Genomic DNA, 72089 nt, shown 5'->3' with positions numbered 1-72089 from the left:
GCACACAGCACTTGGTGCCCCCTCAGCTCCCCATTTTCTCCTTCCCAATAGAGTATCCAGATCGATATTGATATATTCACATGTATACACATAGATTCCATTAATGAACTTCAGTCTTCTTCCTCTTCTACCCTTAGATCTCCTTAGCTCCATTATCTGGAGTCTCTTATCCCAGTTACTCCCTATCCTGCACTAATGAGAAAACATATAACCCTTCACTTTCTGTGATTGGCTAATCCCACTTAACATAAGTCTTCTTGCAAATGATGCAGTTTTGCTCTTTATTGCTGAGTAGAATTCCATTGTGTGTATTTCCCATAATTTTGTAATGCATTCATCCATTAATGGACACTTGGGTTGGTTCCATTGTTTGGTTGTGAATTGTGCTGCTATGAACATGGGTATGCATATATTACTGTGGTTCTCAGGTTACAACCCCTTTGTAAAGATAACTAGAAGTGGTATAGCTGGATCATATGGTGGATCCAGGTTTCTAAGTAAACTGCACACATTCCCATAGTGGCTGAACTAGTTTGCAATCCCACTGACAGTGTAGAGCTCTTATTTTCTCATAGCCTTGTCAATATTTTTATTTGACTTATGATTGCCATTCTGTTTGGGGTTAGATTTCAAGATATACTACTAAAGATAAATAGTAGAATCTGGGCAAGTGGGACACACTTATAATACCATTATTTTGGAAGCTGAGACAGGAGGAGGATCCGGGTTTGCAGACACCCTCAACTACTTAATTAGGCCCTTTGCAACTTAGACCCTGTTTCAAAATAATAAAAAATTGGGCTAGGGGTGTAGTTTGGAGGTAGAATGCCCCTGGTTTGAATCCCCAGTACCTTAAAAAAAAAAAGTGTTGGAACAATATCTGGCCTCTGCACATTCTATTTAACCTGGAAACATAAGAAAATGATGGTATAATTATACTAACATTTGCTAATTCTTTGATGTTTATCTATTTTAGCATTTTGAAAAATAGTACATCTTTAAAATGTAATTCAAATAAATCAGTGATTGGAGAGCTTCCAAACCATTGCAAAGCTCATTTGTTTTAAGAATGTATATTGTTTTTTTCTTTTTTTTTTTTTAGGATTTGGGCTTCTATATCAAAAAGATAACCTAGCAATTTAAGCAAAAAGTCTAAAAATAATAAGATTATACACCTACAGTAGGAATCTTGTTATAAGCATGAACTCAAGTAAGTTGATTCACAGGTAAAGGTTATTACTTGTTAAGCTACAGAGTGGAAGATGCTTTTTACTTAGAATGTCTACTTTTCCTACTTCCAAATAAGGATTTAAGATGTTAAATCTGCCCTGATTATAGTATTAAGCCCAAGATCCTATGAACAGTAAAATTATAAACTTTCTAGAGAAAATGTTCTTGTGATCAAAGATATAAAAGGACTTCTTAAATACAAGCATCCCTACTATCTCAAAAGCATGGATCATAATGCAGAAAAAAGATATGATTATTACCAAATTAAAGATTTTTTTTTAAAAAGACACTATGGACAAGCTAAATAAACAACTAATAGTTTCAGAGGTGGTATTTATGAAATTAAAACTGACGGCTTTTTTGTTGAGATTATACAAGAAATTCCTGCAAATAACAAAAAAAGGGTATTGTTACTATTTAACATTACCCCCAAAGTGCAATGGCCTAAAACAATAATGATCACTTTCTATCTCTTACAATTTCAGTGAGTCAGGAATTTAGGAGTTTGTTAGCATGTGTTCTGGGTTTGCAGTCGACATGTTAACCAGGATTACATACACCAGAATGCTTGACTGAAACTGGATTTCACTAGCAGAATCACACATACATGTAACTGCAAATTGATGCTGGCTAGTGGCTGTTTCTCACCTTGTGAACCTTTCCTAAAGGTAGCTTGGTGTTAATGGACATGATAGCTTCTCCCAGAGCAAGATGTGTAAGAGTAGGGCAGAAGCCATCATATCTCTTATGACCCAGTGTTCAAATTTGTATGCTATTCTTTCCTCAGTATTCTATTGGTTGCACAGGTCAGCCTGTTCTGTGTGAGGGAATTGGACAAGCGTATGCATGCCATGCTGCAGGGATCATTGTGGTACATTTTGGAGGCCTGCTACAATCGCTAAGAATTCCAACTTTAAAACATGAAGCAAGTGGGCATGGTAGCGAATGCATATAATCCCAATACTTGGAAGGCTGAGGCAGAAAGATCATAAGTTTGAGGCCAGCTTGAGCAACTTATACCCTATTTCAAGTTAAAAAGTAAATATGGACTTGGTGGTATAGCTTGGAGGTAGAATGCCCCTGGGTTCAATTTTCAGTAACACACACACACACACACACACACACACACACACACGACCATTTGCAAAAGAAAAAATGCCAACAAGTGAGTAAAGATAAACTGATTAGAAATGCATTAATTAAAATAATACTTCTCTGTACTGATTCAGCTGGCACAATTTAGGTTGTTTAATGGCAAGCATTCAAAGAGATATGAAGATGGAGGAACTACTGATAAGGCATAAACTGGCACAGCCATTCTGGAGGGGAATCTCATAGTAGTCTAAGTATATCACATTCCAGAGTATATCCTGCAAAGGAGTGGATGTGGAGGAAATAGGAAAGGATGCTCTCCTTGCTATGTTTTTTGTAGTGGCAAGGGTAGGAGGAGATCTGGTCATTTACTATTGGTAGAACTACATGGTTCTCTAATTAGAAGTCAACATACATGAAACATGAATAGATCTTAAACATAGGTTTGAATAAAAAATTAAGTCAGTTATTTTCATTGTACTTTCTCCTGGATTCCACCTTTAATTGGTTTTCTATTTGGCATGGCAAGCATTACCATACCTAGCCCAAAATTTAATGATTTTTGTATCCACTGCCCTAGCTACAACTGAACTAGCAATAAAAACCTATGCTTCTCTACCAATCCCAGTTGCTGTCACTATAGTCTACCCAGTTATTGAGCCAAAAATTCTAAGTCATCTTTAATTCCTTGTCTTTTGTGTTTTACCCACTAATCTCATTTCTTGGCAATAAGTCCTATCTCTAAAGTACACCTTGCTGCCCAGGTTTCCAGTATTATTTATAGTATTAAACCAGCATTTGACATTATTTCAATGTGGGAGACTCCTGGATCACACTTTGAGAAACCCAGATAGCCATTCTTTACTCCTTTCAGTTGAGAAATAGACTTTTCTGATAAATTTTGGACCTTCTCCAGAGGGAAAAATTAAAGGTGTTGGTTCAGGCTTTTTAGAATAAAGGTCATTTTCATAATTCTATTGTTACTAACCAGGGACTCCACAAGTCTCAAGTGCTGATATCATTACAGATTTATCACCAATGCTGTGGACAGATTGAAAATTTGTATTTAATAAGGCAATGAAAAGCTGGGCTTTAGAACTGGTATTTAATTCTCTTTAGTTGTATGATTTTTAGCTCCAAGCCTCCTCATTCTTCACCTACAGAGTGAAGATAACATATTCTGGCTATATGATTGTCAGGATTAAATGAACCAAGGGTCCAAAGCATGTGGCTCAGTGCTTGATCTTGATCTTAGAGCTGCTATTGGTGTGATGGTCAGTGACTATAATACTGTTGCCACGTATACTACATCTAGAACTAGTTTTGACTTCACAAATACTACAGATGTCCGGCAGAGGGCAGTGTAACAGCATAAAATTTAAGCATGTAGGTATCAGGTTTACCAAGAGTTTTCATTTTATTGCAGAGGGAGGTGGAGGATATAGGTGAACCTCCGTTATGTTTGGGAGTCACCTCCATTTATTAATGGATGGTAGTACAGCCATATATTGCCTTATAACTTTTGGCAGTCTCAATCCTGTAACATCTTTCTGTCCTTCAAGTCTAGCGCACATCACCTGGCGTCCTCATTCTAAAGCCAAGGAGTGGATTAAGCGCAGTACTGGGTTTTAAGTTCTGCCCTCAGGACTGCTGAACTGTAACAGGACTGTCGGGGTTGGAGCAGGAGAGCTCCAGGTTCTTCCTATTGTCCCCCAAACCAAGCATGTTTGTTTGTTATATTGAAATTTCTCATAAGATTTTATTTTGGGGGTAAAAGTTGTACTTTAAAAAATGGAGCTGGGAATTTTGACACACACTTGTAATCCCAGTACTTAGGAGGCTGAGACAGGAGAATCTAGGTTTGCGGGGTTTGTGGCTAGCCTCAGCTACTTAGTTAGACCTTGTTTCAGAATAAAGAATAAAAAATAGGGTTAGGAGTGTAGCTCAGAGATAAGAGTGCCCCTGGGTTTCATCCCCAGTATTGTAAATAAATAAATTAGTAAGTAAATAAATAATGGATGCCTACTACAGCCCCTTACAGTGCTATCCTTCCATGTTTCTAGTTTGCTAGAAACTTTGTTTTTTATTTAAGAATTTCATGTGAATGGAAGTAGTATATTTACTCATTAAAGGGGGAAAATTCAGAAAAAGTAATTTTTGTTTGATCCTAGTCTGACTTATAAGAATCTCATCCTTTTTTTTTTTAAATTCAAAGTACTTAAAATTCACATTTATTTGAAAATGTGGTTCAAGTTTCAACATCAGTTTTATCTTTATTTTATTTTTTATTTATTTAATTTTTTTGGTGGTACTGGGGTTCCTGGAAGCCCTTCTACCTCCAGGCTACACTCCCAGACCTATTTTTATATTTTTGAAACAGGGTCTCCTAAGCCAGCACGGCTGGCTTCGAACCTGCGCCATCTTCCTGTCTCCACCTCCCAAGCACAGGGATTACAAGCGTGCGCCACCACACCCGGCAAGAATCTCATTCTTGTTTCTGAAAACTAGGTGCCAAATGATGAACACCTTCTGAAGTCTTTCCCTTATTCTTTATCTAACAGTAGACCCTTTCGTTGTTTTCCTTAGGTTGTTTCTTGTCTATTATGAGTAATGCCGTAGTGAATAGGAGAATGCAGATAGCTATTCAAGACCCTGATTTCAGTGCTTTGAAGAAGTAGGGTTGCTGGATCATATGGTAGTTTTTTTTTTTAATATTTTGAAGAATCTACATGTTGTTTCCTATAGTGGCTACACAATTTTACATCTCCACTAACAAAGCACAAGGGCTCCAATTTCTCCACATAACAATATTTGTTTTTACCACTTTATTTTCATTTTTAAAACATTTTTAATTTTTATTTATTATGTTTGTTTGATTGTTTGTTTGTTTGTTTGTTTGTTTGTTTTGGTGGTACTGGGGTTCCTGGAAGCCCTTTTGCCTCCAGGCTACACTCCCAGACCTATTTTATACTTTTTAAATTTGGAAACAGGGTCTCTTAAGCCAGTGTGGCTGGCTTTGAACCTGTGTTATCCTCCTGTCTCTGCCTCCCAAGCACGGGGATTACAAGTGTGTGCCACCACGCCCGGCTTATTTTCATTTTTAATCTTAGTAAACATACCATTGGTACTCAGGAAGAGTACATATTTTGCAGTTGTAAGTCATATAGTTCCATAGAAATTGAGTAGCCAGGCATGGTGGCGCACGCTTGTAATCCCAGCATTTGGGAGGCTGAGACCAGAGAATCGCAGTTCACAGACAGCCTCAGCTACTTAGTGAGGCCCTCTGCAACTTAGTGAGACCCTGTTTCAAAAATAAAGAATAAAAAATAGGGCAGAGGTTGTAGCTCAGAGGTCGAATGTCTCTGGGTTCCAGACCCACACACACAAAAATAATAAATAAAAGAAAGAAATTAATTATTAATTTGAGTAAAATAGTTGAAAGATTTAGATCTGTCTGTATTAACAAGTGTAATACTTAGCATCTCATTCACTCCAGACCATAGAGTACTATGAAAAGGGAGGAAGAGAGGAGTAAAAGAAGAAAGAAAATATTTGTTGACCTAATGTTTAAAACTCTTTACTTAATTATAATTTACATAAAAATGTATATATAAGTGTGTGTGCTAATTATAGCTAATGGTTGGGATTGTTATGGCAAAATGTGTATGTCCACTAGTAAAAGCATCAAAAATGTTATCTTAAAAACTACATTTTAAAGGGGCTGGGTGTGGTGGCGCACACTTGTAATTCCTGAGCTTGGAAGGCGGAGACAGGAAGATCGTGCAGATTTGAAGCCAGCCTTGCTGGCTTGAGAACTTGTTTCCAAATAAAATATAAAATAGGTCTGGGAGTGTAGCCCAGAGGTAGAAGGGTTCCATCCCCAGTACTACCAAAAAAAAAAAAAAAACCCTGCATAAAGGAAGCCAGGCGTGGTGGTGCATGTTTGTAATCCCAGTAGCTGACACAGGATCTCAGGTTTGAGGCCAACTTCAGCTACTTAGTGAGACCTCTGCAACTTAGTGAGACCCTGTTTCAAAATAAAGAACAAAAAATAGGGCTGGAAGTGTAGCTTAAAGGTAGAATGCCCCTGGATTTCATCCCCAGTACTGGGAAAAAAAAAAAAACTACATAAAGAAAATGGATTTAGTGGTGCACACTTGTTATTCCAATACTTAGGAAGACTGAGACAGGAGGATTGAAGTTGCAGAGGCCAGCAAAAACCTGTCTCAAAATGTGAAACTCAAAAGAGCTGAAGGAGTGACTCTGGGATAGATAGAATACCACTGGGTTCAATTCCCAGTACTGGGAAAAGAAATACATAAAGGCATGGGTTTGTTGGCTACCAGTAGGAAGAAATAATAGTTAAAAGCAGGAGAAATAAGGTCAAATGTATGTAATTTGGGACATGGTTATACCTGTTGCTCAGTGATTCTGTTGTATTACAGCAAGTTTATTGGACAGTATTACCTAAGGAAAAGAATTTTTCTGTCACTGAGTCTCAACCATGTGAAAGCATCATACAGTGAACTTCATGCTTGGAAGTTCATTGTCATTCCCTAAGAAACCTTATTATGTGGATTTCCTTATCATCATTTCCCCAGTGAGAAAACAGAAACAGGCTAATTAAGTCATCAGACTCATGAGTTTAGAGACAATGGCCAGGAGAGTGCTCGTGTTCAGCTTTCCATTTGGTATTAATTATCCTTCTTGGACATGAAAAGTTTATACCCATCTCCTTTGCAGTTGAGTAGGCCCATGTGATAGTTCAAGGAGATACAAGATGAAGCAGTGAGAAGGCCCTGGGTAAGTCTTTGATGTCTCTGTTCCCCTTTTGTGGAGATAACACAACTACAAATAGGAAAAACCCTGAATTGCTTGAGTTACTGCTGAAGGAGTCTTGTTGTCCAGTCACTAGACTTTTAGCAGACATTTGAAAAGTGAGGAATAAACACTGTGTTAAGCAACTTACATTTAAGGGCTATTTGCAATTTGTATCAAAACATGATACAATTAATATTCTGATTAAAATGAAGGGGGAGCTGAAATATTAACCCAGATCTGTTAAATTATAAAGCCCATTGTTTTTGTACTCTCTCTACTCTTTCCCCAAAGGAATTAGAATTAGGAAAGATCAAGTAAGAAGTCAGACAGAAAAAGGATAAAGAAAAACTTTGTAAGGTCAGGCTAAGATATGGGAGATTTTTCAAAGAAATGAAAGATGGCGCCGGCTTCCTGCCTCTGAGCTTGATTAGGCACATGGCTGTGCAGGAAGCAACTCCATATTTGGAGGCTAGGGTTGCGTAACACATGACGTGGTGGTGACCTGACGAGCGTGAGCCAGTGAGTGAGTGAGATGTGGCAAGAAGTGATTGGGGGAGTTAATGTTTATAATGCCCTGCGCGAGGCAGATCTTCGTCATTCCGTTATTACGAGTATCCTGAATAAACGGCTTGCAAGAAGAGCTTCGTGTCGTGTCTTAATCGCTGGTCGAGGGACGCATCATTCTACTCTATTTACTTGTTTGAGAAACAGTCCTTGGTCAACTATGGTGTGCCTAGTTTTGTGCTTGACATTAGGAGCATAGTAGTGTTATAAGTGCACTGATCTTTTAAGGTGGTTGGGCAAGGAAGAAAACCTAGCATACTAGTTCAGTTTTGCAAGATGCTGATACCTAAGAATATTGAGTGAATGAGTCACGGATCTTCTTATGTAAGCTTGGTTGGTGGTTCAGGTTAATGTTTTTGTTTTTTATTTCCTGTGGTTTTTATGCCACTGTGATTAGAAGTGATTAAAGAGTAGCTTAGACTACTGTTGCAGAAAATGTGACACCGGAGTCCTGTGTATCCCTGTGTATCTTCCAGCCTCAAACCAAAATAATATTCCTCAAAATATTCAAGAGGACTGGGGAAAAAGAAAAACACTTATGGTTTATATCTGGAATGTCCCCCAAGTCTCATTTGTTGAAGGCTTGGTTCCCAACATAGCAATGTTCAGAGGTGGAGCTTGAGAAAAATGACCTCATCAGTGGATTACTCTACACCAGTGGAATGGACCACCAGGAGGTGGTGGAGATGGTAGGCAGCAGGGCATGGTTGAAGGACCTGGGTCACTGGGGGGGGGGGGGCGTGTCCTTGAGGACTTATCTTACCAGAGACCCTTTTATCCCTCATCCCTCCTGGCTATTGTGAGCTGAGCAGCTTCCTCTGCTATACTCTGCTACGGTGATTTTTTGCCTTGGAGTCAGCTGACCGTGGACTGAATCCTCTGACACAGGGAGCTCAAATAAACCCTTTCTCCTTCTCAGAGTTGTTTGTCTCAGGTCTTTGTCACAGCACGAGAAGCTGGTGAACACAGGCTCCCAGAAGAAAACAGTTCTCACACAAGGACAAGAGCGAGCGTGGGCAGAACAATAGTGGATCCAGGCTTTCATGGCAACTGACAGTTAAGCACCCCACAACCTAGAGTTTTAGAGCAAATTTAACTCCCTTATTTTACAAAAAAAGGAAACAAGTCCATACAAGTTCAAGGGGTTGATATAGTCACAAAGACAGTTAATGATAAAGCCAGGAGCAGAGTCCTGCTGTTTTGTCCGTTCCTCTTAGTGCTGCTCAGAGTGCACTGGTGTTTATTTTTATACCGACAATAGTGAAAGTATAGAAACTGAAAGTTAAGCTTGTGGAAAATTTTGCAGTAATATGACATTACCACAACATCCAAATGCTAGATCTAGTTTTTTCTAGTGATCATCATTGATTTTTGCAAACATGGATCATAGCAAGTTGGAAGAAAAAATAATTCATTTAGCAGCCATAGTTTGTATTACACACTGCTCTATATTTTCCCATAACACCTGGCTGGATTGTGATGCTGGTTTAATTTATACTTTGGGGGCAGCCAAAGCTCTGACAGGATCTAGTAAGGGGAGAACAGCATGAGTTCTCTCTCCTCCATCCATCCCTCCTGCTCCCAGGGAGGTCATATTTCTGCCTACAAAACTGAAGACTTTTTTTATCATGCCTCCATAATGACAGTTATTTAATACTATTTTTATTATATTGTGAATATTTAAATATATATAAAATCTTTCTGGGTTATAAGCTCCATGGAAACAGAATCCATTTTATCTTATGGAAATAGTATATGGGGAAGCTGGGCATGGTAGTGCATGCTTGTAATCCCAGTACTTGGGAAGCTGAGACAGGAGGATCCAGGTTCACAGCCAGCCTCAGCTACTTAGTGAGGCCCTTTGTAACTTAGTGAAACCCGGTTTTTAAATAAAGAATAAAAAAAGAATGGGGTTAGGGGTGTGGCTCAGAGGCAGAATGCCCCTGGGTTCCATCCCTAGTACTACTAAAACTCTAACACACACACTCTCTCTCCCTCTCTCTCTCTCACTCTCTCTCTCTCTCTCTTAAAAATATGACATATTATTTATAATCAAAACATTTTTTCCTCCATCATTTATTCGAACTTTATTCAGTAGAAATAATCTACTGCCCTGCCTCTAGGTAAGCAGTCTATAGGCCATGGCTATTCTGCTCTCTTGAGTAACAGATCATCCTAAAATAATTATGTAAGCAAAATCCTAATTCAGTAACCATTATGACCAATCTAACATAGATGACAAACTCTCAAACTAGAACTGATATTAGTTCTTGTCTTTTGGCATGGTCAGGTTGGACACCCTGTCTTCTCTCTGCCCTGCTCCCTTCTTCCCCCATATTTAATGGGTCTTAATAAATTGTCATTACCCATTGAGGAGCTCGACTGAACCCTTTGGCCCATGAGAGTCTCTTCAATTTGGCTCCATATCCTTTTGGCATAATCCTGGCAACTTTTCAACTTTTTATAGCTTCCTTGCTTTATATATGTGTGTTGAGCAGGAAAAAAAAAAAAGTATCTGTCCCTCCTCTGTCTACATACCACAATCTACACAGAAGATCCTGTGATCTCAAAGGTGCTGGGATTTCTCCCCACCAGCAAGCAAGCAATTCTGCAGTGGACACTGGCTGAGTTCCCTCTAATTTAATTCAGTTCTGACACTGTCAACCTGGAAAGAGCATCAGATCCCATGGGTTGAGGGCTCAGTCCCCAAGATTTTCTCCTCCAATCCCCAGTTTCTGACCCATTCTTCTGACCTACTGGCTACAATTTTAGGTTCCCGTATTCCATCCTCAGGCTCAATTAATTTGCTTGAGTGACTCACAGAATTTATATTTTCTAGTTTATTATAAGGGATAAGACAGAGATACCCAGTGTGAGGTATGGGGGAGGAGATGCAGAGCTTCCCTGCTGTCCCTGGACACACCACCCTCCAGGAATCTCAGATATCCAGCAGCTCTCCCAATTCTGTTCTTTTGAGGGTTTATGGGGTTTTATTATATAAGCATGATTGCTAGCGGACCGGGTGGAAGAACCCAGCAAGGCCTGTCTATTCAGATTCTTTTGGCCTCTGGTGTAGCATTCCTTCCTCCAAGGAAAAGGGCAGGACCTCTCAGGAATGAGGAGGGTCTATGACTACTAACAGACCAGGGTAGGTCAACTACCCAGGGTATGACAACTACAAAACAGAATGATAGGGGAAGATTAGAACTGCTATGACCTGCCTTGGGGAACAAAAATTCTAGTTTCTATGGCCTATCTTAGAGAGGGAGTTATACATCAGGATCAAGTAGATGTATCAAAATATCACAACAAGACTATATGTTTTCATTTACTTTGTACGTTTTCTACTTCAGGCCCCATGTCAGCTATTTCTATAAGAAGCCAATTTTTGTTTTTGTCCTTGTTGTTATTGTTTCAAAGTGGGAAATTGCATGGAGACCACAGTCTAAGTAGTGGAGATGCTGATTGGTACTGGGTTGATCATTGTTTCTATACCTTCTCTGGGGCTAAAACTAACAAAAGTTTTCCCTTTCTCTCCTTTCTTTTCTATTTTTCCTTCCTTCTCTTTTTTCTTCCTTTTTTTCCCTATCCCTTTGTTTAATAGTTCTGTTTATGTGTACATATAAATTTCAGGATAAAATATTAATACCTTTATTGCAAATTTAGGAACTCTAGAGTCTGGCTCAATTTGCTCCTCATTATATCTACTGTTTTTCACATGGAGAATCAAGGTTTTCAGAGGCATAAGGATTGGGAGAATTAGATTATTCCACAATTAGTTCCTTATACTATACATGTAATAGAAGAATTTTTTCAAATCCTTTTTATCTATTTATTTCTTTTGAATCTAAATACTTGTCTTACTTTTATTTTCTGTTTTTATTAAAGAATTACTTATTGTGTGAATTCACTCTTCTTTTTTTCTAATTCTTTTCTGAATTGCTGCCTAATTTTTAGTTTTTCTGAATCTAAATTTTGTCAAGCTTTCATGTCTTATGTTATTTAATCTCTTTTAGCTCTTTAAAAATCTGTTCTGTAGACGTATGTCTCTGGCATGCTTTCATTGTTTGCAGGGAAATCATTTTATTCTGTAGTCTCTTTTCTTATAATAACTTTGTGTGGGACTTGACCGCAATACTGTCCTGCTTCCTAATTAGTTTTTCAATTTTTTAGGAGGAATGACAAAAGGAAGCTTTTCTAACTTCAGAGAGCTCTATATTCTGTTTTTTTTTTTTCTTTCCTTATAGAGCTAAATATTATGGCTTGCTTTTTGTACTCTGTTTCCTCCATCTTCTGATATTTTCTGCATCTTTATTATCCATGTTCTATTCTGCTTTGATGTCACTGCTAACAGTTTCTACTCAGCTTAGGGTCGTGCCCTAAAAGGAGCCCTGGTGGCTCAGTTTTGAAAGTTCATACAGACTGGACTTCTCTGGCCCCTTTAGTTCTTACATTAGCCTCCTGTGAATACACGTGAATGGAGTGGGCAGGGCCACCCAGAGAAGCTGCTGTTTCATTTGGTCTATTGTGTTTTCCAGTGAGCTCCCCTTGGCTTTTTGGGGCTCTCCCAGGCCTGATCTGTCAGATGCCCCATTGCACCCTTCTTTGATTTCCTCTTGCACAGAGGCTGATACATGCACATTCATGCTATTGGTAAGTTTGTCCTCATCTGCTGGTAAGAATATTTTATGGACAATTTTACCTGTTTACTTGTTTGTTTTTGTAGATATTATTTGTGAATCTTCATTTTATCTATATAGTTGCCCTATTTTATTAAGTACTGGGGATTAAACCCAAGACCTTGCACATATTATGCAAGCACTCTACCATTGAGCGTCATCCCCAGTCCTACCCTATTTTTTGTTTTTGTTTTGTTTTCTGGTACAAGGGAGTGAACCCAGGGGCATTCTATCTCTGAGCTACACCTTAATGGGTTGAGAACTTTTACATTTTTATGTAAAGGAAGCACTTTCTGGCTTCTCTTTGTGTCATATCTGAATTGCTAGCATCTTAAGGGACGTTATTAAGTCAAGTAAGGGTTACTTGAACACAACATTTTGGTTTTGAAATAAATCCTTTTCTGAGTAACCTAGCTATAGATGATTCTGTTACCTGAGAAACAGTCATTTTTACCAGGATTGTATACAGATAACATCAAAACCTAAATTTGTGGCTTTGGTTCCATGATGAAAATAGAGGGAGAAATACTAAGAATTTAAAATTTGAAGACTGGGCGGGGGTCATGCGGGGCACACCAGACCCCCTGAAGAACCAGAGCCCAGGCCGGAGGACCCTGGGCCCCTGGCGGGGGTCATGCAGGACACGCCAGACCCCCTGAAGAACCAGGGCCCGGGTCTCAAGGCCCTGGGCCCCAGGCGGGGGTCTCGCGGGGCACACTGGACCCCCAGAAGAACCGGGGCCCGGGCCACAGGACCCTGGGTCCCAGGCGGGGGTTGCGCAGGGCACGCCGGACCCCTGGAAAAACCGGGGCCCCGGGCCACAGTGCTACCGAGTGCCTGATCCCACAACCTCCTCAAACCACACATACTGTCTTCTCTTATTTAAAAAAAAAGGAAAAGAAAATGAAAAAAGAAAAGAAAATATCAGAGAGGTGTCAAGATGGCCACAGCCTCTGCCAGGATACTGGAAATGCATACAAAACTTATCCAACTGAACTGGAACTTTTAGAAAAATTCCCTGCAAAGGAGGACTGCTTCTTATCTATATCCTTAAGAATCCTGGACATCACCTGTAAGGAGAGAGTTTAGCAGAGACCTAGGAGGAAGGCGGTGTTGGAAGTGGTTGCCGCAATGGCAGTAGACGCTTGTATTTGGGAGAGGCAGAAATTTGATCCTACCAACCTTATCTTCTGGAGAAATTACCCAAAATGTCAAATGCTACCATTGCTCATGCTTAGAAACACTAGACAACATGCAGAGTGGAAAAAGAGCTTGGGAAAGATTTGAAGTGGTGGAGGCAGTGGCAGTGGCAGCGACCAGTACTCAGGGGAGGCAGAGATCTGATGCATTACACCTGGAACTTTTGAAGAAAAAACCCCAGAGGCAGAATGCTACCACCACGCATCCTTGGGTATGTGGGACAACCTGCTGGGTGAAGAGGGTGTTCGGATCAGAGCCTGCTGAGGGGTGAGGCCAGTGATGGGGACAGCAAAGCCGGGATTGGAGCCTGCCATGAGGCAGGGCCGGTGCTGGGGCCTCTGAGGCCAGGATAGGAGCCTACTGAGGGGTTAGGCCAGTGCCAGGGTCAGCGAGGCTGGGATCGGAGCCTGCCGTGAGGCAAAGCCACTACTGAGGCCTCCAAGGCTGGGATTGGAGCCTGCTGAGGGGTTAGGCCGGTGTCAGGGCCAGAAAGGCTGGGTTTGGAGCCTGCCGTGAGGCAAGGCCAGTGCTGGGGCCTCCGAGGCCTGGATCAGAGCCTGCCGAGGGTTTAGGCCAGTGCTGGGGCCTCAAGGGCCAGGATCGGAGCCTGCCCAGGGGTTAGGCCAGTGCTGGGTCCACCGAGGCCAGGATTGGAGCCTGCCATGAGGCAAGGCTGGTGCTGGGGCCTCCGAGGCCGGGATCGGAGCCTGCCGAGGGGTTAGGCCAGTGCCGGGGCCAGCGAGGCTGGGATCGGAGCCTTTTGTGAGGCAAGGCCACTACTGAGGCCTCTGAGGCTGGGATCGGAGCCTGCTGAGTGGTTAGGCCGGTGCTGGGGCCAGCGAGGCTGGGATTGGAGCCTGCCATGAGGCAAGACTGGTGCTGGGCCTCTGAGGCCGGGATCAGAGCCTGCCGAGGGGTTAGGCTGGTGCCGGGGTCAGTGGCCGGCATCAGAGCCTGCCGTGAGGCAAGGCCGCTACTGAGGCCTCCAAGGCCAGGATCAGAGCCTGCTGAGGGGTTAGGCTGGTGCCGTGGCCAGCGAGGCCAGCATTGGAGCCTGCCATGAGGCAAGGCCAGTGCTGGGGCCTCAGAGGCTGTGATTGGAGCCTGCTGAGGGGTTATGCCGGTGCTGGGGCCAGTGAGGCCGGGATCGGAGCCTGCCATGAGACAAGGCCGGTGCTGGGGCCTCGGAGGCTAGGATAGGAACCCGCGGAGGGGTTAGGCCGGTACCAGGGTCAGCGAGGCTGGGATCGGAGCCTGTCTTGAGGGAAGGCCAGTGCTGGGGCCTCCGAGGCCGGGATTGGAGCCAGCTTTGGGGTTAGGCTGGTATGGGGGCCAGCAAGGCCAGAATCGGGGCCGCCCATGAGGCAAGGCCAGTGCTGGAGCCAGTGAGGTCGGGATCAGAGTCCTCTGGGTGGCCAGGCCACTACTGGGGCCGTCAAGAGTGGGATCGGAACTTGCAATGCAGCATGCACAGAGAAATATCACAGAAAATAAAAACCAGATGCTTCCCCTAATTAGCAAAAACTAGGAGGAAAGGGGTAACAAGAGGAGGTCGAGTTATAGAAAGGGACCTATAGCGCAACAATTAAAGTAACCAATCAGAGGGGATGGGATGGGATGGGGGAGAATGGAACCTCTTAAAACTCAGGAGGTATGTAAACAAATGTATCAAAGATAATCACCAATCAAGCATGGGATCGAGGGAGGGGGAGGGAATGGGATGGGGATTGGATTAGGGCTAATTGGATATGAGTACTTGTATATCCTTTCAAGTCTTGTATTCTAATGTGATGTATGATTACAATGCACCAATATATATATATATATATATATATATATATATATATATATATATTCTCAACAAAGTGGAAGCTGGGTAGTACCATAATCACCCCCTTTAGAGTCCCTCTGTTATTGCTAGCGGAAGCTATATTGGCTTTAAGAAGTTTATATCTTTTCTGAATAAATAAATATGTCAAACTGAAAAAAGATTTTGCAGACTGGAAAGTCGATAAATGTAATTATTTGATTTTTATTATATGACATATGATTCTAACTATATGATATCCTGGGAAAAGCAAAATTGTGGAGATAGGTTGTCAGGAGTCAAGGGAGAGGGAGGGATGAATAGACAGAGGATAAGGGATTTTTAGGGCAGTAAAATTATACTTTATGATACTGTAAAGGTGGATAATGTCTTTATGCATTTGTCAAACCCCCCTGACTGTACAATACCTAAGGCAAACTATGGAGTTTTGATAATGATGATGCTGTATCAATGTATGCTCATCACTTCTAACAAATTAACCACACTGGTGCTATTTCATGGTGGAGGAGGATGTACATATGTGGGGGTGAGGACTAGATGGGAACTCTGTACTTTCCCCTGAATTTTGCCTTGAACCCTAAGACTGCTCTAAAAAATAAAATCATTTTTTAAAAAATCAATCACCTTCTTACTCAGACTGTACAAGTATAGCTTTAAGATTATGGGAAATACACAAAATGGGATTCTACTCAGCTATAAAGAAGAACAAAATCATGTCATTCACAAGAAGATGTTAAGACCTGGAGAACATTATGTTAAGTGAGATCAACCAAGCACAGAAAGAGAAGGGACATATATTTTCTCTAATATGCTCAAACTAGGGAGTATTAGGGATACCAGAGGGACTCCAGATAATGGAGGGGAAGCGTCAGCAAAGCTAGAAAAAAGGGTTAGGGGAAAAAGAAGGCTGAGGTTAACTAATGAAAAATCTATATTCAAGTATGTGTATACATGTAAGTATAACATAGTTAACCTGGACACTCAGTATTGGGAGGGAAGGGAAAGGGGAAGCAGGGGTGAGGGGAGGGCACCGAGTACTGTGTGAATATATGCCATTGTCAACATGATCCACATTATGATGTGAGACTATAATGCACCAATAAAATTTAAAAAATAAATAAATATTCTCATAAATGCATAGAATGTAAGAGAAACTAACTCTTCTATGTCTATGCCTTAAAGATAAAAATAACCTAGATATAGGAACTCTGAACTTTTCTGCCTCAATGTGAGAGAAGGAATTGCATTCATTAGGATGCTGGTTTTATGCCAGGCGCTGTCGTCGTAGGTGGTTTCATGTATTTTAACTCGAAACACATAGTACTACTTATCTCTCTTATTTAGTACTCATATCAATCTTCCAGGTAGGTGTTATTATTCCTGTTTTTTTTAAGATGAAGTAATGGAACTTAAATAGATTAAGTTACTTGCTTGAGGTCTCAGGGCAAGCAAATTATAGAAACAGTATGTTGAAAGCCTGCCAACAGGGAAGTATGGGGAAAAGGACATCTTCAGGTGTTCTGAGAGAGAGAGAGAGAGAGAGAGAGAGAGAGAGAGAGAGAGAGAGAGAGAGAGAGAGAGAGAGAGAGAGAGAGAGAGAGAGAGAGAGAGAGAGAGAGAGGCTGTATTTTAATTTTTATTCTTTTATTTTTTTGGTGTTGAAGGTCAAACAACTGACAGCCTTACATATACTAAGCATACACTACAACTGAGCCACACCCCAACCATCCCCATTTGATGCAGCTGAGGCTATTTTACACCATTTTGGGGGGGGGTCAGTCCTATGTACCTCACAGCATGGAACCAAACATCTCACAAGGGTTATTTTAAAGAGCCAAGAGAAGGAGCTTAGAATTATGTTAGTACAACAGTGAGTTCCACCATCATTACATTTTAGCTTATTAACATAGGACTTGGTAGCTAGCTTCTCCAACATAAAACCTAATCTTCGGTTTGTGAATAGTCATAGATGCAATTTACTGATCAATTGACATGTATCACCTCAGATAAACAACAGGATAGGCATTATTCCCCAGAACAGGAAATATAGATATGGAGCAGGTTTGGTTCTCTGGAGCAAAAGCTGAGATAGATTAGTGATCAACACCTGTGAAAAGAGAAGGAGAAGCAGGATTAGGCAGAGGAAGAAATTAAACAGTGATGACATTGGCCAACTCAGTTAAGAGTTCCAGATTATAATAGCCAAAATGTGGAACCAGCCTAGGTCTCCATCAACAGATGAATGGATTACAAAATTATGGGAAATACACACAATGGAATTCTACTCAGCTATAATAAAGAACAAAAATCATGTTATTTGCAAGAAGATGGAAAGACCTGGAGGACATTATGTTAAGTGAGATCAGCCAAGCACAGAAAGAGAAGGGACATATGTTTTCTCTAATATGCCCAAACTAGGGAGTATTAGGAATATCAGAAGGTCTCCAGATAATGGAGGGGAAACCTCAGCAAAGCTAGAATGGAAGGATAGAAGAGGAAGAAGGCTGAGGTTTATTAATGAAGGAGCTACATTCGAATATGTGTAAAAGTAACAATGTAGCATGATTAACCTGGACACTCATTGTTGGGGGGGAGGGAAGAGAAGCAGGGGGTGGAGAGGGCACCAAGCACTGTCTGATTATATGCCATTTTCAATATGATCCACATAAAAATAAAATAAAAAATATAGAGTTCCAGATAAAGTATTGCCCATCAGTATTTTATGTCAAGTAAAAATGGCCAGTTCTTTTATACTTTCATTATGTAGGATACAGGCTAGATTCTTCATCAATGAATGTGTGCAGTCACAGGAAAGCATGTCCTTGAACAAGGTGAGTCTCAACTGAGCAGACCCTGAGGCAGTTAATCCTTCAAAGTTGTACACTGACTGTTTTCCCCATAGCAAAAAAAAGAGGGGGTAGGAATATGTGTGGTGCATCTTTGTGTTACCATGGATGTTAAAAATTTTTAAAAATCTGGGCTACTCTTTGAGATTCTCTCCCCTGTGTGGGAGCTATTCTTTCTATTTTCTATCTTTCCTTGGATTACAAAAAGCTTTCATATTTCTATACCCTTCATTAGTCCTTGAAATTCATTTGTCAAAATCCACTGGATAAAAGCCCAGTAAAAGGAGGCTGGCACCTCAGATGGGATACACACTGAAGGAAGTACAACACTCAGTGTTTTGTGATGGTATATGTCACCTGCAAAACAATGTAAAAAGGATTGGTGAAACTGACTTTCTATATGTCCAACAACTGTGACTTTAGAGAACAATCAGAAAATAAAAGATCTAAGAAAAAACAGCTACTATTTTGGTCCTTATCTTCCAACATCAAATAGAACCCAGGGAATTTTCAGACTCTTCTAAGGACCCTGAAACTAATAAGTCATATGACCTCCCAATCAAAAGGATCATGAAGTCCCAGAGACTGGGAGCCACCAGCACATATTCCAAACAAACAAAAAACAAGGTCATTGGAAGAGAAATATCTCCTTTGCTTCAAGGGAAGCAATATGTTAGCAAGACATGACCCATCCTGGCAGATGGCACAATTGGTAGAGGAAAAGCCTTACAAAGTCCCTAAAAGTAACCCTAAGGAATCTTGACTGAACTTGACAGCAAAATAATGGTATAAAAATTTATGTTTGCCCAACATTGGCTTATCTACTTGATCCTGAATATCCAGCAGCAAAGTATAGCTAGAGACAAGTGTACTATTTTAAGGATAACAAAAAAGAAGCTGTACTAAAGTAATTTATAATGGAACTTCTATTTTTAGACTTACAAAAGAAAGTAAATATGACACTGATGACCCAAACTTCCTTTAAATTAAGTCTTTATAAGATACTGTAAAGTAAAAACTGTCCCTCTTGACACCAGGCGCTACAAAAGAGGTAGATTCCTATTCCCGTAAACTACTGGAGAAACTGAGTCCTGTTTAAAATCTGAAAGACAAGAAAACCAGTTTAAGCTAAGTTAAAGACAATATGTTTGATCTACAGATGACTACCAAATATGTAAAAACAGAAGATGAACATCCTTCTAATAAAGTGTGTGCTGTGCTTCAAACTTTGTGCCACAAGGACTTTTCATAGTATGATATATAATGACTCATCTTCTATTGCAAATAGGTTAAGTACTGGCATCCAGCTTAAAATGTTAATAGATGGATGATCCAGGGTAGAGTTATGGGGAAAAAGCATTAAGTCAATATATGTGAGTTTTTGTACAATGTACCATGACAGTTTTTCATATAGATGTCCCTATAACCACAATACTGTAGAGAAATAGATGAATGATTTTCTTAACCAGTAAACTAAGATACCCAGGATTGTAAACATCAAGTCAACAACTTTGACCACAGGTTTAGCCAGATGAGAACATAAAAGTATGGACAATTGGACAAAAGCTACCCACAGATCATGTTTTTAAGGCCTTGTCTTTCAGCCTTCCAGCTACAGATGGTTAGAAAAATGAAATTGCACATAAACAATTTCTTCTTCTGTGGTTTTCTAGATCAATCACCCCTGATGAGACCCTAGCAGCAATACTCCAAAAGCACCCCCTACCAGCTTGAAGCAACCAGAAAGATCTATGTCCCATTTCCCTAACAGTAGTTAGGGTCATTTTATTAGCAGGGAAAATGAAGCAGGGCAGCGTACCTAGGAATGGAAAGGGTAAAAGAAACCATCTATATAAGGAACAAAAATAAGGAAGGTTGATATAAGGATAACAATGATCAGTCAAGAACTATGGAAATCAAAATAAAAGTTCAGCCCTTTCTGTAGACCACATTATGAGGACAACTTGTATAAACAGGAATAGAGGGGTAGGAGGGGGAGACAAGTGGCACCAGGACACCAGAGCCCATCGACCCTAGGAAGTTTAAAAACTCATCGCCAAGAACTTCAGCATGAACTCCTTTTGAGAGCCCCTCCACTGGGTGGGAGCTATTTTTTCTATTTTCTATCTCTCGTTGGCTTACGAATAAACTTTCATATTTCTAAAAAAAAAAAAAATCTGTGATAAGGTTCTACAACTAGTTTGTACCAAATACTTGATACTACATATTTTGTGACTCAAAAGCATAAGCCCAGCCAGGAATGGTGGCACACACCTGTAATCTCAGTACTTGGAAAGCTGAAACAAGAGGACTTACAGGTTCAAGGGCAGAGCCAGCAACTTAGTGAAGTTCTCAGCAACTTAGTGAGATCTTGTTACAAATTTTAAAAAATAAAAAAAAAAGGACGGGGAAGTATCTCACTCAAAGGTAGAATGTCTCTGGGTTCAATTTTCAGTAACACACACACACACACACACACACACACACACACACACACACACACTTTTCACCCACACCAAATAATAATTGGTTTCCAAATCTCCATTCAAGATTCAAGTTACTGCATCAGAATCACCTTTGGAGCCTTTTTTTTTTTTTTTTTTTTTCGGTACTGGGGTGGAACCCAGGGCATTCTACCTCTGAGCTACACCCCCAGCCCTATATTTTATTCTTTACTTTGAAACAGCATCTCACTGAGTTGCAAAGGGCCTCCCTAAGTAGCTGAGGCTGTCCTTGAACTGTGATCCTCCAGTCTCAGCCTCCCAGATGCTGGGAGTACAAGCATGTGTCACCACCCACATGGCTCTGGAGCTTTTTTAAAAAGTAGGAATCTCTGGCCTCCACTATGAGATTCTGACTCAGTGGTTATGAAAAGAATCTAGGCTTCATACTCATTTTATAAAGTGTCCAGGCTGATTTTTATAGTGCAGCCATGTATATAAGCTATTGCTACAATAACATCAGTAGGGAGAGGACACCAAGTAGACTGGCAAAGGTTTTAGATGCTGGACTACATTTCTGAAAGAAGCTATGGAATATTTTAGGGGAGATTAAAACAACCAAAACTACAGTTCATTTCTCTGGGTTGATGTCGTCGAACATCAGTAGCAAGACCTCTCCAGGCCCTTGCGCCTGGGTTTGTGATTACTGGTTCTCTGGTTACCTGATTGGGAAGGAGGGATGTTTTAGAAAGTGCAGCTGCTTCATGATTCAGAGAAGTACATTTGTAAGTGAACGGAAATATTTTCCAAGTACCTCCTGAGATAATTGTAAAAAGAATTTTATTTTGCAGTCCTGTGTAAAGAGAATTTGAAGATACCAAATTCCATTTTTTCCTTTTAGTCTTTCAACATAAAACTGGCAGTAGGTTTGTGTTTTAAAAATTATTTCTAATGCACAATGCAATCATTTATATATTTTTATTGTCATAATTATACATCATAGTGAGATTCAAAGTGATACATTAATACATGCAACAGGAGTCAGGTGTGGTGGTGCATGCAATCCCAGTACTTGGGAGGCTAAGACAGGAGGATCACAGGTTTGATGTTAGCCTCAGCAACCTAGCTAGACCCTGTTTGCAAACACAAAATAAAAAGGTGCTAGGGAGTATAGCTCAGAGGTAGAATGCCCCTGGCTTGGCTCAGTCCCAGTACACACACACACACACACACACACACACACACACACACACACACATTATTTGATGTATTCCCTTTTTTATCCCACACTGTTTCCACTTCTTTCCTCCTCGTACATGCTAGTTATGCTAGGTTAGTTAGTTACTTACTTAGTTGAACTGTTCCCTTCCTCAAGCCTGGTTTTTACCTTCCCTACTTCCCTCCCCAATCCTCTTCTACTTCTTCCACTATTCTACTGTTTTTTCCCCTCATTTGATTGAAGTCCCTTTTGTTGCCTTATTTCATTCTAGCTTCCACATGAGAGAAACATATGACCCTTGATTTTGTGTTGATCTCACTTCTCGTCACATCCTCCAGTTCCATCTATTTCTCTGCAAGTGACATACAGCTAAGTAAAATCTTATTGTGTGTATGTACACGATAGTTTTTTAATCCATTCGCTATTCATGGATACCTAGGTTGGTTCCACAATTTGGCTCTTGTAAATTGTTCTGCTACAAACATAGGTGTGCATGTGTCACTATAATGCTCTTTCAAGAGTGGTATAGCTGGATCATGTGGTGGTTCCATTCACAGTGCAGTCACGTTTAAGAATGCACTACACACTTTACACTTGCATGTTTATATGAAAACTATGATTTCTTGATCAAACAGTATATAATTCTAATGAGACAGGGGCTGAGATAAAAGCTTACTTACTAGACAAAGTATAAACTTAAAACAAGATTCATTTGTTACTGAGCTAACACACTTCTGAGTCTAGCTTTTTAATTTTTTTTTCAGTAGAATAAAGACAAGAGCCAAATTCTGGGGCATAGTTTTTCCTAGTGGGGCTCTCAGAACTCCAACTGTGAAGAAATAAAGAGCCAAGAATACAGATAAAAGTACCCAAATATATATCTTTTAAAACATACATTAGATGACACATACGGTTGCTCAACATTTTATCTAATTATTATGGGATCTTATATGAAAAAGATGTTGAAAATAGTGAATCATAAAGGTTTTAAGTTGAGATAAACAGAGTGAATGTGACTTCTTTCTGGTTTTGGGTGATATTCTGAGCTCCTTGGCTTATGATTTATGGCTTTTCCCTGTAAGCCCATTTAAAAGGGAAAATGAATCTTGCTTCAGCTGCTACAGGAATTTTGCATCCTGAATCCTAAGTACAGAGAAAGGAAGGAGCTGTGTAAAGCTGCAAAAATAGTTCCCAGGATGTGTACTTGATGTATGAGTCAAAATTTTGTTGCTGTAAAAATACCTGAAAATAACAGCATACCAAAAAAATTTATTGTTTTGGCTCAGTTTCATAGGTTTAAGTCTATGGTCAACCAGATCCATTGCCTTGAATAACCTTCTGGGGCATGCCTCCAGTGACCTACTTCCCCCACTAGGTTTGCCTATCATGGTGGCCTCCACCACCTCCCAGTTGTCCATTCAGCTATCCATGAATCAATACATTGATAAGTCAGGGCCTCATGATCCAACTACTCCTCTGAACATAGAGACCACAGATTCAGCACCATTAACCTTTGGGGGACATTCCAGATCCAAACCTGATCTGTAATGAAAGTTACAGAGTAGATCTGTAACGTATTGTTACTTTATGTTATTTACTACATGTGGTGGAAATGCTTGGATATTTAAGTGCTAACAATAAAGGTTAGTGTGAAGAAGTTAAAATTAGGAACACTGGCCAGGCATGGTGCTGCACGCTTCTAATCCCCACGCTTGGGAGGTGGAGACAAGAGGATTGTACAGGTTCAAAGTCAGCCATGCTGGCTTAAAAGACCCTGTTTCCAAATAAAAATATAAAATAGGTCTGGGAGTGTAGTCTGGAGGTAGAAGGGCTTCCAGGAACACCAGTACCCCCCCCCACACACACACACGGAACAGTGGCTCATTCATCTTTGTACCTCCAAGCATAGCACATTGCCTATTTAAGTAAATGAATATATGATGACTACTTTTAAATTACGAACTGAAACCAATGACATGTAGCCTTGGAAGAACATCACTAACCTCCAAGGAAAAGACTTGCAGACAAATTTTTGCAAATTTTTGCAGACTACAAATGCACAATTGCCACAAATCAAAAACTTAATGCTAAAAACAAAACAAGAAAAATAACCCAATCAAGAACTGGGCAATTGAACTGAATAGACACTTCTCAAAAAAAAAAAAAAAAAAAAGAAATAGTACCGGCCTTGGTGGCGCACGCTTGTAATCCCCATGCTTGGGAGGCGGAGACAGGAGGATCGCGCAGGTTCGAAGCCAACCGCGCTGGCATAAGAGACCCTGTTTCAAAAATATAAAATAGGTCTGGGAGTGTAGCCCAGAGGTAGAAGGGCTTCCAGAAACCCCAGTACCACCAAAAAAAAAAAAGGAAAAAGAAATACAAATAACCTATATATAACATATATATATCATATATATAACATATATATAATAACTAATGATGTTGAACATATATATATATGTTCATCATATGAACATATATATATATATGTTCTACATCATTAGTGGTCAGGGAAATGTAAATTAAAACTACACTGAGATTACATCTAATCTCAAATTAGAATGGCAATAATCAACAATACAAACAAATATAAATGCTTGAGGATGTGAAGAAATAAGAACTTTTATGCACCATTGGTGGGATTATAAATTAGTGCAACTACTATGGGGATCAGGACCAAAAATAGGAATGTAACCACCATTATCATACAGCTAAACTAGTCCTCAGTTTCCTTCTAAAAGAATTATAGTTAGAACACTATAGTGATACATGCAGATAGCAGCACACTTCACTATGGCCAAATTATGGAAGCAACCTAGGTGTCCATCAACAGAAGAATGGATAAATAAAATGTGGTATATATACACAATGAGGTTTTACTCAGCCATAAAGAACAAAATCGTGTCATTTTCAGGAAAATGGATGTAACCAGAGAATATTATGCTAAGTGAGATCAGCCAGCCTTGGAAAGTCAAGGGCTCACGTGTTTTCTCTCATAAATGGAAGCTAGAGAGAAAATGGGAAACAAAAAGTACTTGAGACAAATGAGGAAAAGGACCAGTGGGATAGTGCAAGGGAACTGGGAAAGGGAGGTGGGGAGGGGAAAAGAAGGCTTGATGAAAGAAATAATTCAAATAATGCTATGTCCACATATAAAGGTATCACTACCGATCTCAGTAACATGTACAGGTGGGGATGCTGCCTGGGATCAGAAAATACATCAAATTCTGTGTACATGTATATTTGCATCACTTTGAACCTCACTATGTTGTATAATTACAATGCACAGTAAAAGTATATTTTAAAAAGATCTCTCATTTGGAGTTTCAAATAGTGATATTTTTTTAATAATTTATTTTTTATGTGGAACATATTGAAAATGGCATACATTCAGACTGTGAATGCCCTCTCCCCTCCTGCTTCTCCTTCCTTCTCCCAAAAATGAGTGTTTAGTTTACCATGTTATATTCATACTTTACATATATTCAAATGTAGCCCCTCCATTAATCAACCTTAGCTTTCTTCCTTTCCTACCCTTCCATTCTAGCTTTGCTGAGGTTTTCCCTCCATTATCTGGAGTCCCTCTGGTATGCCCATTACTCCCTAGTTTGGGCATATTAGAGAAAACATATGTCCCTTCTCTTTCTGGGCTTGGCTGATCTCACTTAATATAATGTTCTCCAGGTCTTTCCATCTTCTAGTGAATGGCATGATTTTGTTCTTCTTTATTGATGAGTAGAATTCCATTGTGTGTATTTCCCATAATTTTGTAATCCTTTCATCTGTTCATTGACACCTAGCACAGGAAATTAAAGCAAGAATTAAAAAGTGGGATGGCATCAAACTAAAAAGTTTCTTCTTATCAAAGGAAACCATCAAGAACCTAAGGAGGAAGCCTACAGAATGGGAGAAGACCTTTACCAGGCATCACTCAGATAGAGGGCAAATATCCAGATATACAAAGAGCTCAAAAGACTCTACACTAGCAAAACAAATAACCCAATCAAGAAATGGGCAACTGAACTGAATAGACACTTCACAAAAGAAGAGACACAAATGGCCAATAGATACATGAAAAGATGTTCTACATCATTAGCCATCAGGGAGATGCAAATCAAAACTACGCTGAGATTCCATCTAACCCCAATCAGAGTGGCAAACATAAAGAAATCAAATAACAACAAATGCTGGTGAGAATGTGGGAAAAGAGGAAGTCTTTTACACTGTTGGTGGGAGAGAAAACTAGTTCAGCTGTTATGGAGATCAGTGTGGAGATTGCTTAGAAAACTGAGAATAGATCCACCATATGATCCAGCTTTACCACTACTGGGTATTTGTCCTAGGGGGTTGAAATCAGAGAACTACAGCAACATATGCATACCTGTGTTCATAGCAGCACAATTCATAATAGCCCCAATAGTGGCAAATTTGACAAGCTCTGGTGATTATAAACTAAGCCATCAAACAGTCCCACGGTAATGCCAAGCTATCTCATTTTGAACTTTTCCGTTTCTTCCTTTACTGTTTCTATTCCAATTCATTCAGACAGCAACCACATAAAGGACACTGAGAATGAAAGTTTCCTTTAATTTATTTTCAAGATCTCATTTTGTTCGGAACGTTAGTATTTAGAAGAGCGTGCAGCTAATACTAAGGCTGATCTTGTTCCATTGATAGGTATCTACATTTTAAAGATGGGCGTTTCGTCCCTTTTCTTCTGTTGAGGAAATGCATCCTGTCACTCATTTTCTCCATAACCTCAGATCAGCATTTATTGTTTTCATGATCATAAGCATTCTCATATCACCATGACATGATGTTTAGGAGGAAAAAGAACCTAAAATTTCTTACATAAAATAAGTTTCACAATCACAAGCTATGAAAAGGGGGAAAAGTCGACTAATCGTAGGTACTTTTACCATGAATTTTCTGACTTTGATTTGATTAAAATCTAAACCAAAGACGACAACAATTTAGATTTCTTTAATGTGTAGTTGTTGGTTTAAGCTTGAGGAAAACCTCAAGGTGGAGCAAGAAGAGTAGCAGAGCGGAAGGAGGAGTCAAGGACCGAGCTGCTCTGCACATCAGAGTATTTGAAAGTGAACAGCCCATTTAACAAGAAGCAAAACCACAGAAGAGAAGTGTGTTCACTTGCTTTCACAAGGTTATTCAGGCTCTTCCTACTCTTCTCCTAACAGTGCTCCTCTCCTTATTTATTTCTTAGACGCCACTGGGGTAGAAAACCTGATCCAACTCTGAGTAACTCAGGGGAGGAAAAGAAGCTTTCTGCTGGAGCAGTTTTCTATTCCCAACATGTGCAGGGAATGAAGCTATCACCTGCCATGCCCGGAACTGGGAAATTGTTTGGCGTACTTTTCCTAATCTCACATCTGGGCCTCTGGAGCATCCACGGTAAGGCACATTCTGATTTTATTTCTCGGGGGTTTGTGGCTGCAATGTTTACTCTTGCTGAACTCAGTAGGGTGTGAATTCTGGTAGATGAAACAAGCAAATTCAATTTGCTTCCCAATGACATTATAGCATATAAACAAAATTAGAAAATGATATGTACCTGCCTCAACCATAGACAATGAATGCATAGCTTGGCCAATCTTCCTAAAATCATGTGCTGATGGTCAGAAAAGGGAATAGAACAGATTTTATCAATAGTTGAGTACAAATTTATTACTACTACTACCCAAAACTCTCTGGCTGCCATATGGGTGGCAAATAAATAGTATGTCCATTCCAAACAGATCCCAGGAGAATGTTGTAGTGTTCCTTTGGGTAGAGCAGGTGTTGAGATTATACCTGTCTCCTTGGTTACTCTCAAATAATGTTTTCTCTAAAGAAAAACTCAATACTTGCTTCAGCGGGATGTGTACTTTGAGAATACTAAATAAGTAAATGCTGAGCAATGTAGGATCATATCGAGAAATACAGGAGCACATTCCATATTGCTTCTTTATGGAAAGCAAAGGATTCCTACTTGGTTGCCAACGGGATGGGAAAAAGAGTTTGGGTTCTACACAGATGACATTTGGCCATGCTATAAAGACTTTGCATAGGAAAAAGTTAAAAAAAAAAGAAAACATGATTCATTCTTTATTTTGAGGTATCTGCTCTTTTACATTGAAAGAGGAACAATAAACTGTAAAAGGGAAGGCCTGTGAATGGTTAGCTGAGGTTTCTGATTTCTTGGTTCTGCTCTCTGCACAAGCACTCATTTATCAGTTGATGCACTTACTTCTATTTTAAACTAAAAATATGATCATGAGGCTCTAAATGCCATATTTAAGTTTAAAAATGTGTCATTTGGAATATGACTGCGAGGCCGGGATGCCTTACACCCAGGTGTGAAGTAGAGCTCTCCTCAGTCATTTGAGCACTCTTATGTTTGTATTCAGTGTTAAGTCGATCAGACACTTAGATGGTAGAATTTGTCACCTTCTGTCAGATGCCTCCAGCCACATAGCTACAACTAGAGTCAATATTAAACAGAGTTCTTCTCAATATAAAGGATGTATTAAATGTTATTCTGTGGCATGAAAGAACATATGTTTAGTGCCAACTACAATTGGGGTGCAGCATGACAAAATAGGTGTAGGTGTTAGAATTAGGTTCACTTAATAGCTCTGCTTCTTACTGTGTGATTTTGTTAAGCTTCTTATCCTCCCTTATTAGTACTTTTCCTCATTTAAAAAATAAAAGTAATAGTTTTCTCAAAATTATGGACCGATTGCAGTGATTATAAGTGCAAATGATAAGGGTAAAGTGCCTAGCAGTAAGTAGATATAATCAAAGCTCAATAGATGTTGATATTTTGCTAATGTTGTTTTCACCCAGAAACTCCTACAAAATTTAATAAAATGAGAAGTAGAGTTTAACACTACCATTTTTTGTGGTATTAGAAATTGAAGCCTGGGACATTCTACCTCTGAACTATACCCCTAGCACTATTTATTTTAATTTTTTAAATTTTGAAACAGGGTCTCACTAGGTTGATGAAAATTTCACTACTTACTGAGTCTTTTCTTGAACCTGTAATTCTCCTGTCTCAGTCTCCCAATACTGGGATTACAGGAATGTGCCATCATGCCAGGCTAACACAATCATTTTAAATAGTTCAATTTTGAACTTTTTAATTTATATATAAATTACTGTGGTGGTATTGAACCTACAGTGTTCCTGTCTCAGTTTGCCTAGTACTGGGATTATAGGTGTACACTACCATGCTCAGCTCACCTTATTTTTAATTAGTCATTTTTTTATATTTATGGGGTACAATGTGATGTTATATTACACATATTGGAGAGGATCAAATCAAACAAATTACCATAGCTATTGCCTCACATACTTATCATTTTTTTATATTTTATACTTTTATTATCATTTCTTTATGGTGGCAATATTTAAAATCTACTCATAGCAATTTTGAAACACTACTTTATTTCTTTATATTTATTTTTGGTGGCACTGGGGGTGGAACCCAGGGGCTTTCTACCTCCAGGCTACACTCCAAGACCTATTTTATATTTTTATTTGGAAACAAAGTCCCACCAAGTAGCTGAAGCTGCCTTCCAACCTGTGTGATCCTCCTGTCCCATCCTCTCAAGCGCGGGGATTACAAGCATGTGCCACCACGCCGGGCTTGAAATATTACTTTAACTATAGTCACTATGCTGTGTCATAGATCTCTAAAATTTATTCCTATTGTCTAACTCAAACTTTGTACTTTGTAACCAAAGTCTCTGTAATAATCAAGTTTTTTGTTGTTGTTTTTGTTTTTGTTTTTGTTTTTTTGGTGGTACTGGGGTTCCTGGAAGCCCATCCACCTCCGGGCTACACTCCCAGACCTATTTTATTTTTGGAAACAGGGTCTCAAGCAAGCGCGGCTGGCTTCGAACCAGCGCGATCCTCCTGTATCCCCCTCCCAAGCGCAGGGATTACAAATGTGCACCACCACGCTTGGCAATAATCAAGTTTTTAAAGTTAAAATGAAGCCGGGCATGGTGGCACACACTTGTAATCCCAGCATTCGAGAGGCTGAGACAGGAAGATCGCAGTTCACGAACAGCCTCGGCTACTTAGTGAGGCCCTCTACAATTTAGTGAGGCCCTGTTTCAAAATAAAGAATACAAGGCCGGGCTTCGTGGTGGACACTTGTAATCCACGCGCTTGGGAGACTGAGACAGGAGAATAGCGTAGGTTTGAAGCCAGCCTCAGCTGGCTTAAAAGACCCTGTTTCCAAATAAAATATAAAATAGGTCTGGGAGTATAGCCCGGAGGTAGAAGGCCCCTGGGTTCCATCCCCAGTACCACCAATAAATAAATAAATAAATAAATAAATAAATAAATAAATAAAAATAAAATATATTGTACAATATTTTTAGCTCCAAATATAAAGACTCAAAGCATTTAGAAAATAAAAGAGAGATACTTAGACCAAGTACTGGCCAGGTATTTTCATAGCAGTTGATGTAACGAACTACATAATTTATCATATTAAATTTAAAACATAGGTTGAGATAAGAACATTAGGTGTGGGTATTGCTCAGAGATAGAGCACTTGCCTTGCATACATAAAGACTCGGGCTCTATCACCAGCAATACACACACACACACACACACACACACACACACACACAGCATTTGGTAAAATTTGTTCTCCCAGACAAAGCTAATAGCTCTTTTCCTTAGAACCACATTAATTATAACTTTTATATCTTGAGGATTTTCCTATGATTCATAGTAATAACTGAATTATTTACAGGAGAATATTTGCAAAATATTTAAAGATAACTGAAAAATATTTTCTCCCTCTTCAAAGCAATGTGAGACCTGTGTTTCTTCCTAGAATGAGTCTCCCTCTATAATAAGATTGGCAAAAAATATAATGTTCTCTACAAGCTTCCTGTTTAAAGTATTTTGTTATAACAAAAGTATTCTTGCTTACATTTTCATGTTTCTCAAAAAATATCAAGGGAAACCTGTCCCTCAGTACATAACATATCATCTCTGTCCTGATAAAAGTAACACAAGTACCAACCTCTTCTCATGGGCGAATGGTCTTGGCGTGGCCTCGGCTGCAGGTGAAGTCTAACCCATCTCTGAGCCCCTGGACTACGTGTTAAGCTGAGGACTTCGCCTTCAGGCAGGCAGTAGCACCATAGGCTAATGTTTGGATACTGCTCTGCAGTATAAATGATCTGGAATAACAGCAGCAGGGAGTCTTTGATTGATCTTCATTATTGTGATACAAAATAACCCTAATATGGCCCAGTAAGGTAGGAAATCTGTGGTTTGGCTCCACTGAACACAGTGGCTAGGGCCATGTGTCCATTTGGCTCTTGCCTGTATCCACTTCTTTACTGTGATGATTTAGTATGGTCAATGATCCACTTTCAAGTGTCCCCTGCTACTACTCTACTAGCATATGAAGCTCCACCACAAGTTGGCTGTATCCTTGAGTCAGAGCAGGCGCGACAGGGGAGGTGATGTTTTGCATCTGTTATTCTTTCAAGTTCAAGTTTTATAGCACAGCGTCTTCATCAGGCTTATTTGTATGGCTCTAGTTATTTGTTCCTGTTGAAATGTGCACCTGGGATGCTAGAGACAGCGCCGTGTTTTCTACCAAGTGCCAAATACTTGTGTACTGTTATCACAAAAATGCCTGCCATTTATACAAATGTCTAGGAATACATTCTGCAATGACACATACACATGAACACCTTGAACAGTGGCTGGTACATTGGAAGTACTGGGTAAGTTTTCAGGGTTTCCTGAATTAAGGCATGAGCACATTAAATCATGTGCTGTTTACAGCCTTAACTTGATTCTCTAACAGTAGGAGTTCTTTAGTTTATGATTGTTTCCTTTTTCCCTCTGTAAACATTCCCTCTGCTATAAAGTTGAAGTCTAAAGCTATTATCTTGCCTTCTTGAGACTTTTCCTACTTGATTTTCCATTAGCTGTGCATTTTGCCTTTACTTGGAATTCAGAATTGTTGAAAGAAAAATATGCAGAGGCATTTGTAATCCAGTCCAAAAATAAAAACAATCTTTTGCTTGATTTCTTGGGTATGCAGTGCAGTATAGTGGTTGAGGTCAGGTGTCTAGAGACTCAGCCTGGATTCCTAGCCCATGCTGTGGCTTTTTGGTTCTTTGACGATAGCCACTCTGGTTCTCAGTTCCCCATCAAAAAAAAAAAAAAAGTTGGGGGGGATAATCATGTTTATCTTATGGGGCAAATATTAAGTGAATTAATTCTGTAAAACACCTTGAACAGTGCCTGGTACCCTGGAAGTACTGTATAAGTTTATTAATTTTTTTCCTTTTAGCCCCAAATTGAATTAGCCTAATAGTTCCTTTGAAGTGTGGTATTGGAGATGGTCTTTCATTTGAAGTTGACAAAAGTCTTTACAAATAGTTCTTGATATTATTATCTACTATCATCTTGCTACTAAGGAATGATAATGTCTAGTATTATTTGATTCACATCATGTCAGTGAATTGTGTTATATGCATTTTGCTTCACTTTTTTTCTTTTCTTTTCTTTTCTTTTTTTTTCTTTTTTTTTTTCTTTTTTTTTTTTTTTTTTTTCAGTGTTACTGGGCATGGAACCCAGAGGCTTTCTATCTCCGGACCATACTCCCAGACCTATCTTATATTTTATTTGGAAACAGGGTCTCACTAAGTTGCTGAGAGCCTCACTAACTGAGGCTGGCTTTGAACCTGTGCGATCCTCCTGTCTCAGCCTCCCAAGCGCGGGGATTACAAGCGTGCGCCACCAAGCCTGGCTCTTTGCTTCACTTTTCTAATATTCTTAATTCTATTATCTTGAAATTAGCTCAATATTATATAACATTCTGGTATAATCTTATGATTTACATGTTTTTATCTTTATTTTTAAAAGTAGCTTATGTATATGTGTCTGTGTAAACATATGCAGGGGTGTCATTTTTGGTATGCTCAGAATTATTTGAGATTCTCTTATTCAAAGTCGGGAATGTTTGAGTGACCAAAGTACAACAGTATAAGGTTTAGCAGGCGCATTTCTTTCTCTCTCTCTCTCTCTCTCTCTCTCTCTCTCTCTCTCTCTCTCTCGTTTTGTCTTCCTCCATGATAACTGTGTGATAACTGTGTGCATCTTATGAGCACAACCTGGAACTCACACACACCACAAATAACCCATTGTCTAGAAGTTGGCTGCAGGGAGGCTGGGGCATTCAGATTTTAGCTGGGTGATCATGGCCCCCTTTCATTTTTTCTCTTATAATATTAAATGAGTAGAATGACTACTGAGGAATGATTAGTAGTTTATATGGACCTTTGAAAATGGCAGTGTTTCTCAGGGTGATCCTTGTAGCAGAATGTAGTAGAGAATGTGAAAAAAATATCTGGGAATGGAGTGGAGGTGGACTTTCCCTATGCTTTTCCAATCACTACCCACACTATGTTCTTACTCTGAATAACACAAGTAAACACCCTTCTACTGACAGAAATATTTAGAAAAATTCACATTGGTTTCTGTTAACATGTCAGAAGCTCTCGTTGATGCTACTGACAACAGCTTTCAAGGTTGGCCTTTCCTACTGAAAGCCCAAGGTGGAGGACCTAGCATCTCTGAAGGACATGACTTACTTGTTAGGCAAAGAATGCCTCTCTTGATCAAAAGTATTCTTTAAATTGTCAATACAAATCATTGTTCTTTAGATTTCCTTAAATTGGCCCCAAACTTTTGCTACTTGTTGGAGATAATCTCACGTTGGCCAACTAACACTTCACCAAACTCACCCTCATCACATAGAGTGGACAGGGATGTGTGGAGTGCAATGGCATGTCCATCCTCTGGCCTGGGAGGCAAAGACAGTAGGATACAATCATGAGATGACATTGCCATTTGGAGATGAAATGAAGTCCTGAGAGAAAGCATGGCAAAATAATAAAAGACAATACTTTTAGTTCCTTGTTTTGCCCAGGTCAAGCCTTGCTGGTTCGTATAGTTCTGTAAGATTTCTTCCAATATAAAAGAAGGACATCTTTATGTGAGGTGTGCCACTTTTTCATCTCCATATTTGTTTGCCTGATGAATATACTGGTCATTATACAACTCCTCTTGATCAGGATGAAAGCAGCTGATAATAATTTTTCAGAGCAGAGGCATGTAGAGGAAGATTTTGAGTTTCCATCTTATCTCTTCCACTCACAGGCTTTATGGAATTAAATAAATACTTAACTTCTGTTTCATTTCTCTAAATATATCCTGTCATAAAATAATACCTGGCCTTTATTATTACTCAGGATAATCCCATCATCATACTAAAAACTGTTTCTATATATTTTCATTTCAACCCTGCTAGATTATAGTTTGTACTTTGGAGTCAGGGCTGGGTCTGGGTTCAAGCCCTAGTCCCAACTTTCTCCCAATACCTAGTGACCAGCTTCCTCAACTTAAAAATAAAGATAATAATTACCTCATAACTTCATTGCAAGAATAAAATTAAACAATATATAGCTGGTTCCTGACATAGGATGGTTCAACTTGAGATTTTTCAAGTTCACAATGGTACAAAAGTGAAATAAATTCAACAGAAATGTACTTCAAATTTTTAATTTTAACATTTTCTCAGTCTGGCAATATATAGCATGATAGTCTCTTGTGAAGAAGGATGGTGGTCCCAGTCAGCCATGTGATCATAAGAGTAAACAATCAATACCAACCACATGGTGGACTTTTTTGCCATTGTTTTATGGGATACAGGTATTTGATAAATGACATGAGACATTCGCCAGTACTTTATCATCAAATAAGCTTTATGTTAGCTGGGCGTGGTGACACATGTTTGTAATCCCAGTATTCGGGAGGCTGAGACCAGAGGATCGTGGTTCTCAGACAGCCTCAGCTACTTAGTGAGGCCCTCTGCAACTCAGTGAGACCTGGTTTCAAAATAAAGAATAAAAAATAGGGCAGGGGGTATAGCACGGAGGTCGAATGCCCCTGGGTTCCATCCCCAGACCCGCAAAAAAAAGCCGGAGATGGTGGCACGCGCTTGTAATCCCCGTGCTTGGGAGGCAAAGACAAGGAGGATTGTGCAGGTTCAAAGCCCGCCTCACTGGCTTAAGAGACCCTGTTTCTAAATAAAAAAAAAATATAAAAATAGGTCTGGGAGTGTAGCCTTGAGGTAGAAAGGTTCCATCCACAGTACCACCAAAAATAAATAAATAAATAAATAAATAAATAAATAAATAAATAAGCTTTATGTTTAGATGGTTTTGCCCAACCCTAGGATAGTAGAAATATTCTGAGTATGTTGAAGGCAGGCTAGGCTAAGCTATGGTGTACGGTGGATAGGTATATTAAACACATTTTCAACTTGCTGTATTTTCAACTTAGGATGGGTTTATCAGGACATAACCCCACCGTAAGTCAAGGAGCATTTGCATGTATGATCCCTAAAAGTTTCTGGCACATAATAAGAATTTTAAAATATTAGTCCTCTTCTATTTTCCTTCTCTCATAATGGGTCCAGGCCATGTGTACAGCACATTGATAAGTGAGGTGGGGTGCCCTTGTGGGCAAGCAACAAGGCATGTGTAGCAACGATTCTGGAGCTGATCTTTCAAATGTGACTTAAAGTGTCCATCTGCCATCTGACCTGAGGACACCTAAAGCTCTCTGCTTGTCCTATTTTTAAATATCTCAAGGAGAGGAAATAGCTCAGATACTTTGTAAGCTTTTCTAAATGTCAGAGAAAGCTACAGCAAATACTAAAATGAGTGGGTTTTTATTTATTTTTATTGGTGCATTGTAATAATATATCTTAATGAAGTACAGGATGGTAGAGGCATACATGTACACATCTTCAGAATTATTCCAAGCTAAATAAAACCAAGAGGTATATGGCTTAAAGTATTAGATTGTTCATTGCAACTAGATTGCAGAGAATCTTCAAAATTTCCTCCCATAGTCATATCATACTATGAGAAATTCTAGACCTAAGATAACTTGATTCAAAGCATGCCAAATAAATTCCATATGAAAGCAAACTTAAATATTTCACACATGATTATAAGAAGGTATATTTTTGGAAGAAGGGGGTTTTTAAGAGGAAATAGTAATAGGTGGTTATGAAAATTCTGAGTTTTCTTGTTTCACAATCTGTTTTTTAAGCAATGAGAATAAATATAGATTCATACCAGGTGTATTCTTGGACTGAAGTTAATTCTTTTCAGTTCCATTTTTGACAAGTGAACTTTATAGTGTGTGTGTGTGTGTGTGTGTGTGTGTGTGTGTGTGTGTGTGTGTGTGTTCATTTGTATGTGTTTAGACATGGAAGAAATGTCTCTCCTTGTTCAATGACAATCTCCATAAGAACAATATTCCACAGAGAAGAGCAAACAATGTCTATCATTACATACCAGTTCTATGTCTGTGAACTATAGTACATCAAGTGCTGCTTGTCAAGTAGATGTATATGAAGATACTTCATTTCACAGCAGACTCAGTTTCCATTTTATTGCTGAGGACAAGTCACAGGATTTTCTTCTATTTTACAATAGAAGTTTTGATTTTAACATAAACACACATGTATTATGTTTATTTGAATTTACCTAGGTATTCTTAGCCCTTCTGGGAATATCTGACTTATTGGAGTGGGTTCTTTTACCATTGCGTTAAAGCAATACATTTAATCAACATTGCATAACATTAAATGAGTCATTTCTGAATGAGGTGGAAGTTCCCTGCTCTAATGTCATGTCACCACATTTCTGATTTTGTGAATGTACATTACCCCGTGTGTGATGAAAGATGCCATCTGGGCTTTCTGATACTACGTGTGATTCCCTAGGGTGTCCAGGCTGATGTATTACCAGGACTTTTTTTTTTTTTTTTTGGCAGCATTATACCTCTGAGTTACACCCCTAGCCCTATTTTTTTTAGTCTTTATATTTTTGAAATAGGGTCTCACTGAGTTGCGAAGGGCCTCTGTAAGAAGCTGAGGCTGTTCGTGAACCACAATCCTCTGGTCTCAGCCTCCCAAATGCTGGGATTACACGTGTGTGCCACCATGCCCGGGTATTTACCAGGACCTTAGATGTGTTGTCGCATGTACTATTGCTTTGCATGGATTATCTTCGAGTGAGCTCAAGCCACTGTCTCACAGGATCCCCAAGCCCATTTGCTAAGAGTGATGTAGTTATTTTTCCTCTCTGGTGGTCATCCTCTCCCTATCCTGCCACCCTAGCCTACTAAAGTAAGGCAGAACATACTGCAGCAATGTGCAGACATCTTTTTTGCTCCTGAGTCTGAAGACTTTTCTCCTGTAGCCTCCCCAGTATGCATCTGAAGTATTTATTTATTGTTCATCTACCATAACATCTCTTAATAAAAGCTAAATTATAACATTATTATTTTAATTTTCCAAAATATTATTTACATTTCTATGTTCATCTCTAATATTATCAGTTCAAATTAAGACAATCTGTATTCATTATTGTTACTCATTTTTTCAATGAATATATCTATTTTAAACTTTCCATAAGTTTGTAAAAAGTTTTCAAGAGAGGAGTGGTAAAACTCAGTTGTGATTTTCCTCACAATAATAGTTATGACCAAAGTATGTGGTTATTTAAAAATAAGAAATAATAGCATTTCACAAAAGATTTATAATGACAGTCCTATTTTTAAAAAAAATAGCTAATAGGTTTCACAAAGTACTTACCCTCCTAAGCTCCTGATGGTATTTATACATGCAACTACACTTGTTCAGTTGGGAACTATTGGGCCACATGGTTGTTTGTGGTTGACATTCCTTTCTGATTGACTGATTGTGTAACTGGATGGTCACTTGTTAAGTATTTTGAGTATCACCCCTGAGTGGACATAAATCAGGCCTTCTCACACCGAATACCTGTAAGATACAGTTTTCTTTAGTGGTTATGACCTAACCACTACAGGGTATTTTAAGGTGCATTTGTTGTGCACCGCAGTGCCTTTTTGAGCCCCTTTCGAGCAACTTGGTAGCTGTGTGTGCTTTATGGCCCTTAATGCTCAGGGTGGATTAGAGAGGCAAACTGGAGATTCTGCAGTCTATGAACTTTTGTACTCAGTCTCAGGATGCACCATGGCTTATCCTCTGCACATCAGGAAGCCAAATCTATCTCTTCTGCAGAGATGGCTATCATTCCATCAAGGAGGTAGTAGACTAGACTGAGGGCAAATGCATAAACACAGAGGCAGTCGTAAGCGAATGATGCATGTCACACTGAATAGCATGGGGCATTCTTCAGGCAGTGGAGATGGTATTAACTGTGATCATGGGAAGAGGATGAAGTATTGCTGGAGACAGAACTGGGGTAGGAAGCGAGTCATTCTCCTCCATGAAGCCTTTCCTCATTGACCCAGCCAGAGAGGTTCTCTCCCAGTTGGGAGTCTGAAAGTATAGGCTATATCATGTCCAAGATATGTAAAAATCTAACTGTGAAATTAAAGATTGATATAAGCAACTCTCTGCCCCTTTTTAACACTAGAAAGAGTCACATTCATAAATTCTCATGGGAATTAGGTTGTCCTCATCTCTGGGTATGGGCAGTAAGTACATCAGTCTGTACTTTCTACTGGATTTTAATGTTCACCGTGACTAGCAATTTTGAACAATATCCTTGGTAAAATATTACCCCGAGAGAAAATATTTTGGTCTAAGTTCTAAATGATTAATATGCTACTGTTGAGTTTCAACAATATGTATGTAAGCCGGGTGTGTATGTAAGCCGGGCGTGGTGGCACACGCTTGTAATCCCCGTGCTTGGGAGGCGGAGACAGGAGGATCGCACAGGTTCTAAGCCAGCTGCACGCGCTGGCTTAGGAGACCCTGTTTCTAAATAAAAATATAAAATAAGTCTGGGAGTGTAGCCCAGAGGTAGAAGGGCTTCCAGGAACCCCAGTACCACCAAAAACAACAACAACAACAAAAACCCAATATGTATGTAAGCCTCAAATTAGCATGTTTGTAGTTCTTATCTGTCAGTAAATAATAAGCATTACATTCTACATGAAAGTTAACTCAGAACTCAGTTAGAAATGGCCTGGACACATATGAATCCAGCCCCTTGTGTTCAAGAGTAAATTCATAATGTTTTCTTCAAGCACAACCTGTATACTCAGTCTCTGTGGTATTACATATTTCTGCCTTTTAGCAGTCCATTTAAAAATATTAATGTCACATTGATTATGAAGATACAGAAGCACAACTGAAGCTGTTTTGTTTCTGTCACTAAATTCATCCATATTGTATTTTTATTACTGCCTAAAGTTTTTTTTTGTTTTTTGTTTTTGGTGGTACTGGGGGTCCTGGAAACCCTTCTACCTCCAGGCTACACTCTCAGACCTATTTTTTATATTATTTTTATTTGAAAACAGGGTCTCTTGCCAGTCGTGGTGGCGCACGCTTGTAATCCCCGTGCTTGGGAGGCGGAGACAGGAGGATCGCGCAGGTTCGAAGCCAGCCTCAGCTACTTAGGGTTTAAGAGACCCTGTTTCCAAATAAAAATATAAAAAATAGGTCTAGGAGCATAGCCCAGAGGTAGAAGGGCTTCCAGGAACCCCACTACCACAAAAAAAAAAGAAAGAAAAAGAAAAAAGAAAATAGGGTCTCTTAAACCAACGCGGCTGGCTCGAATCTGCGCAATCTTCCTGTCTTCGTTTCTCAAGCGCGGGGATTACAGGCAGGCGCCACAACGCCCGGTTTGTGCTTAAAGTTTTAAAACAGTAAAACAGAGTATAGGGTACAAGATAAAATACTTTTATTGGGTAACTTTTTTACATGTGAAATATTTTATTAATTTCTTTAAATTGAAATTTATTTTAAAAATACTAATTATTTTTAAACTATAGGATGAATAAAAATTATCTGAGGGGTATAACTTAGTAGTTACCTAAGTTGTATTTTTCAGAATAAAGATTCATGTATTACTTTAATAAAATTCCCTTTTTGTTTAGTGGAAAATTATATGAACTACTATGTCAGACTGCAAAAGATTAAAGTTTATGCTGTTAAAATAATTAAATAAACAGCTATACATTTTTTGATATTCTAATGTTTTATAAATGTTTTTAATGTACATAGTTGTGTATATGAAATTTAATACAATGAAATATTTACTGTATATTTCTTTTCTGGCCATTTTATTATTTTATTTTATGATTACTTTAAAAATATTTTATATACGCCGGGCGTGGTGGCGCACGCTTGTAATCCCTACGCTTGGGAGGCAGAGACAGGAGGATCGCGCAGGTTCGAAGCTAGCCCCGCGCGCTGGCTTAGGAGACCCTGTTTCCAAATAAAAATGCAAAAATAGGTCTGGGAGTGTAGCCCGGAGGTAGAAGGGCTTCCAGGAACCCCAGTACTACCAAAAAAAAAAAAAATTTATATAGAGGCAGGGGTTATTAGAAATGATGCACATGTAAATATGTGCATCACACACATATATATGTATATATACATACACATAAATATGTATACATATATACCAGGTGTACCTAGCTTATTTGATATCTATATTTGAAAACCATATATGCATATTTGAAAACTATATATTATCACAATAATATTATTATGATATACATTTATCATAAGAATATACCCAGTTTTCTTAAGAATTTGAAAAATAAGAAGCTTGCTAAACCTATATAGTCTATGAAGAGATATTTTATCATATAAGAACCTGGGTGTGGTAGATGCTTTTATTCTCTTACTGCTTGCATTTATTTTAACTATTTTTAACCATTAAAAATTCTCTATCTGCCAAGTGTGGTGGTGCACATTTGCAATCCCAGCATTTGGGAGGCTGAGACCAGAGGATCGTGGTTCGCGGACAGCCTCAGCTACTAAGTGAGGCCCTCCGCAACTCAGTGAGACCCTGTTTCAAAATAAAGAATAAAAAAATTGGGCAGGGGGTGTAGCTCGGAGGTCAAATGCCTCTGGATTCCATCCCCAGACCCACACACACACACAAAAAAAATTCCCTATCTGATATGAATGTTTGATAAAAACAACAGATATAACAAAAATAACTGACAATTGACAGATAAGTTATAAGCAAAGCATGTGTGGTTGCCATCCTTCTTTAGAGAATGTTTTTGATAACACAATCCCCTTGAGGACAGCTTTGTGTGTCCTGAGTGTCATAAAATGAATTTGCATAATTCAGGACAGTCAGAAAAGAATTGTCAATATTCCTGTCAGATGGAAAATCTGAATGGTGACATTGGCTCAGTGGGTCATTCTTGGTCTATAAGCATCAATTGTAGTCTCTTGAGAGATAGGAAGAATAACACCCTGTTTTTTTATTTATTTTTATTTTCTTTTATTTTATTTCTGGTGGTACTGGGGTTCCTGGAAGCCCTTCTACCTCCGGGCTACACTCCCAGACCTATTTTATATTTTTTATTTATTTGGAAACAGGGTCTCTTAAGCCAGTGAGGCTGACTACGAACCTGCGCAATCCTCTTGTCTCCGCCTCCCAAGCATGGGGATTACAAGTGTGCACCACCATGCCCGGTTAACACCCTGTTTATGAATAAAAGGAATGCTCTTGATGATTTTCAATGCCTGTTTTCAAGCATTCATCATCCATTCAAGAAAATTTCCTATACCAGTGGAATCAAAGTTCACACTGTCAATCGTCCTCATTCTACAGATAGGAGTATTCAGGAACCAAGATGCCATTGCAAGTCAGTGATGTAGCCAGGACTAACAGCCAGCTCTTTTCTCCACTCCTTAGCAACTTTTTGCACTCCTCTCTAGCCCAGAGTCACAGAATACTGAGGCTAGAAAGTAAGTTTAATTGTGCTATTGCCGTCAGTTGACAGTTCTTTGCTAAAAGGAAGGGTAATGCACTGTAGTAAGAGTAGAAATTACAGACGAGTAGTGGCTTCACAGACTGTCATTCACTAAGAGAAGTGAAGCTGGCTGTGTTTGTGTTTTAGGGAGGAGGGTTAAAAACTTTCCTATGTTTGTAATTCAGTCCTTCATCGTGTGTGTGTGTGTGTGTGTGTGTGTGTGTGTGTGTGTGTGGTGCTGGGGATTGAACCCAGGGACAATCTACCTGCAAGCTACATCCCCTGCCCTATTTTTTATTCTTTGTCTTTGCAACAGGGTTTCACTAAATTGCAGACGTCCTCACTAAGTAGCTGAGGCTGGCCATGAACCCAGATTCTCCTGTCTCAGCCTCCTAAGTACTGGGATTACAAGCACGTGCCATGCCCGGCTCCTTTATCCTATTTTGAAGCACTGTGAATGCTGTTGAGACTGTGTGGCTATCCCAAGCCTGTGCAGTGTGTTTGCATTTGAAACAGCCATGTTCAAAGGAATATTCTCCTTTTTAGCTATTGTCATGCCCTTTGTAAATATCCTCTCAAAATTAGGCACTGAGTTTTCTCCTGGTGGTTTGGCAAAGTTTATACTCCCCTTAGCTAATGTTTATCCATTTATTTTGAAACAACCAGTGATCTCCATGTCATTTCAGAAACGCATGGTCCAGCTGTCCATCAATTCCTTGAATTGGCCCTGAGATTTCTGGACACAAAGCCTTGCCTTTCCACTTCTTAGTCCTAAAAATACCTTGCTTGCCTTTCCAGTGACTGTCAGAAACATCTGGAGTTTAGCTCAGTTTCCCTGAAGCCTTGCCCCAGTAGCATCTGCGGAGGTTAATCCTCTGCCTCTCCATGCAAAATGGCTTGCACTTGTTTATGGTGTTTTTCTCCCATTTCCTGTGCACCTTTATTTCCCACTAGAAGCAAAATTCCAAAAGGCAGACATCATGTCTTATTTTTATATCCAATAACAGCTAAGATACAAGGTTCCCCATATGCTTTTCTTTCAGCTCAGGTAAAAGTGAATAAAAAAATGAGTGCCTTCACTCTCACCAATTGGTGAGAGCTAATGCTAATGCTCTCACCAATTAAATGATAAGCTCTTCAAGGACCAAAGATGCTTGTCTCTAACCGTCTTGTCTTTCACTATTTTACCAGCCCCCAAAACTATTATTAACTCATCCAAGAAAATGAAAGGGGAAGTCAGGAGGCTGAGAGAGTCTAGTAACTTTAGGGAGAGGAACAAACTTCTGGAAACAAAGGTTTCACTTGGGTTTCTGCCTTCGACCTCCTTGCTCTTTTGTTATAAGTCTAACCACATCCAGGTACTGTATTGCTAGTGTTTCCTTTTGGTAAATCATGTTACCCTTTTCCTCTAATTTTTCAAAACCTCATCCTTATAACTTACCTTTTAGTTTGCTTTTATTTTTTATTCTAACTTTTTAAAAGCAACTGAATTAGGGAGTTTGGGGACAAACTTGCTTGAGGTCTCAACACAGTTATATATCAATAAATATAAATATATAAATAATGAATTAATCAGAACTAAATGTTCTCTGTAGATCCTTTGTCTCAATCTAATTATTAGATACTTAATCAACTTTCATGAGCAGGAATTAATGAGATATAAATTGGAAATATAGTGAAAGGTTCATTCGGTTCTAGGAAATAGGTAAAAAAAATATATATTCATGTTTGAAAAGGTGTATAAATAAAGTGCAACACTGTTTCATGTACAGAAGGATGTGAAACTCAGGGCCAGAAGCTACTGGGCAGTTTACTATCTGATCAGTCAGGCTTGGTTGCATAGGCCTATAACCCCCGTACTTGGGAGGCCGAGACAAGAGGGTCTCAGGTTTGAGGCCAGTCTCAACAACTTAGAAAGACACTGTTTCAAAATTTAAAAAAATAGGGTTGAAGGTGTAGCTCAGAGGTAGAATGCCCTGGGTCCAATCCCCAGTACCAAATATATACGTGTGTGTGTGTGTGTGTGCGTGTGTGTGTGTGTGTGTGTGTGTGTGTCTGACTGCTTGTGCGATCGGATCCTTAGTCTTCATCTTCAAAGAAAAATTTTAGCTATAATTTCAGTTATGCTTATATACTTATAACCCACGATTCTATAAACCTATTCAGAAGAATGCTTGAAGGTACATGAAATAAGTTAATAAAAATGGAATAGATATATTGCTGAAAAAATAGTACTTCAGAACACAGAAGGATGAGCTAAGAAAAAACTATGAGGGTGGAGGAAAATGTGCATAAAATACTTTTAAGATTACATCTTAGTCTTTACTATAAGAATAAAAAAGATATAAATCACCACTCAAGTGCTTAAATAGAAGGAATCTTTGCATATTTTAGTTTTATTTGTTTTACCAGCTAAGGAAGTCAGATCCTTAACAGAATACTTGGTGGCTTACTAATAGCCATATCATGCATTCTTTAGTTATATGATACAACTGATGTGAATTTTTTAGTAATTGTTATAAATCTACACCATTTCTCTTGCTCCTTTTATGCCTGGGTCTCAAAAAGAACATTATAGTCCAACAATTATTAGAGAATGAGAATAAAGTTTGTTTTTTTAAAAAATTTTTATTGGTGCACTGTATTCATACGAGAATAAAGTTTTTAATGGTTGAATCTTCTCATTAAGAACATGATTATTCATTTATATCATGTAACATGAGTATGCCCTCTGGACAAATTAAAATAAAATTGTAAGATAAAATGAGGTAAATTTTGAATCTTATGCTACTATCTATTTTGTTTTCTTAGAAAAAAAATTCCTTTCTATGTATCTTTATTTTCAGGTATATTTTAGCTGTGGATGTTTGTTATAGAGTAAATATGTTCCTGATAAATAGCATAATTTATTCAAGAACATAGAAAATTTAAAAATACTGTGTGCTATAGATTTTATATATACTTAATAATTACCAAGTAGAGGTTCATAATAGGAAGACCTATTTCCAGGAAAAAGCTCTCTTCCCGATAACAAAGGGAGGTATCTTTTCAGTGTGTCAGGCCCAGTATGCAGAAATTCCAAGGGAGGTGGGAGCACTATTCCTCCCTTGAGAGGAGATAGATAAAAATTCCAGTTATCTCAGAACTTTCTGTCTTCAAATGATTATCTTGAGTTGCATGTCTCCTACACAGAAAAAAGTCATGGAAAACATTGTAAGGTAGCATTAAGGACATTGACAAACAAGGAAAGAAAATTCCTAGTGCCAAACAGTATAGGGAAATGTTGTCTACAACAATTCTTCTCTTTCATTTTATAGAATATATTAGAGCTAGAAATAGAAAATATTATCACTGCTCAAGAAGCAATGCAGACTAGCTGGGCGTGGTGGCACACTTCTGGAATTCCAGTACTTGGGAAGCTGAGACAGGAGGATTGCAGGTTTGAGTCAGCCTCAGCAATGTAAGGAGACTCTTAGCAACCTAGTAAGGCCCTGTTTTGAAGCAAAAAATAAAATGGGGCTGCGGGTGTAGATCAAAGGTAGACCGCTCCTGGGTTCAATTCTCAGTACCAAAAAAAAAAAAAAAATTGCAGACAAATGACTAATAAATTATAGAGTAATGGACTCCAGTATGACTTTAAGTCTCAATTTTTCTAATTATTATCATATCACTATAAGCATGTTCTTTACTACCTCAGTCTCCTCATCTGTAAAACAAAGTTCATAGTAACATATATTAATTTTTGTGAAGATTAAATAATTCATTAGATTTTTAAATCAAATATTCAAAACATGACATGCCTACTATTTACCAGATAGTAGGCTAATGAGGGTTAATTACTAGTAAAATAATATCTAGGAAAATTATAAAATCATGTTTTAGTCATCCTTGGCAGAAACTATTGAAGTAGCATGATATGGTTTTTCCAGAAGACAAATTTGATTTTAATTCTGTTTTCATCTTTTAGTTGAGAAGACTCATGCACAGTATAACTTTACATTAAGAGACATTCTAAACACTTTGCCTCATCAGGAGCCCCCTTTAAAATAGGATGCCTGCCGGCCGTGGTGGCGCACGCTTGTAATCCCCGCGCTTGGGAGGCAGAGACAGGAGGATCGCGCAGGTTCGAAGCCAGCCGCGCGCGCTGGCTTAGGAGACCCTGTTTCCAAATAAAAATGTAAAAATAGGTCTGGGAGTGTAGCCCGGAGGTAGAAGGGCTTCCAGGAACCCCAGTACCACCAAATAAATAAATAAATAAATAAATAAATAAATAAATAAATAAAATAAAATAAAATAGGATGCCCTGTGAAATATTGTGATAACAGACCTGATGTGACTTGGTACAAGTTCAATGGAACTGCCTGTCTACCTCTTGAGAAGAGCCCTCGGCTACACACAAGTTGGGAAGAAGGGTCAAATAGTTCAGTCTTTCATCTGCATTTTGAACCCGTGTTTCCTTGTGACAATGGATCATACAGTTGTCGTGCAAACATTTCGTCTCATTTAATTAAAAGTCACTCAACAATCATATATGTGACAGGTAAGTTTTCCAGCCCCAGACCATGTTTTCCTCACTGTGTGTCCAGAAAATGAAGATTCTGATTCTCAAGTGAGTAGAGAGTGAACCTATATCACATCAGTTTACCATCAAGTTTACCTGTGTGTGTGTATGTTCTGGAGGAGAGTAAGGTAGAGAAGCGTAGAAAAAAACATGATGAAAGTTATTGCTCTTGTCTTTAGATATTATAAAGTGTATTTGACAAGTCCAGAAGTAGATTAATAAGATAATGAAGAAAATGACAAGATGAAGGCCGAGTTAGTGAGTGATAGCTCTCTATTCTTTGTCCTTGATTTTTCTTCGTTTTTCTTTCTTCAATTTTTTTGGGGGGTACTGGGGATGGAACCCAGGGACATCCTACCTCTGAGCTACACCTCCAGCACTATTTTTTATTCTTTATTTTGAAACAGGGTCTCACTGAGTTGCAAAAGGCCTCGCTAAGTAGCTGAGACTGTTCATGAACTCGGATCCTCTGGTCCAAAATGCTGGGATTACAAGCGTGCTCCACCATTCCTGGCTCTCTTTTCCTGTTCTTGACTTAGGTTGATTATAATTTATAGAAGTTGTGTTTTTGGTGCTTAGATGTATTTACACACTTGTTATTAGTTCACAGTTTGCATGGAGGGCAAATAGCATACAAATAGCCTGACTCTTTGATGAGTCTGGGAGTGTTCAGGGCTTCAGTGACTTCGTAGTTCTTCCCAGGATCTTTTAATTGGCTCTAACAGCTGAGGAAGACAGGTGTGGATTAAGCTGGGGAAAACAAAAGTGAACAAAACATGAGATGAAAAATAGAGAAAGGAGTAAGGGAGAGGAGAAAAAGAGTTCAAATAATACTGTGGCAATATGTGAAGGTATTGCTATCAATCTCACTAACACATGGGGGAAAGGGAAGGGGAAATGGCATGGGTGAGGAGGGAAATATGGCAATAATTTAGAATATTTTTAATTTATTAAAATCCCATAACCACAGTTATAATCAATGGGAAAAGCCCGAATGCTTTTCCCCTAAGACCAGGAACAAACAAGAATGCCTTCTTTTACTACTTCTATTCAGCATTAAACTGGAAGTTCTGGCCAGAGATACTGAGCAAGAACAAGAAGTAAAATACATCTGTATTTGAATGAAAGAAGTGAAGCTATCTCTATTTATAGGTGCATGACCTTATATGGAGAAAATGCCTATAAATTGTTATGAAACTACTGAAGTTAATATGTGAATTTAGCAAATTTGTAGGCTATGAGATTGACACATAAAAATGAGTGGTATTTCTGTATACTAGCAATGAACAATCTGTTTTTATACTAACATAAAAAGAATAAAACATTTAGAAATAAATTTAATTAAGAAAGTACAAAATTTAAAAACTGAACAAAGAAATCATGGCTGAAAGAAATTAACGATGTGAATGAGCAGAAAGACATCTTATTGTCAAGAACTGGAAGAATTAGTATCAAAAGATGATGATAATATTCCTTAAGATGACTCAAGGCAATCCCCATCAAACTCCAAGCATTTTCCTTTAATTTTGCAGACATGGGAAGGCTGATCTTTAAATTTTATATATAAATTGTGACAGACCTAAAATAACCACAACAGCAAAGCTGGAGGTATCACAATACCTGATCTCAGGACATATTGCAGAGCCATAGTAACAGAAACAGTACAGTATTGACATAAAACATACACAGATCAATGAAATGTATCTTTGGCCAACTGATTCTCCACACAGGTGCCAATATATATGATCAATGCACAATATATGTGTGCATATAAATACCCCCCCACAGAAGTATCATTCTTCCATAAAAATAATAAAATATCACTTGCAAAATAAAAATGAGCCTGGAGGACATTATATTAAATAAAACGAATGAGATACATAAAGACAAGTATTGCATGTTTTTTCTCATATGTGAAAATAAAAAAAAATAAAGACCAAAAGTAGAAGAGAAAGTATTATGGACTGAGTAAGGGGCTGGGGATACTGGAGAGGGTAAAAAAAAGTAGGAATATATGCAATCAGTGCACACTACATGCGTGCATGTAAATATCTCAATGAATCCCATTAATTTTTAGAAGCAATATATGTTAATTTTAATTTTAAAAAAGAGGAGAGAATTGAAGACTAACATTTTCCTGTTTCAAAACTTACTATAAAACTATCATAAGAAAAACTATGTAGTACTGGCATATAAATAAGACACAGAGGGGACTGGGCGTTGTGGCGCACGCTTGTAATCCCTGCGATTGGGAGGCGGAGACAGGAGGATCGTGCAGGTTTGAAGCCAGCCTCGCTGGCTTAAGAGACCCTGTTTCCAAATAAAAATATAGGTGTCTGGGAGTGTAGCCCAGAAGTAGAAGGGTTTCCAGGAACCCCAGTACCACCAAAAAAAAAAAAAAGACAGAGGTCAACCTAATAGAATTGAGAGACCCAGATAAACCCATATAGGTATGTTCAATTGATTTTTGAAAAGTGTGTCATGTGTCAAGGTCATTTAATAAGGAAAGTAATTGCTTCAATAAACAAGAGCTGTGGATGTAACTCACTGATAGAGCCCTGGTCCCTGGGGTGCTTGTGTGAGTTCTTGGGTTTGATCCCCAGTACTGAAATCCCCACCACAAAGCAACCCCCCCCCAAATATAAATGTTGGGACAATTGTATATAAACATGGAAAAGATTAAATTATTCTGAACCCTCTATCTTATATCAAATAAAAAATTAAATATAAATTAATCAGAGACTTAAATATAAAAGCTGAAACAGTAAAAACTAAGTTTACACTGGGCAAGTGGCACACACCTGTAATCCAAATACTTGGGAGGCTGATACAGGAGGATCGTAGCTTAGAGGACAGTCTCAGCAATTTAGTGACACTCTCAACAACATAGCAAGACCCTGTTTCAAAACAAAAATTAAAGAAGAGCTAGGAAGCTGGGTGTGGTGGTGGTCGCATGTAATACCAGAATTTGGGAGGCTGAGACAGGAGGATCGTGGTTTGCAGACAGCCTCAGCTACTTAGTGATGCAACTCAGTGAGACCCTGTTTCAAAATAAAGAATAAAAATAAAGCTGGGGGTATAGCTTGGAGGTAGAATGCCCCTGGGTTCCATCTTCAGTACCACACACAAAAAAAGAGGGGCTGGGGGTGTAGCTCAGAGATAGAATAACCCTGGGTTCAAATCCCAATACAACAAAATAAACAAACAAACAAAACACCCAAAAAACTAAGTTTACATTAAATACTATAAATATGTATACAAAACTTTAAATCTTCCTGATCTTGGATTTGGCAATAATTTTCTAGATACAATTACAAAAGCAGAAGTAATAAAATAGACAAATTTGGCTTCATAAAAATTTAAAAATTTTCTGCATCAAATGGCACTTTCAAAAGCGTGAATGAACAGCCTGAAAATTATGAAGAATATCTGCAAATCATATACCTGATAGCAGATGATTGCTCAGAATATATAAAAGACCTCCTACAACCTAACAACTAATAGACAGGCAACCCTGTTAAAAGATGAGCAAAGGACTTGAATTTATTACAGTTTATTACAGTTATACAAATTGCCAAGAAGCACCCGAAGCAATGTTCCACGCCATTAGTCATTAGGACGTGCAAATCAAAACCACAACAAGATAACACTGCCCATACTCTGGAATGAATAGAATTGAAACAAAAATAAAAATTAATCAGTGTTGGCAGGAATGGGGAGAAACTGTAACACTCTCACACTGCTGGTGGGGAGGTGAACTGCTCTATGAAGCAGTCCGGACTTTCTTCAAAAGGCTAACCTACTTGTCACAGGACCAAGCATTTGCACGGCTAAGGAAGTACCCAAATGAAATTAAAATATATGTCCACACAAAGACTTGCACATGAATGTTTAGAACAATACTATTCACAATAACCCAAAGGAGGAAACAGCCTAAGTGTTTATCACCCGAGGAATGGATAAAGAAAATGTGGTATATCATTTGAACAGAATATTATTCAGCCATAAAACAGAGCAAATACTTAAGAATACAAATAATATTAAATGCTGGTGAGGATGTGGGGAAATAGGAGTTCTTATACACTGTTGGTGGGACTGAAAATTAGTGCAGTCACTATGAGGATCAGTGTGGAGCTTTTTCAGAAGACAGATTGAAACAACATATGGCCCAGCTATGCTACTCCTGGGCATCTTTCCAAAGATATTGAAGTCATACTAGTATAGCAACACATGCATATCCATGTTTACAATAGCATAACACAATAGCCAAATTATGGCACCAGCCTAGGTGTCTACCAACAGATGAATGGGGTGTGTGTGTGTGTGTGTGTGTGTGTGTGTGTGTGTGTGTTGCTAGGGATAGAACCTAGGGGTATTCTACCTACAAGTTATATCCCAGCCTGATTCTTTTCGTTCTTTAGTTTGAAACAGGGTCTCACTGAGTTGCAAAGTACCTTAGTAAGTATCTGAGGCCACGAACCCGGTCCTCCTGTCTCAGCATCCCAAATGCTGGGGTTACAAGCATGTGCCACCATGCCTGGCAAGATCCCACCTTTCTCATCACTCTCTTTCCTATCATTGTCAATTATAGCTTCTGACACACACTGGAAATTCCCCAGGACTTAGCTTTGGCCTTCTACTTCTCTTTGTCAACAAACTCGCACTCTGTGATGTGTTCCCTCTATAGCATCAACATCACAGACCTACCTTATCTTTCTTTGAATGATTCTGTTTAATAGTATAGGTGGAATAGGCATGGTGGAGCATGTCTGCAATCCTAATAGTCAGAAGGCTGAGACATGAGGATCACAAGTTCGACACTAATTTTAACAATTTAGTGAGGCCCTCAGAAACTTAATAAGAGTCTATTTCAAAATAAAAAAAAAAGCATTTGGGAGGCTGAGACAGGAGGATTGCGGTTCGCAGACAGCCTCAGCTACTTAGTGAGGCCCTTTGCAACTCAGTGAGACCCTACTTCAAAATAAAGAACAAAACAAAAATTGGGCTGGGGATGTATCTCAGAGGTAGACTTCCCCTGGGTTCCATCCCCCGTACTGCAAAAAAAAAAAAAATAAATAAAATAAAAAATTTAATAAAATAGGGCTGGGCTGGCAGTAAAACTCAGAGGTAGAATGCCCCTGGGTTCAATTTCTAAGACCACAAAAACAAAACAACATATGAAGTAGGAAGTAAATTTCTTTTGTCCTTACCCCCCCATTTTGATCTATTTCAGTTCCAAATCTTTCTCATATACTTTATTTACTGAATATACTTCTTTTTACTTCTTTTTTAATGCCACTGTTTATTTTGTGCCCTGGAGAGCAATCTCAATGCTCAAAAACTTGGGCTCATGTTTGTTAACCAGCACTGGAGGCCTTCAATGGTTCATCCCCACCCACCTTTCCAGATTGCTTTTGGATTCTATATAGGACTCTCAGCCCCACCCAAGCAACCCCTCTTGCTCCTGCTATGATTCTACCATGACCCTCCTTGCCGTTCCTACCACTTGCAAGTGAGAATTTATCTGTTTCCTCCTACCAAAGTTCTAGCCCTCCTTCTGAGTCCAGCTCATTACCCATGTTTTCAAGAAGCCTTCCATTGTAGCTGAAGGAGAAGCAGTTCTTCTTTTCTATCAATTCTTATGCCATTTTTCATTTACCACATTTCCTTTCATTGCAGTAATGTGCAAACATGTCTTAAGTCCCACGAAAGATCAGAATGCCCTGGAAGGCAGAAACTGAGTCATATTCCCTTAGGTTTTCCTCTCCAAAAGTCAAATAAATTATTTAGACATTATCTTCAAACCGAGTGTATATTCATCTTTGGTGAAATGGTGAAAACAAAGATAACAGAGAAAAGATCGAGGGAAAATTCTTCCTTTTGCTCCTGAGGGTGTTCAGAGGACTGAGTATGAAGTGAGGGGGACTGAAGTCTACTCTGGGATTATGTTGGAGAACTGTCCTTTTTGTAAACACATTTTGGAGATAGGGTACAAATATTTCACTTTCTACCCTTGAAACCCTTTTCTCTTGCTAGGAATTTTCTCAGTTTCATGTCTGACTCTCCTTGCCGGTTATATTGAAATGAAATTTGCAAGGACAGATGGGTGACAAAGTGGGGGGCCGTCCAGATGCTCTTGGGAAAACAATGTTTTCTAAGAATGAAGAAAAGCACTTGGTAGAATGAAGCAAAGTCCCAGGGGGCAGAGCTAACAGGGAGTGGACTCTATCCCTGGAAACACCCTGGCTTGGGAGTCTGTCCCCCTCCATCTGGTCGGTCTAGAAGCTCCACAAAATTGGGCTGAGAGTTGTCTGTGCAGGAAAGTGGTGCAGATGAGGGGCAGGAAGTGAGAGGCACAATCTCTGGTTCAGAACCAGCACCCAGAATATCACCCAAATGACTTTCCCACACTGACTTAGAGCACCTGCTGAACACCTGACATGCTATTGCAGAGGCCAGAGTGTCCGTGGCTGTCCTGTATCCTGAGAAATGGGGAAACAGGAGTTGAAGAAGACATATGAAGGTTATATTGGATTTACAGAATCTTTCTCTGAGCCTGAAAGTAATTCAGGGATTTACTTAGTGTCCCACAATCTTGGAGTGATGATCCATGAATTGTGCAGAAGGACTGTGAGCTGGACTCTTAGATTGTCGGTTAGTGTGCAAACGCTGGGGTCTTTTACAAGATAAGTCCTGATCTTAGACATAACTTAGTGTACATTCTCTTGGTTTCCTCAACCAATTTCAAGTCTTAATCCAATTTCTCTATTTCATAACAGACTCAAAATAATTCAGAACACCCTCTATTAAGTAAGTATCAAACTAATCAAATAGAATTAACAAGTCTTTTGTCAGTTGGAGAAATAAGAAGTTGGGTCTTCCTCATCGAATGGATTTGATTGCATTAGATTATCTACTGTTTGCTATCCAAACCCCTCCCCCAGACAGCTGTGTTGGCAGCACCAACAAAACCACATTTGTTACAGCTCTTCTGAATTACCAAGCTCTCTATGTCCACTGTAGGTTCAGCTTCAGTAGACTTTGGACACTTTTACCCAACAGCAAGCAACTGGGGAAACAAATTGCCCACACTAGGATACAATATTTTACTTTAGTACTTTTCATACTGGGTTATCAGTTACTCTTAATAAAAAAAAATATATTGTATATTATAACCCATAAAAACATATAAAAAAGATTTGCAAAGCCATACTTATGCTAAGATAGGGTTTTCTATTGATATTTTATTATGACTAGCTCTGCTGTGGTATGAGGAAGACGTTCTGTATATTGTAAGATGCTTAGCAGAATTCCTGGCCTCTACTTACTGGGTGCCAGCCCAGCCTCCTGACTTGGCACAACCAGAAATGTCCCTGGACATTGCCTCCTGTTTCTTGGTGGGGTGTGTGTGTATGTGTGTTGGGACTTTCCAATTAAGACCCACTGCTCTAGTATGGTGTTATATATTCTGATATTTTCTATTCTGATTTATTTTTCAAAAATGCTGTCTGTGATCTACTAAAATATTTCACAATCTGCTGTTGTTTCAACCATCCGTAGATAAGCAGGGCCTTAATGCATGTTAACACTGATCAGAAAAATGAGCACTGGCTACTGACCAGGCAAAGCATATTTGGAGAAACCAAATGTGTGTGGTTTTTGGAGATACCCGTGAGCACTGAAACAAAGAAAGGCCACTCTGTTGAAGAAATGCGGATTTAATGTTCAAAGCACGTTGGCCTGAGTTCCAGCTGTTCCTCACTAGCTGTCCGACTTGGGCAGTCTTTGGAACAGGAACACTCTTCTCAAGTTATAGAACCGGCTGAAGATAACGTCTTCCCTAATTTCCCTAAGTGGTAGACAAGAATGTTAATTAGATTCTGTAAGTGGAAGGGCTTGGTGAAATGCTTTCTTGAGAGCCGTTATGGAGATTGTACTGTAGAAGGTTAACGCTTGAAGAATAAATAAAAGAATTTGGCAACAGATGAAAAGAGGTGGTGGAGGGCACTGAGGCTGGCGTTTGTTGGGGAATGCCTCCCAGGGGGAAAGATTGGCATGAGCCGGAAGGCCCCTCCGTTCATGTTCTGACAACGCAGAGGGGTGTTGCTAGTCTCTATGTGTCTCAGATTTCTAACCGACCTTAGCATTGACTGATGTTCCAGATGCAACCAGGGCCTCGGGACCATTCTCCAAGGAAGAGATGGCAGACAGGCCATGGCTCCTTCACATTCTGCTGCCTTTGGGGGGATTGCTCCTTCTCATCATCACCTTTTTCTGCCTGTTCTGCTGCTTGAAAAGTCACCAAGGTGGGTTTCAGTTTCCCTCTGTCCCTCTATGCCACACATTTGGAGATTTTAGTTGTTTCCTATTATTTTCTGAACTCCTGTGATAAACCATGCAGACTGATTTCCTGAGGAGGGAGGATCTACTCATAGTTTCACCAAAAGATCCAGTGGGTTGATTTGAGCTCCCTCAGTCACAGTGAGGCCTATGTGCCACAGCACATGCTCTCGCCCAGGACTATGGCCAGATGGCCACATTGCTGGGACCGTTTTATTCTTTTTTGCATCAATCTTAGGCTTGATGAGAAGGAGCTCTCAACTTTAGCAGAGTTGAAGGAGAAGTTTGATCTCTCAGGCTCGCATGCCCCATCTGAGTTACACACACCCTCATCTAAATAAGCCATCAGTGACTCCAGAGGGAATTCATAATTCATATGTGCATACTTTCTATCGCCATCCTAAACACACACTTGAACTGAATTGTCCCTCACAATAATGCATCTGAGAAGCGTGAGTTTGGCTGTGATGGGAGAGGTGAGGTATTTTGTAAACAATTCCTTTTTGCTTTTGAAGACACCCCCCACAGTAATGCATATGAGAAATGTGGGTTTGGTTGTGATGGGAGAGGTGAGATATTTTGGAAACAATTCTTTTTTGCTTTTGAAGACACCCCCTCAATGTTACTACCAAAGGCTTAATAAACTCAGTGAGAGAGAGGTGCATAGAGAATTCTGGTCTGGTCCGCCCCAGTTCTCTCTCTTTCTCTTTTTGCCTTTCCTGCATGTCTTTCCATCCATTTTTTTTTTTTTCATGACATCAGCCACAGTGTTGCTATGGAAACTGAACCAGACAGAGCACCCTTTATTCCGTTGCCATGGGAGAAGGCTTTATGGGGATTAAAGCGCTTCCGGCATTTTCAAGTGAGGACTTCTGGGGACCAGAACCTCTTCACGATTCTAAAGAGGCATTCTCTGTAACCCCACCTGTTCCTCTGCAATCGTACCCCTCTTTTCTTAGTCTCTCTGTGGATTCCATTATCTTTCTAAAGGCTGCTGCAACCTCTCCCAGAAATTTAGAAGAAAAAAAAAAGAGAGAGAGCACAATAAATCTTTTTTTAAAAAAAAGAAATTCACTTGCAGTGCTGGAGATCAAACCCAGAGACTTCATGCATGCCAGGCAAGCACTCTACCACTGAGCTAAGCCCAGCCCATTTTCTAAAAGCATGTATTTGGGGACAAGGCTTGCTGAGTTGCTCAGTTTGACTTTGAATTCGTGATCTTTCTGCCTCAGTCTCTGGAGTAGTTTGGATCATAGGCATGCAAAGAATAAATCTTTTGATTTGTCACATCCAAAGTGACTGGGCAGTGGGAGATCCAGAATATGTAAGTAATAGGACCACTTCCAGCACTGAGTGTAGAATGTCCCCAGAGCGAGAGCTTCTAACCATTTTAAGGTGAAGTGCTAGGTCCTGCCCTTTCCTCTTGGATATGCCTTAGGGCCACATGGATTGAGGAGGGCCAGGAGGGAAACAGGCAGCATAAATTCTCATAAGCGGAGGCATGTGCAGCATGCTAGTTAAGGAAATAGCACTGCAGCTGGCATGCAGCAGGGGGCATGGGCAGAAGGTGGTTTATCTCTGCTTTCTTTACACTTTTTGATTACTTTTTTTTGTCTTCCAGGGAAACAGAAGAAGCCTTCTGATATAGAAGGAAGGGAAATTAACCTGGTATGTCTGATGTCTGTTGAGAAAATGCAATTTGTTTATTACCATGATCCAGGCACTGTCCTAAGTTTTATATATTTACATATGCAGTTTGTGTGTGGCTGTGTGTAGTACTGGAGTTTGAGCCAAGGGGAATTCTATCTCTGAGCAATGACCCCAGCCTTGGTTTATTTTTTGTTTTGAAACAGAGTCCTGCTAAGTTGTGAGGTCATTGCTAAATTGCTAAGAGGGTTTTAAATCTGTGATCTTCCTGGCAGCCTCCCAAGTACTGGGATTACAGGTGTGCACCACCATGCTTGTTTGATATTCAGTTTTTAAAAACGCAGCATAAGCTTTCAGGAATAACAAGTGTCTTGAGAAGTGGTTTGCTGGGCATTGGAAGCCATCTAGTTTTAAAACAGAAAAGTCAGAGACTAAGCCACATAATTTGGGCTCAGTTATTATCTGTTATGTGGCTTAAGGCTATTCCTTCATTTTCATAAAAGCACCTTAAGGTCTTTCTGAAAGAGAACAGGGAGTTAATGAAAGAATTAACTTTTTTTTTTTTTTTTTTGCGGGTCTGGGATGGAACCCAGGGACATTCAACCTCTGAGCTACACCCCCAGCCCTATTCTTAATTTTTTATTTTGAAACAGGATCTCACTAAGTTCCAGAGGGCCTCACTAAGTAGCTGAGGCTGTTCGTGAACCGCGATCCTCCCGTCTCGACCTCCCGAATGCTGGGATTACAAGTGTGCACCACCACGCCCAGTGTAAGAATGAATTTATAAATAACCACATTTGTAGGTTATTTATTTCAATAAATCATAACTCAATAATAATAACTAGATTTCCTCATGATCATACCAGCACATAAAGAGGCAAGATTCCAGGTTCAGCTACTATGTAAAGGTCCCTGATAATGTATGTGGGCTTATTACAGAAAGGAAGAGGCCAATCTGAGGAAGGAAAGGGCGTTTCAAGGGCAGTTTTTTCTACAAGGTTTGAAGAATAAACCTAGGCCTCTCTTTTGGATCCAAACTTTTATAAATATTGTAACAAAAGAAAGAATGAAATATAAGGCACTATATTTTTGAAAAATTGAAGCTCTTTAATTATGTAAGAAGTTATAAATGAGGTATTACAAAGGGACATGATGTTATCAGTGTGTGTGTGTGTGTGTGTGTGTGTGTGTGTGTGTGCAAATAAAAAAGTAGAGATTAAAAGGCAGTAAGCACCTTGAAATTTTCAGAAATGTCAGAAGCAGACACAGACAAAAATTCTACATATAATATTAAATGCATTCAGCATTTGCCACCAGGCTGACAAATTTTAAACCAAACCAAGTACCTTTAGCTTGATAATCTTGCATTGACTTTTTAGTAAGCAATAGTAGGCACAATGTTTGGTGCTAAGGCTTTGTTGTCTCAAATAGAAAAATTTTCCTAAGCACTTTTTAAAAATGTACTCTTAATTAAAAAACAATGAGAAACATATTCTGTCATAATTGGGCTTGAGAACTATGATAATTTAAAATAATAAGCCAGGCGTGGTGGCACACGCTTGTAATCCCCGCACTTGGGAGACTGAGACAGGAGGATCGCACGGGTTCGAAGCCAGCCTCAGCTACTTAGTGAGGCTTTCAGCAACTTAGTGAGACCCTGTTTCCAAATAAAATATAAAAAAGGTCTAGGAGTAGAGCCTGGAGGTAGAAAGCCTCTGGGTTCCACCCCCAGTACCACAAAAAATAAATAAATAAAGTAAATTATAAAATAAAATAAAATAATAATGTTGCCGGGCGTGGTGGCGCACCCTTGTAATCCCCGCACTTGGGAGACTGAGACAGGAGGATCGCACAGGTTCGAAGCCAGCCTCAGCTACTTAGTGAGGCTCTCAGCAACTTAGTGAGACACTGTTTTCAAATAAAATATAAAATAGGTCTGGGAGTGTAGCCCAGAGGTAGAAGGCCCCTGGGTTCCATCCCCAGTACCTAAAAAAAATGATAATGTAAATCATTTATGGTGCAAGTAAGCCCAAGCTGGTTAAAATGCAGTAGGTTTCTTCCTATGTAAACAGGGTAAATTATCATTTAAAGAGGAATTCTGTATGTGCAATTTTGGGAAGTTTGTTTTAAGGTGTTCTTGCTAGTCACAGGAATTTAAAATTTTTGCTCCATTTGGACATTTTAAAAAATAATCAAAGGATGGCATATTAGGTCCCTAGGACTACATACTTCTTAAGAAGGAACTTGTATGAGAATCAGTGAAGAGATCCAAAGTAGAGAAAGGAACTGGTAAAGACATGGTGGGCACTGTGAACTAAAAACCACGAGCAAGTTTAAAATGAAAGCAGAAGCCGGGCGTGGTGGTGCACGCTTGTAATCCCTGTGCTTGGAAGGCGGAGACAGGAAGATCACGCATGTTCACAGGTTCGAAGCCAGCCTCGTTGGCTTAAGAGACCCTGTTTCCAAATAAAAATATAAAATAGATCTGGGAGTGTAGTCCGGAGGTAGAAGGGTTTCCAGGAACCCCAATACCACCAAAATAAATAAATAAATAAATAAATAAATAAATAAAGCAAGTTTTTTTTTTTTTTTTTTTTTTTTTTTTAGCACAGAGAAGATCTGCAAACTGAGATACATAAGTTCAGTTTGAAAACCTGAGTGTTCCCGTACAGTGAGGCGGGACTGAGGCTTCTATAATAAAGAGGGAGAAAAGGGGACACAGTTTAGCATTCTTCGGAGAAAAACCTTGAGGAAGCCTATTTGTGCTAAACTGATTTATCAGAGTGGTTTCAAATTTTTCAAGAAATATCCATGCCAAGGACAGACTAATCACTTTGGAATCTTTGAAGGGCCATGGAGTATTGATAAAGTATCAAAAATGGTTTCATTTTCAGTTTTTTAATCAGTGAACAGCAACTTATCCCTGCCAGCAAGCCTCAAAGGCTTACAAAAGAACTTTTGCTGTCTCTTTGACCATTCTTTAGCCATTTTTACTTTTTTTAAAATTCCACATCTCCAGTTCTTTACTACAAAACACACATGAAAAGAACAATATAAGTGTAGGTACAGACATATTAACTGTGACTTCTTTGTAATAAGTATATATTATTATTTTTAAAATTTGATTGTTGTATTGCAATTATAAAGCATAGTTGGGGTTCCCTGTGTTAAAAACATACATGCATACAACTCTTGGCCTCCTTCCCTTCATATCCCACCTCACTTCCCCTTCCTCCCTCCCCACACACGTTAGTGAGATTGGTAATAATACCTTCACATATGGTGATAGTATTATTGAAATGCTTTCCTTCTCCAGTTCTTTTTCTTCTCCTCCCTAGCTCTCAGCCCTATTCCCCTTCAACTACTCTGCCAATCTCTCGTGGATAATTCATAGCATTTATTTTTTCTGCCTCCTCTTAGAGAGTATCTGTTTTGCTTTATACAGAGTCTTTTCATTCTATTCCACATTACTATTGCCTATTGGATTCTAAAAGGCTTGAAGTTTTCATGGGCTAGCTTACGCTTTTTCCATTAATTCAGTATATGCTTTTATCTTGAAGGAGAATTGAAAAGTGTTTTGTGATCTCAATAGTGTCTCATGATAAAGCACAAAATAACTATTTGGGAGAAACAGAATGGTCCTAAAACACTTCATCCTTTAGTAGTCAAAAGTTTGCTAAGATTGTAGATATTATCGCCATATGTTATTTATCTCAATGTATATAAGACATTTCACTGTTCTTTGGAGTTTGCAGGTGAATGCCTATTATTGCACCCGTAAGTGGTACATCTTTTACTTTCCATGCAGGTTGATGTTCCCCAGCTCTCTAGAAGTGAACAAACAGAAATGAGCATCAGACCACATTCCCATTCGTTGCCGTCAGAGCCTGGAATTTATGATAATGACCCAATGTTCAGGGTCCCGGAAGGATGTGAAGTTTATTCTGATCCATGCCTGGAGGAAAACAAACAGGGCATTGTTTATGCTTCCCTCAACCATTCTATCATTGGGATAAACACAAGACAGGCAAGGAACTTGAAAGAAGCACCGACGGAATATGCCTCCATATGTGTGAAGAGTTGAATCTGGTCCTGTTACCAACCAGCGGCCACTGGATGATTGGCACGTCAGCACCACTGTCTGGCCAAGAGGATGTCAAGTCATATTCCTCGACTTGGGAAGCTTCTCTTTACTGTGGTTCATGTTGGTGCTTGGGTCCTAAGTGTCCACAGGACACATGGTTAAAATTTCTCCTGATAATTTCTTTGGAAGGTTTTTATATTATATTCTTGAACAAAATCTTGTCTCCAAAACTGTTTCCAATTGTTAATAACAGAATAGTAGAACATTTAAACTGAGCTATATTTAACCCAATATGTAAACTCAATGTTTCCTTTGGAGCGACCAAAGAGACTTGTAGGGAAGAGAGGTTTATGTTAACTGGACCAGTTCACTACACACTCTTCAAAAAGAATTTCCCAGTTTGACTGAATAATCATAAATATAGTAATGCTTGTTTATTACCAATCAGTATTCAATAAGAAATGTTCCTATGTCAATCTAAATTCATGTTTCTTAAACATAAGGGTAACTGATTATAGATTTGATAAAAGAAAAATAATGGCTGTAGCAATACAGGTATACAGAACACACAAATTGGATTTAATTCTAATAGCCTCTATGCCCAGCAAACAAATGCTTAAATCTACCTTGCTATATTGCAAAGCAAGCCTAGGTGTTTATGGAATGAGCAATCAATAGTGCATTTGTCTGCAAAACAATGACTCAGTGTTTGGGTCACAAAGAGTAATGTACATGAATGTGATGTAGTGCTGCTGAATTAATAAACTTATGGACATCTGAATCAACAGAAAAATCAGTGAAAAACGTTTGCTTATTGCTGATTGAACTTTTAAACTGCCTCACACGTGATCTGACAGTAATAAAAGGACAATTAATGAAATAAAGAAGAGTCCACAATAATCAGTCGATCAGTAGGGGTCGACATATTTTCATTAACATCTGTAAGTTGCTGTTCTTATGAAAGAATCAGGGCAAATCATATGCAGTGAAGCATTACCATCATAGTAAAATAGTGAGTCTGCAGCCACATAAGAGGACTTTCAGATTTCCTGAATTTCCAGAGTGCTTGAGTGTAATTATTTTAAAATTAGCCAATAACTTGATTCAACATGTGAGTCAAGAGTTCTCAGGTGCTACTACTATATAATGCAATAGTTTTCATAGAAAGTAGATGTCAAAAAGGTTAGGATTCACTTGAACAAATACACGAGTTGCTGAAGAAATGGACATAGTCTGTGCATATGTGTGTGTGTGTGTGTGTGTGTGTGTGTGTGTGTGTGTTAGTATATGGAACGGTAGGTGACTTATATAAAAGGCACAAGAGAAACTGGTCAAATTTTTACATTCCTTTTGCAGCTTGCTTATGAAGTGCAAAACTAGAGTGTGTAAAAAAAGTAATTGAAATACTGTGAGAATGAGAGCATGAGTAGAGAATACCTCCCAAAAAAGGCAAAATGAGGTTTCATGGTGAAGCTTTTCTTGTATGGTGTTCACATTCACTTTAGTTCTTGGATTTGGGGCTGTAGACACTGTTTTTGAATCACTATTGTGCAGCCAGTATGATAACATTACACTTTGACTTCTAAGCAGCCAATTCTAGGGTAGGTTCTTTTAGCCAAGCTACATCTGTGGATAATTTATGTGAAAACCAGACATTAGAATAGCTGCTTGTTATGTTCTTAAAAATAGAAACAGGAAGTAGGAGAGGATGCATGTAGCTGTCCTCTTATCAGATGAACAAAGAGTTGAACAGCTCTTGCATAAATGCTCTCCAATGAAAAAAACTATGTATTTTGTCTATTGTGTTTAGAATATTCTTAATATGTCTTAGAGTGAAAGATAATATTGGTAATGATTTTACTCTATAAATGTTTTGTTCCTATATTTGTACCATGCTTGTCAAAATCACAAATCCTTCGTGCTTTTATTCCTTCTTAATGAAGGGTGCCAGGAATATCTATGTATTTCCCCAGGTAAATCTATTTCTGTATTATTTCCATAATAGTGTCATTAACATATGAGTGGTACATAAAGTAATGATTTCCTATGAGTCTTTATACCTGTGGATTATTAGCAAGAAATAAATAAAATTAGCAAGAAAAAATAAAACTTACTAGAAATCAATTTGATCTGAAGCTATTTTGCAACTGTGATCTTCTTGTCTTAGCCTTCCAAGGTCTGAGATTACAGGTATGCACCACCACATTTGTCCTGTCTCTGTATCTTGTTTGGTGAAAAGCCTGTTTAGATATTTTGCCCATTTTTAAAATTGGGTTATTCATTTTCTTGTTGAACTTTAAAAATTCTTGATACACTTTGGATGCTGATTCTTATTGGATGTCAACTGCAAATGTTTTCTTCCAATTATTGCTTGTCTTCCTATTCTCAGGAGAATCATAGCACTTATTGGTTATTATGTTTGTTGTTGCAATAGTCTGTGGGCTTCTTATGAGGATTATGTTACATTTCTCTTTAGTTTCATAGCCCCGTTCCATAGAACATTTTAGAGTTAAATTTAATGTGGAATGAATGAGTTTTTGTGCTTGTGGTTCTCAGGTTAGCTATAGGAACCTTTGGGAGATTGCTAGTAATACAGCAGCTCAAGCGTAGCCTAAGTAAGAACCTGCATCTTTTCAAGGGCCCTTGTGCTATATCTGCCAAGTATGAATCTTGTAATCCGCTTAGTCTTCAGGTACTCATCTCTCTCCACCCTGAGATGTAATAGGAAGCTAAGGTACACTTAGAGAACAGTCTACTTTGGAAAGTTCTATTTTAGGAAGAAACAGGAAGGACCACAACACTCCACCCAGAAAATAAAAATGGCAAGTGAGAAAGAAAACACGATTATTTTATAGAAGTTTGTGACACACGTGAGAATATGGGAACTGAAAGTTGTATGTTTGAAACCAACTCACAGGTGCAAATGAAAGTTATAGAGACTGATCTTTAAAATCAGACCCTATTCTGAACTCAGTCAGGCTAAACATTCCATGTGCATTGCTTTATCTGCAAACATTTCATGACCACCTCCTACTTTGCTAGATTCTGTGGTTACACCGTTGAGAAAAATTCCATTCCTGCCAAACACTACAGTGGAGATGAAGTAGGAACTAAACTTAAATATGTTGGCTAAATTATGATTTGGAGATAGGTGAAAGTGTTGTAGAAAGCATAGTTTTCTTGAGTATAAGGCTCAAGAAAACATTTTTATTCACTTCAGTAAAGTTTTTGTTCCTGAAATTGTTTGTTTGTTTTGAGAAATCATAATTTATCATATTTTTCTGTCTCTAAGGCTCTTAACCAATTAAGAAATAGAGAAGCCAGGTTGGGGGAAAATAATAATAGTAATGGTAAAAATGGATTGCTGAGCATGAGCTGGAACCAAAGACAAATGGGTTTCCCAACCATCCCTCCACTTAAATCCTGCCTGACTTTGGCATCTACACCTAAGCAGTTAGGTTTGCAGACACTTACACAACCAACCCAGTGGAGGTCAGTGTGCCTCGAGCTTGCTTGCAGCTGAATCAGAAGTCAGGGATGTGATAACAACTTCCTGGCCTTTAAGGCCAGGGCCTCATCCTGAGGTAAATGTGATTGAAAGGGTGAGAGCTTCTGCCTGCCTCACCAGCCACTTACACCCACCCTCTTTCTATAAGAAGATGCCAGCAAGAGGATAGATCAGCAGCAGATTCTACTTTGTAGCTAAGGTGAGGACATGAGGAAAGCAAAAAGAATGATTTCTTTTTTCTTATTTAAGAACATGGTAAAAATCAACCGAATGTTAATTTATTAAACTGAATGAAATAAAAAGAGGAAGCAACTACTTCTTTGGGGGAAATTAAATAAATGCAATTTGTACTTGCTGTTAGCGATGGGAAAAGAGAGGGTGGGATTCTAGGTGAAGAGGAGAGCTATTCCACAGGACATGGAACATTCTGAGAATAGCCAGGTATCAGGTGTATGTAGAGAAGGTTATATGGAAAAGTGACAGGATATAAGACCATTTTAAGATGGGAATTTTATCTAACTAAAAAGTAGGTGGTTTCAAAGAGTTTACATATTTAGTACCTAAAACATTTTATACATTATGAGAAATAAAATGCAACTATTTTTTAAGCTATTTGATTGTCAAAAATATGCATAATTAACATGCTGATATAACCCCAAACTTTATTTTTATATTACACAATATTATTAAAAACTTATTCAAATCTCAATAAATGTTTATTAATTGACAAATAATTTTACTTGAGATTAAATAAAATGGGAACAGAAATGACTATAATTTTAGCAAATTCTAGTAACCAAATAAAGAGATGTCAGAAAACTCAAACTTACTTATTTACCATTCATGAATTTCCTTAAAATAGTTAAAATGATAGCTCCAAACTAGACAATTACAGATTATATTATACTTTAAACTTTGGGGAATTTGTGGATTTTTAATGATATTCTATATAGAAATTGGACCATATATGATCTCAACATTTATGTAAATGATATATATAAATGGTTAGTATAATTTTTCTGAAAAAAATTAAGTAGACTTAAATAATATTTTCCAATATATTATTCCAAGTAACAGTGGAACTAGCTCATCAGCCCAGGTTGAATTATTTCTATATTAAATAATGACTTGTGCCTCTTCAAAGCTTTCTATGGCTTTGTTCAAAACCATGCATTAATAAGCACTCTATAGTATTTTACTTATAATTAAATTTTTTAAAATTATAATTATTATCAAAACTTAATTGAACAAGCTAACGAGTTTCATTGTGACATTCCATAAATGCACATAACATGTATTAATCATATCCACCATCTCTTCAACCTTCTCTTCAACCTTTTTAGCTAACAACTCTGTGTGTGTGTGTGTGTGTGTGTGTGTGTGTGTGTGTGTGTGTTATTTGGCATTGAACCCAGAGGCATTCTACCTCTGAACTATATCCTTAGCCCTATTTTATTTTTTATTTTGCAACAAGGTCTCAAAATTGATAAGAATGACTCTTTAATCTTCAGTCTTCCTGTTTCAGCCTCTCAAGGACTGGGATTACAGTCATGAGCCACCATGCTGGCCTAGTTGTATAATAATTCTACAGAAGCTGGAACAACCATCAAATTCACACAAACTATTTTTTTAAATGCACTACCTATTCTGCATTTTAAGTATCCTGAGTGTTCAAAAAATCTCAGAAACCTCAAAATATAGGTTAATAGTGCATACAGCTTATATATGTTTACACACATATACATGCACACATACATAAATTTATATTTATATATACATGTACTTAGCTCAAAAGGTGAAAACTGAAAATTTAAAAGGTGGCCATGAGCCGAGTGTGATGGCACACACTTGTAATCCCAGTATTTGGGAGGCTGAGATAGGAGGATTGCAGTTCATGTACAGCCTCAGCTACTTACTGAAGTCCTTTACAACTCAGTGAGACCCTGTTTCAGTGCCCCTGGTTTCCATCCCTAGTACCACACACACATACGCACAAAAACAGCTTTGTCTTGATGGAAAGAGAAAATAGAGTGGAATAATAAAAATGCAAATGAGATTTGAGTGACTGTATCTTTATATAGAGTTTGACTTTGAAATCATGAAAATATTTGGATAATTAACTTATAGTAATACTTCATAAATAGTCTCCAAAATTGAAAATAAACTGAAACAAACTCAACGATATATTAGATCAATGACATATCCTGATAGAATAATTATGTTTAATGACTTCAGTCAATGTTTTGACTATATAACCCTATAGGAATATAAGAACAAAAGAACCATTGAAATATTTTAATCTGCATTTTGTACTTTTCATAGTAGTAATGAGTTATGGTTTGGATATAGAAGGTCTCCTGGAAGAACTCATGCATTAATGTTCAGAGGTAATATAATTAAATCATGAGGATTGTAATCTCGTCAGATAATTAGTTCATTGAATTTACCTAGGCAGGAAGGGAGTGCTGGAGGAGGTAGGTCACTGGGGGTGTGGTCTTGGGGACTATATAAATGTTCTTAAACCCCATTCTCGGCTCTCTTGGCTTCCAACCACCATGCCCTGAGTTCCACAGACTTCACCTGGTCTAACATGGAATGAAACCTCTGAAATTTCCAGAACTGTAAAGCAAGGAAATTCTTCTTCCTCTAAATTGTAGTTGTCAGATTTTTTTTTTTTTTTTTTTTTTTTTTTTTTTTTTGGTGGTACTGGGCTTCCTGGAAGCCCTCTACCTCCGGGCTACACTCCCAGACCTATTTTTACATTTTTATTTGGAAACAGGGTCTCCTAAGCCAGCAAGCACAGCTGGCTTTGAACCTGCGAGATCCTCCTGTCTCTGCCTCCCAAGCGTGGGGATTACAAGCGTGCACCACCACGCCCGGCTTACTTGTCAGATATTTTGATCACAGAAGTGAGAATCTGATAGAAACAGAATATTGTTTGCAACGGACCAGTTCAGTCAGGCACCAGGACTGCTGGGATTAAGTTCTCAGAAGGTGAGCAAAGAGATTTGGCTGTGTTCTGCAGAGGCTATTTTCTGCAACGATTCCTCTCCCGTATCAAATAAAACTTCTTCAAGTCCCCGTTCACGATGCTAAACATGGGGATTCGTCCCCGGGGGCTTGGAAGAGAGAAATCTGAAAAATGACTGACACAGACAACTGCCTCTTGTGAAATTGACACTTTATTTTCCAAAACCAAGATTACTTATATTTTTTCCCCAGTGACGTTAATAGTAGAAGAGTGTAAACACCAAAGGACAATAGTGAAGGACATGCAAGCAAGGTAAAAGGACACTGGTCCGGCATTCAAGATTAGCCCCGGATCCTGTGATCAAGTCCAGCCCCCTGCCCTTGCAGATGGGAGCTTCAGAGGGCAAATTCCACACCCAGAATCTAGAGAGGAATTCAGTTCTTAGAGCCCCCTTTAACCCTTTCGAAACCTTCCGTTCCTAGGGCTTAGTCCAATGTCCTCCTCTGTCTAGTAAGCTGGCTAAGGACGAAATCAGGGGCCCGGCTTTAGGGTACAGGCATGCAGGTGGATGGTGAAGGAGTCAGATGAGTGAGTATGTCTCTATGGCCATCCAAAGGGCAGCAGTAGGTGTCTTTCAGGTTCTGTCTGCAACACCATTTGAAGTCTGAAAGCTTAAACAAGCTCACAACACAGTTTAGCAGATAAACACCAAAAAGTAACATGAAGTTTTTAGATTTAATTGTCAGATGTACTCCTTTAACTGCTGAGCACTTTTCCTCAAGCGGTAGGCTTATTAGAAACCTATTCCTCTTTTAATAATCCATCTTCATACCACAATCCTTCTGCAACTTCCTAATCTTTCTGATTATTATTCTGATCTTTTCTTTCCCATTTGGGACAATCTTAGGATAAATTTTTCTTCATACAAAATGCTTTCTTATTCTCACAAGATTTCCTTTATCTCCATCAAAACTCCATACCTGCACACTTATTATATCTGTCCTTTGTTCTGACATAGCCATTTCTTAACCAGGTGGTGCCTCCCTGTCTTCGGGCAGTGCACATACTGGGTGCAAAGGTCAAGAATATTCCTAGCCTTTCGGCTCTATTGTATTGGGCGGTATTAGTTGCTCATCAACTAGGGTGCTTAAAAGCCGCACACAAAGTTTACCTTTTTTATGCCCAAGCCAGATTCCAGAGGAGAGGAGGTAAACAGAGGCACCAGTTGCCTCCCTTGCAGTTTTTAGGGCTAATGGCTTCAGTTGACTCTTAAGGCTTTTACTATAGGTTAATGATTAGAATGAAGGTCAAAGACAGGGAGGAACTCTGCATTTGTAAATGCTGCAGCTGAAGGCTTTCACAGCACTCAAACTTTAACTAGATTATATTAGAGCTTGGAGCAAGGCAAAGGGGCATCTAAAGGCCCAGACATATTACTAGAAAATGTATCTTCCATGGACCCAATTTTTCCCACAGTCCTAATTTTTTACATCACCGGAGCAATTTGTGTGGAAAGAATCATTACCAAAAGAACAATAGCTTATAAAAGAATATCTAAGAGCAAGGAGTACTCTGGCCAGAGACGATGCTCCCTCGGGGCTACATCTCCTTGAGATTTCATTTTTTTTTTTTTTGGTGGTACTGGGGTTCCTGGAAGCCCTTCTACTTCTGGGCTACACTACCAGACCTATTTTTACATTTTTATTTGGAAACAGGGTCTCCTAAGCCAGCGCGCGCGGCTGGCTTCGAACCTGCGCGATCCTCCTGTCTCAGCCTCCCAAGCGCGGGGATTACAAGCGTGCTTGTCACCACGCCCGGCTCCTTGAGATTTCTTATGCCACGTCATGCGTGCGGGAGCACAGCAGACTCCAAGGAAAGCGGGGCCGTGGAAATTGTTATTTTAGAAATGTGGATAAAACTCAGAAAATATGTATATATGCATGTATGTTAATAGATTTAGAAATAAAAATTTCTTGTATAACAAAAATGAACACAAGTATAAAATTAAGGATCTTACTTAAGAACTTTGAAATTCAAGTTTTGATTTGGAGATATAAGCACAATATATGATTTTTTCCTACTAAGAGTTTTTTCCTAGCCGGGCGTGGCGACGCATGCTCGCAATCCCAGCATGTGGGAGGCTGAGACAGGAGTATCATGGTTCAAGGACAGCCTCAGCTACTACTTAGTGAGGCTCTTTGTAACTCAGTGAGACCCTGTTTCAAAATAAAGAATAAAAAATAGGGCTGGGGGTGTAGCTTGAAGGTAGAATGCCCCTGGGTTCCATCCTCAGTACTGTAAAAAATGAAGTTATTTTCTAGATTTAACTATTGAAGCAAAAAAATTAAAAGGAAAAAGAGCATGTACATTTCCTTTATAATTCATAATAAAAAGTCTTAAATAAAATATTTCCAAATGTGAATCAGCAGAATACTTAAACAATGTACTAGAATTACAACTAAGAGAAACATTTAAGGAATGTCAAGTATGTAATTATTGTTTCAAAAGAAGAGGACAGAAAAGTGAAGCTGGAACAAAAATTATACATATTTCTAAATTTGATGAAAATGTCAATCCATATGTCTCAAATAGGACAAACAAATAGAAAACTAAACCTAATCAGATTATGGTAAAATGATCAAAACCCAAATACTTTAGAAAAAAATTTTGAAAGCAGTTAGAAAAAAAAATGGCCATGTTATGTTAAAATAATAAATAAAAATGAATACTTGTCATAAAAAATAATGGGCAAAATTTTTAAAGTTCTAAAAGAAAAAATTCTATATCCAGAGAAAATATTATTCAAAACTGAAGATAAAATAAAGAAAGATTCAGAGAAACAAGAACTGAGAAAAATTATCACCAAAGGAAATACACCACTAAAATAATTTAAAAAACATTCTTCAAGCTGAAGTAAAATGATACCAGATGGAAATCTGGTTCCGACAATACAATGAAAAGTGCCAGGAAGAGGAAATAGGTGGATAAATACAATAGACATTTGAAGTCCAATTTTTTATTTCATTAGACAGTATATGACTGTCTAAAGGAAAAAATAACAATGCAATGTGGCTTTTATAAAATATGTAGATGTAAAAATATGTATATATAATATATATGACAACAATATCCAAAAGAATAAGGTAGTAAGTGGAAGTACAATGTCACATTAAAATAAAAGAATGCAAACTGACATCCATAGAGCGTCCATTAATTTTTATTTATTTTTAATATATTTTTATTGGTGCGTTGTGGTCTTACATCATAATGAAGTTCAGAGTGATAGGGACATACATGCACACAACACTCGAGTTTTCCCCAGCTCAGTTCCTACCCTGCTCACTCCCCTTCCCTTTATGTGATACTGAAATTGGCATTGATAATTTCCTATATGGTCATACCGTTGATAGGAAAGTTTCCTTCATCAAATCTCCCTCTCTCCACCTCCTTCTTCTAGAGCTCCTCCATTGCTCCATTGGGATTTATCATAACTCCATTATCTGAAGTCCCTCTTTTTAAAATTTTTGTGGTACTGGGGATAAAACTCAGGGCATTCTACCTCCAAGCTACACCCCCAGCCCTATTTTTTATTCTTTATTTTGAAACAGGGTCTCACTGAGTTGCAAAGGGCCTCACTAAGTAGTAGCCAAGTCTGTCTGCGAACTGCGATCCTCCTGTCTCAGCCTCCTAAATTCTGGGATTACAAGCTTGTGCCACCACACCCTGCTGAAGTCCCTCTTTTATCCTGATTACTCCCTTATTGTCCGCATATGAGATAAAACATGTGACCCTTCACTTTCTGTGACTGGCTAGTCTCGCTTAGCACAATATTATCTCGATCAATCCATTTTCCCGCAAATGTATATGAATGTATATGAATTAATAAGAGAGCTTGAAAGCACATAAGACAAGCTGGGTGTTGTGGTGAACATCTGTAATCCCTATACTTGGGAAAACTGAGACAGGAGGATCACAGGTTTGAGTTAAGCCTTAGCAATTTAACAAGACACTCAGCAACCTAGTGAGACCCTGTTTCAAAACAAAAAATAAAAAAGGGTTGGGGATGTATCTCAGAGGTAGAATACCTCAGGGTTCAATCCTCAGTAACACACACACACACACACACACACACACACACACACACACTAAAAATGAAGAGGTCTAAGGGAGTAATAGACTAGACAAATCCACAGTTGAAATTTTCATTAAGAAACCTTGGTACGCTGGGCATGGTGGCGCACGCTTGTAATCCCTGCGCTTTGGAGGCTGAGACAGGAGGATCGCATGGGTTTGAAGCCAGCCTCATCTACTTAGTGAGGCTCTCAGAAACTTAGTGAGACCCTGTTTCCAAATAAAATATAAAATGCGTCTGGGAGTATAGCCCCAAGGCAGAAAGCCTCTGGGTTCCACCCCCAGTACCAAAAAAAAGAAAAGAAACCTTGGTACAAATTAATGCAAGAGAATAGAAAGTCCATATGTACTCACAAATTTATTAAGAACTGATTGTTATTTTTTACAAAGATGCCAAAGCTACTCATTATAAAAAAGATGTTTTTACCAAATAGTGCTGGAAAACTGAATGTGCCTGTGAACAAACAAATAAAACAAGCCTCAATTTCTACTGTAAGCCCTACAAGAAAAAAATAATTTAAGATGGATCTAGACCTAAAAGTAAAAAGTAAAACCTTAAGATAAACTTCTTCCTGACCTTGGTATATGGGCAAAGATTTCTTAGAATCCAGAAAACATTAATTTAAAAAAAAGTCATGTATTAGACTTCATCAAGAGTTAATAGTTCTACTTATCAAAAGATACTGTTTAGAAAATGTTTGGGCAAACCAAAGGCTGGGAGAAAATGTTTGTAATGCGTCTGGTAAATTATTCATATCCAGACTATTTAAGAGCAACTCAGTTTAAAAAATGGCAAAAAGTTTGAACACTTTACAACATATACGCAAATAGTAAGCACACAAATTTCTATACAATATCATAAATCACTAAGAAATGAAAACTGAAACCACAATGAAATGTCACTATATATCCACTGTGACGAGTAAAATTAAAGGACATCAAATTTTGGTGAGATTATGGAGCAACTGGAACTCTCATATGTTGTTGGTAAGATTTCATAACGAACAACCATGTTAATGATAGCGGTAAGAATTTTGTTATAAATATACTAATATCCTATGAATTAGTAATTCTATTTCTAGATA

The 72089-nt window shown here is 38.7% G+C and overlaps 1 protein-coding gene across 1 annotated transcript; it reads left to right on the top strand.

Annotated features, from left to right (window-relative positions):
* Positions 1 to 27244: 27244 nt before the first annotated feature.
* Positions 27245 to 60394, top strand: BTLA (B and T lymphocyte associated; the record flags this gene model as incomplete). Its single annotated transcript, XM_080696514.1, has 6 exons — positions 27245 to 27398; positions 41544 to 41654; positions 46060 to 46302; positions 54468 to 54629; positions 56285 to 56331; positions 60119 to 60394. 6 exons carry the CDS (start codon positions 27245 to 27247, stop codon positions 60392 to 60394), a joined length of 993 nt encoding a protein of 330 aa, XP_080552640.1.
* Positions 60395 to 72089: the final 11695 nt, after the last annotated feature.

Source organism: Muscardinus avellanarius (assembly GCF_963383645.1).
Source record: "Muscardinus avellanarius genome assembly, chromosome: 5".
Taxonomy (NCBI): Eukaryota; Metazoa; Chordata; class Mammalia; order Rodentia; family Gliridae; genus Muscardinus; species Muscardinus avellanarius.
The sequence above is the reverse complement of the archived record's forward strand: the minus strand, read 5'-3'. Positions and strand labels throughout refer to the sequence as shown.